The sequence below is a fragment of the Nannobrachium achirus genome, assembly GCF_963921795.1.
Source record: "Nannobrachium achirus genome assembly, chromosome: 20".
NCBI classification, from domain to species: Eukaryota; Metazoa; Chordata; class Actinopteri; order Myctophiformes; family Myctophidae; genus Nannobrachium; species Nannobrachium achirus.
Window position 1 is genome coordinate 4,134,718 of NC_137827.1, and position 72,089 is coordinate 4,206,806.

Here is a 72,089-nt window from a genome sequence, read left to right on the forward strand (position 1 = left end):
TGTGGGTGTGGCTAACTTCAGCTGGGTCACCACCCACCATGACAACCAGGCATACTTAATGAACCGGTGGGTGTGGCCACATAATAAACCTAATTTTAACTCTTTCAGTACACTTTTTTTGGAAAAGAATCTTCCAAGTATAATCATAATACCTGATAATCATGTTTTAATCAATACCTGATAATCATGTTTTAGGGGGGAAAATCATGGCACCCCATCTTTAAATGAAATGCATGCGGTCCATGCACCCTTCTGACGAATTTACTCTGCAAACCAACACATCTCTTGTTTGAAGGGATTTGTTGTATAGGGAAAACAGGAGGGGGCCTAGTATGGAGCCCTGCATGGGGTACGCCCGTAAAAGGACCTGTAGAATAAACCTGGAATCACCCTTGTGTTATCCATTATGAGGGAGAACAATTGGAGAAAACAGTAAGCTCACAACACATCGCATCGCATCGCATCGCATTGCATCGCATGACGTTTTGTTGTTGTTTTGGGTGTTATAATAGACCGCCATGGGAGCGTGTTTGAGAATCACTGATCTAAAACACTTCTGACATTCCATTTCTACTTCTCTGATACTCTGGCAGGGGCGTCACAAGGGGGGGAAAGTGGGACTGAGTTACTAGGGCCCAAGGTGGAGGAGCCCTAGTATGTTATACTTTAGCTTTTGAAAAGTCGTGAAAAACTAAAATGTTGCTTCTGGGGGGGGGGGGGGGGGGGGGGTCCCTGAAACTAAATGTTTTCAGATGTGGGTCCGTGGCCAAATAGATATATAATTTAAAATAAAATAAAAAAACAGAAGGACTTGAAATATTCAAAGACTTTTTTTTTTCATGATTTTTGAAAAATAGCAGATCTACAAGCTTGTAGATCTGCTATTTTTCAATAGTTAAAGCACAAAATGAGAGGGAATCCTTGTACCCATGCAGGGCTCAGCATTTGGTGTGACACCCCTATACCCTGGTGTAGTCTGGCAGTCAGAGGAAAGTTCTGATACCCTGGTGTAGTCTGGCAGTCAGAGGAAAGGTTTTGATACCCTGGTATAGTCTGGCAGTCAGAGGAAAGTTCTGATACCCTGGTGTAGTCTGGCAGTCAGAGGAAAGTTCTGATACCCTGGTGTAGTCTGGCAGTCAGAGGAAAGGTTCTGATACCCTGGTGTAGTCTGGCAGTCAGAGGAAAGTTCTGATACCCGGGTGTAGTCTGGCAGTCAGAGGAAAAGTTCTGATACCCTGGTGTAGTCTGGCAGTCAGAGGTTCTGATACCCTGGTATAGTCTGGCAGTCAGAGGAAAGTTCTGATACCCTGGTGTAGTCTGGCAGTCAGAGGAAAGGTTCTGATACCCTGGTGTAGTCTGGCAGTCAGAGGTTCTGATACACTGGTGTAGTCTGGCAGTCAGAGGAAGGTTCTGATACCCTGGTGTAGTCTGGCAGTCAGAGGAAGGTTCTGATACCCTGGTGTAGTCTGGCAGTCAGAGGAAAGTTCTGATAGGGAGAGGCTTGGAGCAGACGTAGTATTAATATTATTATTATTACTAGAAGCTGGGCCGCCCTTCGGGCGGCCCAGCGTCTAGTCGGCGACCTGGCCAACTCGGAACAATGTAAATAGGGAATGAATGCCCCGCCCTTTAATGCAAACCCCATTATACCTGTTTTCATAGGACCCGTTTTGACCATCTGTCTGCCTGTGTCCATTTATGCCCATATATGGAGATATCTGTATCTGTCTGTCTGTCTGTCGGCGTCCATTTTATGTCCATATATGGAGATCACTGCAGTTATAGTTCTGGGTCCATTTTATGCCCATATGTGTCCGAGGCTGGTGGAAACGGCCAAATGTCGGCAATTTTACAAGTCAGAAAATGCGAAAATAAGATTGATTTAAAATTTTCTTTGTTTTTCGTTTTTGTATTTAATTAACAGTTTGAATATAGAAGAGGGTTTTCGTTCCATAAGATATCTTTGTTAAGGTCGGTATATGGCAAGATTAGTGTAGCAAAGTTGCCTTCTTTGGCAGAGTTTTACTGCTGTTTTAGGAGAGGAGAAATGGAGCTCTTTAGATTTGCATAGCGATTTCACGGGAGCACGATTGGTTTAAGGAATGCATTGTCTCGTATTTCAGCACGCCCATACAGCGTGCTATCTGCTTGTAAACAGTCTACACAGTAACTAACTTCATCTCGCTAATGTTAACGGTTTGCTGAAGACAGTATTCTGGAAGGATGTATTTTTTTATGTATACATCGTGATCTCAGTCGCTCTCGGACACACAAAGAAAACGTGGAAAATCGAAGCAGCATGTTGAAAACGCTATGTCATCATGAGTCCTTGTGCTGGCATTACAGGCGACACGCTCACTCGTCTGTAGTGAAAATAAAAGATACAGTTTCGCTACTCACCAAAACAAAGACGGATTCGGGGAGTTGAAAGCCTACTTTACTTAGTGGGAACACTCAGAGTTCCCAACATCACGTCTAAAATACACTTTTTTATCCAGATAACATAATATTTCACCGGAAGGCAAAATGTGGTCAATGGACATTTCTATTGACAAGATCTGTAGAGGGCGGTGTGGAGTAACTAAAACCTCTGGTGAAAAAGTTTATTCTCTGGTAAAAAAGTGTATTAAAGTGTATTTTAGACGTGAGGTGGGGGTTTCTGAGTGTTCCCACTAAGTAAAGTAGGCTTCAATCACCCTTAAACCGTCTTTGTTTTGTTGAGTAACGAACCGTATTTTATGTTTATTACATGCAGACGAGAGGGTGCGCAGGTAGCGCAGTCGTTCCTGCCTCGTAAGGGCTCATTGGTAACATAGCGTCAAGGCTCATTCTAACGCTCTCCTCCTCCTCACTGCATGAGCACACACCGCTTGAATCGGTCGATGTTTCGGTCCTAAAGTTATTAATTGTTTCACTTGCTTTAAGCATTAAATAAATAACCTGCTGAGAGACTCTGAACTCACTTACTCAGCGTTTACAAATCATTCGTTCAAAAGTGAGTAGGCTTCTGAATAACGCAGTAGTCTACAACCAAAAGAAGAAGAAAAAAACTAAAAGAAAAAGCTGCCTTCTCTGTCCTGCGGGGGAAAACACAGATCTACAAGCCCACAACATGTTGCATTTCGATCGGTTGTAAACTTGGAGATCTGCTATTTACGGTGCAGCACACTGGTGCGTGGACAATGACGCTCACAAGCGCGACCACCGACGACTGTAAACAAATCAACGTGATGGATATAATTCCAGTGGAGAAACGCAAAGTTTGGATTTATATTAAAAATGCACCAATGGATTGGATATACACAACACTTTTCCCTGTACCTTCAGAAGTTCAGAACGTGCCAAACTAAAAGGTAATACATCGTGCCCGCAAAACTGGGACTACACATTTAGAGCACTGGTTCTCTAAGTGCTTGAGGGAGTTTTAGGGGGTCGCCAGCTAAATGATAGGAACCAAAAAATTGACCCTTATCTATGGGTATGGGTACACAATGGAATGGGTCCATTTGGTTCCGTATACACTGCAGATTCTGATGCATGACAAACTGGGGGTCCTTGAAATGTAAATGGTTGAGAATCAATGACAGAGCATTGGACATTAAAATGGGGGTCCCTGGCGTATCTTTTCAAGTGGGGGTCCACGGGCTAATGTGTCCATTTGGGGGTCCTTGACATTAAGATTACAAGTAGACCAACACATGATGTGTGCCATCTAAATGATAGGAACCAAATAGACCCTTATGGGTAGGTGCATGTGTTATAGCAGCTTTGCAAAGTACAAGTACAAGATCTGCTAAGTGGGTAATGTATATGTTTTGCAATAATAATCTAAATCTAGTCTACTAAATAACTAGTAGTTTTAAATAATTGTAGTGGAATAAAAGTACAACATTTGAAGTTGACAGCTATAAAACTGTGGGTGTGGTTTGACTTGGGGGGAGTGATTTAGGGGTGTAGACAAGTACCTATTGTCCCTCCCATTGTTACACCCACTTTTGGCTACCTAGAGGTGCCAAATGTACTGTACCTTGCATTCAAATGGCTTTTTAAGCACTTTGGGGTTTATGGTGCAACAAGTTTAAAATGTCCATAACTTCGTCAAATATGCTCCAATTTCAACAAATGATACATCATATTAAAGCTTAGATTCTGTACTTGGATAATATGTACAAAAAAGAAAAATGACCAATGCAGACATAAGGAACAAAGTACCAGACCTAGTCACATATATGGAGATATCTGTCTATCTGCGTCCATTTTATGCCCATATATGGAGATCTCTGTATCTGTCTGTCTGTGTCCCTTTTATGCCCGTATATGGAGATCTTTGTGATTCTGCGTCCATTGTATGCCCATATATGCCATATATGGAGATATCTGTTTATCTGTGTCCTGCGTATATGGAGATCTTTGTGATTCTGCGTCCATTGTATGCCCATATATGCCATATATGGAGATATCTGTTTATCTGCGTCCATCCTTCGGGCGGCCCAGCGTCTAGTCGGCGACCTGGCCAACTCGGAACAATGTAAATAGGGAATGAATGCCCCGCCCTTTAATGCAAACCCCATTATACCTGTTTTCATAGGACCCGTTTTGACCATCTGTCTGCCTGTGTCCATTTATGCCCATATATGGAGATATCTGTATCTGTCTGTCTGTCTGTCTGTCCAGACATGCACAGAGATTTTTTGTTGACTCATGTGGCGTACGTGATGTCAGAGCCTTTTATGATGTCACAAAATGAGTCAGCGCTTGCGCCGATGCCGATTTTCTCCGGAACAGCCTGATGTCAACAATCAACCCCGCATAAGGAGATTCCGAACGTTTCGCGCCGGTTCGGAAAAACCGCGCGTCGGGTCGGGTCGAGACCCGGCACTGCACTCCGTGCCGCGGCGGGGAACGCGCGTGCCGAATCTGAAGCCGGTGGGACGAACGGTTCTCGAGATACGCGGATTACAGACACACAGACAGACACGCAGAGACTTCTCGCATTTATTGCGACCGTAAGGTCGCAGTTTAGTTGCGACCGTCAGGGAGCAGTTTACTATGAAAACCTCCACCGGCCGTCCGTCGGTCACACGTCACACGTCACACCTTTGCCCTGCTCATATCTCCGCAGTATGACATCACACCACATGTGTACAACAGTAAGACTCCCTAATCGGGAGATAAGCGACCGTTGGTCGCTTATCTCCACAAATAGGCCAAAAGTTTGTTTTACCAATTATTACACTCTATGTGAACATTTACATCAACAAATCCCAAGTACTATGCAGAACGACCCATTTCAAGTTTTTAATGTACAACAATATTTAGAAAATAGGTCTACAAGCTGACAGTCCTCGTCCCTTATATTCCCATAGGTTATATGGAGATCTCAGTGTTTGTCAGTCCTTGTTCATTTATGCCCATATATGGACATCTCTATATCTACTGTAACAGTCCTTGTCCCTTTATGCCCATATATGGAGATCTCTTAACTGTAAGTCCTTGTCCCTTTTATGCCCATATATGGATATTCCTGATGTCATCAGTATATGAACATATATGGGCTTTCTGATATGCCCATATATGGAGATCTCTTAACTGTAAGCCCTTGTCCCTTTTATGCCCATATATGGATATCCCTGATGTCATCCGTATATGCCCATATATGGGCTTTCTAATATGCCCATATATGGAGATCTCTGTATCTCCATATATGGGTATAAAAGGATACTTCAGGTCTGACATCAGGTTTGTTTATATTGGGTTGCTAGGTTTGACATCACAAACTCCATGGGCCATCTGACCTAGAAATCTATATTTGGGCATAGATGACTCATCGTGACCTCATCATGATTTCAATCGCTATAAAAGGACTCTCAGTGACATACACTCTCCACAGATAAAGCAGTCAACCAGCCTACCAGTCAACCCATTCTTTGATTACTTTGTACAACTAGATTAACTTTTCAATGGCATCCCCACTGGAATTGACCGAAATGTACGACAGACAATGCCGGTCTTATACCAGGAAAGAAGCATTTCTTCGACTCAGACCTTATCGCCAGGGTTGGCTTATAGCAGCTGTCGGTAGATAATGCCGGTCTTATATAAGGGTCATTTGTGTACGGTGTGATTTGCCATGGTTACTCATTGAAGTTGAATCTCCATATATGGAGATAACCTACGCATCACACTAAGTCTGACCTCACCAGCCCATATTTGGGCATGAGCAACTTATGTCTCCATATATGGAGATATGATGACATCACACAGTCCTCAGCCGATGATGTGGCGTGATGTCATACAATACACAAACGAGCCCAGATATGAGCAGGGCAAAGGTGTGACGTGTGACCGACCGACCGAGACCGACCGACCGACCGACCGACCGACCGACCGACCGACGGACGGCTGGTGGAGGTTTTGATACCAGGGAAGAGAGCATTGCCTGGAATGTTGAATCTCCATATATGGAGATAACCTACGCATCACACAAAGTCTGACCTCACCAGCCCATACTTGGGCATGGACGACTTATATCTCCATATACGGAGATGGCCATATATGGAGATACGATGACATCACAGAGTCCACAGCTGATGATGTGGCGTGATGTCGTACAATAAACAAACAAGCCCTATATACTGATGCGATACGATGACATCACAGAGTCCACAGCTGATGATGTGGCGTGATGTCATACAATAAACAAACAAGCCCTATATACTGATGCGGAGATATGAGCAGGGCAAAGGTGTGACGTGTGACGTGTGACCGACCGACCGACCGACCGACCGACCGACCGACGGACGGCCGGTGGAGGTTTTCATAGTAAACTGCTCCCTGACGGTCGCAACAACCAGTAAGACTCCCTAATCGGGAGATAAGCGACCGTTGGTCGCTTATCTCCATAAATATCACAACCTCCACCTCTCACGTCATACGGGTAGCCATAGTTACACCTGGAATGTTGAATCTCCATATATGGAGATAACCTACGGATCACACAAAGTCTGACCTCACCAGCCCATACTTGGGCATGGACGACTTATATCTCCATATACGGAGATGGCCATATATGGAGATACGATGACATCACAGAGTCCACAGCTGATGATGTGGCGTGATGTCATACAATACACAAACAAGCCCTATATAAAGGGGCAATTCTCACCAGGGAAGAGAGCATTGCCTGGAATGTTGAATCTCCATATATGGAGATAACCTACGCATCACACAAAGTCTGACCTCACCAGCCCATACTTGGGCATGGACGACTTATATCTCCATATACGGAGATGGCCATATATGGAGATACGATGACATCACAGAGTCCACAGCTGATGATCTGGCGTGATGTCATACAATAAACAAACAAGCCCTATATACTGATGCGATACGATGACATCACAGAGTCCACAGTTGATGATGTGGCGTGATGTCATACAATAAACAAACAAGCCCTATATACTGATGCGGAGATATGAGCAGGGCAAAGGTGTGACGTGTGACGTGTGACCGACCGACCGACCGACCGACGGACGGACGGACGGCCGGTGGAGGTTTTCATAGTAAACTGCTCCCTGACGGTCGCAATAATTCCAGGCCTCTCTACCTTGGGCCCTAGCGACCGTTGGTCGCTTATCTCCACAAATAGGCCAAAAGTTTGTTTTACCAATTATTACACTCTATGTGAACATTTACATCAACAAATCCCAAGTACTATGCAGAACGACCCATTTCAAGTTTTTAATGTACAACAATATTTAGAAAATAGGTCTACAAGCTCACAATGCTACGCATTGTCCTCGTCCCTTATATTCCCATAGGTTATATGGAGATCTCAGTGTTTGTCAGTCCTTGTTCATGTATGCCCATATATGGACATCTCTATATCTACTGTAACAGTCCTTGTCCCTTTATGCCCATATATGGAGATCTCTTAACTGTAAGTCCTTGTCCCTTTTATGCCCATATATGGATATTCCTGATGTCATCAGTATATGAACATATATGGGCTTTCTGATATGCCCATATATGGAGATCTCTTAACTGTAAGCCCTTGTCCCTTTTATGCCCATATATGGATATCCCTGATGTCATCCGTATATGCCCATATATGGGCTTTCTAATATGCCCATATATGGAGATCTCTGTATCTCCATATATGGGTATAAAAGGATACTTCAGGTCTGACATCAGGTTTGTTTATATTGGGTTGCTAGGTTTGACATCACAAACTCCATGGGCCATCTGACCTAGAAATCTATATTTGGGCATAGATGACTCATCGTGACCTCATCATGATTTCAATCGCTATAAAAGGACTCTCAGTGACATACACTCTCCACAGATAAAGCAGATAACCTACGCATCACACAAAGTCTGCTCTTCCCTGGTGAGAATTGCCCCTTTATATAGGGCTTGTTTGTGTATTGTATGACATCACGCCACATCATCAGCTGTGGACTCTGTGATGTCAGAGTGATGTCAGACTGATGCGTCACACGTCGACCGCACGTGTGACGTGCGGTCGACCGCACGTGTGACCGACGGACGGCCGGTGGAGGTTTTCATTGCGACCGTCAGGGAGCAGTTTACTACCAGTAAGACTCCCTAATCGGGAGATAAGCGACCGTTGGTCGCTTATCTCCACAAATAGGCCAAAAGTTTGTTTTACCAATTATTACACTCTATGTGAACATTTACATCAACAAATCCCAAGTACTATGCAGAACGACCCATTTCAAGTTTTTAATGTACAACAATATTTAGAAAATAGGTCTACAAGCTGACAGTCCTCGTCCCTTATATTCCCATAGGTTATATGGAGATCTCAGTGTTTGTCAGTCCTTGTTCATTTATGCCCATATATGGACATCTCTATATCTACTGTAACAGTCCTTGTCCCTTTATGCCCATATATGGAGATCTCTTAACTGTAAGTCCTTGTCCCTTTTATGCCCATATATGGATATTCCTGATGTCATCAGTATATGAACATATATGGGCTTTCTGATATGCCCATATATGGAGATCTCTTAACTGTAAGCCCTTGTCCCTTTTATGCCCATATATGGATATCCCTGATGTCATCCGTATATGCCCATATATGGGCTTTCTAATATGCCCATATATGGAGATCTCTGTATCTCCATATATGGGTATAAAAGGATACTTCAGGTCTGACATCAGGTTTGTTTATATTGGGTTGCTAGGTTTGACATCACAAACTCTATGGGCCATCTGACCTAGAAATCTATATTTGGGCATAGATGACTCATCGTGACCTCATCACACGTCGACCGCACGTGTGACGTGCGGTCGACCGCACGTGTGACCGACGGACGGCCGGTGGAGGTTTTCATACTAAACTGCGACCTTGCGGTCGCAACCAGTAAGACTCCCTAATCGGGAGATAAGCGACCGTTGGTCGCTTATCTCCACAAACAATATGTCAAAATCGTCTAGGAAGGATGGTGTGAGTCATGCTGGCAGTATGACATCACACCGTACACAAATGACCCTTATATAAGACCGGCATTATCTACCGACAGATTAGTAACAAGATGTCAAAATCGTTGAAGGTTGAATCTCCAGATATGGAGATAACCAACACATCCCTCCATATATGGAGATAACCGACGAATCTCACTAAGTCTGACCTCACAAGTCCCATATTTGGACACGAACAACATATAACTCCATATATAGAGACATATATGATACTACTCATTGCGACTTTTATGCCCAATTGCCCATATATGGAGATATCATCAGCCATGCCCTTTTATGCCCATATATGGAGATATCATCTGTCTGTCACTTCTATGTCCAAATATGGAGTTCTGTGTCAGCCATTCCCACATATTTCAAATTAGTGACATACTACAAGGGGACAAATACTCATATTTGTTGATTATTTTGGTTTCTATGGTTACCAGATAAAGATATTTCACTTTGCACAATTTGTTGATTTTTAGTTGCTATGGTTACTTGATAAAGGCCTTTCACTCGTTTGTTGATATTTTGCCACACATGATCTCCAAATTTGGGCATGGTGCACAGTCACAGTGACATCATAGCTAGTGACATCACCAGCAGCAAAGCTAGAGTGTGATTGCGGAGATATGAGCAGGGCAAAGGTGTGACGTGTGACGTGTGACCGACGGACGGCCGGTGGAGGTTTTCATAGTAAACTGCTCCCTGACGGTCGCAATGAAAACCTCCACCGGCCGTCCGTCCGTCCGTCGGTCGGTCGGTCGGTCGGTCACACGTCACACGTCACACCTTTGCCCTGCTCATATCTCCGCAATCACACTGCTAGCTTCGCTGCTGGTGATGTCACTAGCTATGATGTCACTGTGACTGTGCACCATGCCCAAATTTGGAGATCATGTGTGGCAAAATATCAACAAACGAGTGAAAGGCCTTTATCAAGTAACCATAGCAACTAAAAATCAACAAATTGTGCAAAGTGAAATATCTTTATCTGGTAACCATAGAAACCAAAATAATCAACAAATTTGAGTATTTGTCCCCTTGTAGTATGTCACTAATTTGAAATATGTGGGAATGGCTGACACAGAACTCCATATTTGGACATAGAAGTGACAGACAGATGATATCTCCATATATGGGCATAAAAGGGCATGGCTGATGATATCCATATATGGGCAATTGGGCATAAAAGTCGCAATCAGTAGTATCATATATGACTCTATATATGGAGTTATATGTTGTTCGTGTCCAAATATGGGGCTTGTGAGGTCAGACTTAGTGAGATTCGTCGGTTATCTCCATATATGGAGGGATGTGTTGGTTATCTCCATATCTGGAGATTCAACCTTCAACGATTTTGACATCTTGTTACTAATCTGTCGGTAGATAATGCCGGTCTTATATAAGGGTCATTTGTGTACGGTGTGATGTCATACTGCCAGCATGACTCACACCATCCTTCCTAGACGATTTTGACATATTGTTTGTGGAGATAAGCGACCAACGGTCGCTTATCTCCCGATTAGGGAGTCTTACTGGTAGTAAACTGCTCCCTGACGGTCGCAACAAACCAGTGTGTACGTTGCTGTGGCAACAGTCTGTTGTTGCTGGTCTGTTAGTGTACGTTAGCAACCACCTTAGCAACCATGGTTTTACCCTAGCAACCAACTGTTTACCCTAGCAACCAACTGTTTACCATAGCAACCATGGTTTTTACCCTAGCAACCAACTGTTTACCATAGCAACCAGATACGCAGAGCAGGGATCTCCATATATGGGCATAAACAGGTGACATCACACTGATGTCAGATACTCAGAGCAGGGATTTCTCCATAATATATGGGCATAAAAGGGATTCTGTTAGGGATCTCCATATATGGGCATAAAAGGGATTCTGTTAGGGATCTCCATATATGGGCATACAAGGGATTCTGTTAGGGATCTCCATATATGGGCATAAAAGGGATTCTGTTAGGGATCTCCATATATGGGCATAAAAGGGATTCTGTTAGGGATCTCCATATATGGGCATAAAAGGGATTCTGTTAGGGATCTCCATATATGGGCATAAAAGGGATTCTGTTAGGGATCTCCATATATGGGCATAAAAGGGATTCTGTTAGCTGTTAGTGATCTCCATATATGAGCATAAAAGGGATGCTGTTAGGGAGCTCCATATATGGGCATAAAAGGGATTCTGTTAGGGATCTCCATATATGGGCATGAAAGGGATTCTGTTAGGGATCTCCATATATGGGCATAAAAGGGATTGTATCCCAGATGATGCCCTGTTAGGAGATCCACACTAACATAATCCATATATGGTCCTACCGACAGCTGCTATAAGTCAACCCTGGCGATAAGGTCTGAGTCGAAGAAATGCTTCTTTCCTGGCAAGAATTGCCCCTTTATACTGTAGGGCTCGTTTGTGTATTGTATGACATCACGCCACATCATCGGCTGAGGACTGTGTGATTGATAAGATAATTGATTAAAATGTTCCTGTTATTATGATTAACACGGTATAGATATCATTTTCAGTGTTAAATGTCAATGTCATGATGTTTTGAACAACTAACTAACGCCTGCAGGAGAATGACGCTGAGAGATGCCAATCAGGTCACAATGCCCAGGATACAGGATAACAAAATGATATTACCAAGCCATGATATCTGGCCTTGCTACTGGGGCAGACAACACGAAAACATCTGATGCCCACTGTTATGCTTAATTGTCTAATCAGAATGTGACTAATGTATTCTGTAACTCCATATATCTGTGAATCATTATGTTTTGTACTCAGAGAGAAGCTATGGGTGAAAATGCTCTACTGTACTTGCTACAATTTGAACTCTGAACTCTACTTTCAATACAACTTATCAAAAAACGGACTTGTACACTGTGTGGGCTCCTTTTATTGTGTGAGACTCTAACTGTGGTTTTTACTCTGTGGGTGGAAACGTCTTCTGGAAAAGGAATTACAAATATGGGAATTAAACCAAAATCCCATCAGTGATGTCATCATATCTCCATATATGGAGACATAAGTTGCTCATGCCCAAATATGGGCTGGTGAGGTCAGACTTAGTGTGATGCGTAGGTTATCTCCATATATGGAGATTCAACTTCAATGACTAACCATGGCAAACTGTCAACTGCCCGTATGTCTTGATAATTGGTAAAACAAACTTTTGGCCTATTTGTGGAGATAAGCGACCAACGGTCGCTTATCTCCCGATTAGGGAGTCTTACTGGTAGCTAGTGACATCACCAGCAGCGAAGCTAGCAGTGTGATGTCATACTGATGCGGAGATATGAGCAGGGCAAAGGTGTGACGTGTGACCGACCGACCGACCGACCGACCGACGGACGGACGGCCGGTGGAGGTTTTGATACTAAACTGCGACCTGACGGTCGCAATAAGCGACCGTTGGTCGCTTATCTCCACAAATATCACAACCTCCACCTCTCACGTCATACGGGTAGCCATAGTTACACCTGGAATGTTGAATCTCCATATATGGAGATAACCTACGCATCACACAAAGTCTGACCTCACCAGCCCATACTTGGGCATGGACGACTTATATCTCCATATACGGAGATGGCCATATATGGAGATACGATGACATCACAGAGTCCACAGCTGATGATGTGGCGTGATGTCATACAATACACAAACAAGCCCTATATAAAGGGGCAATTCTCACCAGGGAAGAGAGCATTGCCTGGAATGTTGAATCTCCATATATTGAGATAACCTACGCATCACACAAAGTCTGACCTCACCAGCCCATACTTGGGCATGGACGACTTATATCTCCATATACGGAGATGGCCATATATGGAGATACGATGACATCACAGGGTCCACAGCTGATGATGTGGCGTGATGTCATACAATAAACAAACAAGCCCTATATACTGATGCGATACGATGACATCACAGAGTCCACAGCTGATGATGTGGCGTGATGTCATACAATAAACAAACAAGCCCTATATACTGATGCGGAGATATGAGCAGGGCAAAGGTGTGACGTGTGACGTGTGACCGACCGACGGACGGCCGGTGGAGGTTTTCATAGTAAACTGCTCCCTGACGGTCGCAATAACACTTCTAGAATACACCTCTAGAATGGATTGCTATGACATTTGTTCAACAAGGTGATCAGCAATCTCTCAACACGTCGCTCTGCGACACTTTGAGAGCTTGTAGAGCTTGTAGATCTGCTATTTTCACATTCTAGCACATGTTAGAAAATGTCTCCCCCTGCCCCTAAAAAATCCTCTGCACTGCCCTGGCAAGAGCAGGGCAGACGCAGTTTGCTAACGAGGCGAGGCTGTAGTTGATCGATCGCTTGTTGGCTGTAGTTGATGCTTGTTTTGGTGGAGCGTGGGCCAGGGACCCCCACGCCCACCTGGTTCCCTAAGTGTTGGCTGGAGACCAGGGGACCCCCTTTGTGAGACCCCATCGACAGGGACCACTTGTCCCTGCAACTGGATCATGTGAACTTTATGTAACAAATGATCGGCTTATTGATTGATTTTACAATGTTATGTAACTCCGCACTGCTCTGGGAGGTCGGCGAAGCGTTGGACCCGCGGACCCCTTATTGGTTCCGTTAGAAAGGCGACCAGGGACCCCCACCTTTGCAAAGGCGATCATGGCTTGTTTGTGGACTAAAGTTTGTGGACTAAATACCATTACAAAACTAATATTATAGCCTGGATATATGGATTATAACCCAGGGTGTGGATTCAAATCAACCATCATCATTATCAGGTACGTTTTAGAAGCATTTATATGGCGAATTGGCGATAATTGTGTGTTTTGTGTCTTGAGAGAGAGAGAGAGAGAGAGAGAGAGGCAGATCTCACTGATAGCACTGTTTTTTTATGGGACTGAACACCATCAGGGGGTCCAACAGGGACCACTGAAACAGAGATATAGTGGTCCTGGAGGGAAGCACACACACACACACACACACACACACACACACACACACACACACACACACACACACACACACACACACACACACACACACAGCTGTTCTCACACTTTTTTTTCTTCTCTTTTTTTTCCGGCAGCCAGCCTTTTGAGCTCAAATGCGTCTTTTGCCAGTTCACTGTGGGTTATGGGGAGATTTATACATTTGTATTGCAATTTATACATTATTACAGTATTTTTTTCAAACACACTTACTTTGATGTGTGATATTTTAGGTTCCCTTTAAGATAAAAGGCTCATATTTTGTCACGGGCTGTGGAAGAATGTAATTAAACATTACATTATATAAAAGCAAATTCTCGGGACTATCGGGCCTGGCGGGGAACGACATTGGGATCTTCTCGGGACTATCGGGGGAGGCGGGGAATGAGTTAAGAGTCCTTAACCTAAATTGGTGCTTCCTTTGCCAAACAGGAAGTGCCCTTCGCCAAACAGGAAGTGCCTCTATATGACAGGAAGTGACCCTATATCTTGTGAACCGTTTGTCTTACAGACTTGTGGGCGGCTTTAAATGACTTGATTAAGAGTCCTTAACCTTAATTGGGGCCTATTTCGCCAAACAGGAAGTGCCCCTCGCCAAACAGGAAGTGACCCTATATCTCATGAACCGTTTGTCATACACACGTGGGTGGCGTCATATGGCTTGATTAAGAGTCCTTAACCTTAATTGGTGCTTTCTTCGCCAAACAGGAAGTGCCCTTTGCCAAACAGGAAGTACCTCTATATCTCATGAACCGTTTGTCATACAGTCGATAATGTTAAAGCTAATGCAAAGAATGCTAATGTTAAAAAATCTAAAGCTAATCTACCGCTAATGCTAACACTAAAGAAAATCTAACGCTAATGCTAACACCAACCGTTACAGAAGGTTGCACACACTTAGCGAGCTGCAGGCACACTTAACATTTCTTAGAAATTTTCTTTTCTAGTACATTATCTGCATTTCAAAAGCCAAATATAGACAATCCACACAAAATGATTAGAACAATGACTGCCACAATAGCCTATAGCCAAAATTCATCTTCATCATTTGGAAAATCAACAAAAAAGTATCAAAATCATCCCAATTTAAGTTGGTATATGGCCATTTCCGGTTTAAAACAGCCATTTTGAATTTAGAAGATGTCAGAAATGGATTCAGCATCCTCAATAACCCCCAAAAACACTCCAATATTGTTCAAATCAGCCAATCAGTTTTTGATATATTATTCATTATTATAGGTTTATGCTAATTAAAGCTAATTATGTGAATTATGAAAATTGCTCAACATATGCAAGTTAGCATCCGGCAGTTTCTACATGCTGGGGACCCATACTCAACATTTCTAACATAAAACTTTAGGGTACTCAAAATGTCCGGGTTCACAGTGGGGCTCTATGGGCTGGCTACTAGACTATTACGCCAATTCTTATGACAATTATTATTATGAGAGGGTTCAAATGGAACCAAATGGACCCTTACGGTTGATTTGGTTCCATTTGTTCACTCCCAGAGTTAGAGACCCGTAAGGGGCCATTTGGAACCCCCTCAAGGAACCAGGGTCCCTGGACCTCACCTTGAGGCCCACTGGTGTAGCAGAGTGCTTCCAGTGAGCCAAGATGCAGCACCCTGACTCTGTTTGACCAGAATGGAACTGAGCCTTCATTATTATCTTTAGCAACACCTGTGAAGAAAGTAAGGAAGAGGCCCAATCTTTTTCTATTATGGCTGCTGTCCATGGAGCCTAATGGGCAGGCGAGTGGCGTTAGTACCGCTATATTGTAAATAATCAATGTGTACTTCTTGTCCTGTGACGCACAACTGCCTCTCGATGCTGAACCCCTATCTGCTCCCGATGAGCAAGTTGATGGCATGGTTTCCTCCCCCAAGTGTGTGTGAATGGGTGAATGTAATGCACAATCTATGTAAAGCGCCTTGAATAAAGGCGCCATATACGTTTACCATAGAAAGGAAACTTACCACACAAGGCCTTGTAAATAAATTAAATACAATGTTGCTCTCTACGAACTGCGAGAGATGGCCAACCCACTTTTTCATACAAATACACCAGGACGGGTGTGAAAACCATCGGCATTAATACATTGTAGAGCACTGTGGTTAAGTCCTTACTCATGCCAAATCAAATTCCATATCTTAATAAAGTCCTTATTCTATTCTTTCATTGCAGACCAGTGTGAGGAGTCCAGCCTGAAGGTGAAGATGAGTTGGAGTCTTTCTGTTAAACAGGAACCTGAAAACCACCTGGACATCAGTATGTTTTATGTTATCTCTTCTCTTCTCTTCTCTTCTCTTCTCTTCTCTTCTCTTCTCTTCTCTTCTCTTCTCTTCTCTTCTCTCGCTGTTTCTCTCTTATAGAGAATGTTTGGAGGAAATGGCTTGTTTTAATGAATGAGAATAGACTCATGATTTGGAACTACCAAAGCTATAAAACAGAGGAAACACTGCATACAACAACATAAAGTACAGACCTTTAATGTTTTTTCTCTCATTTTATCTTGTTATTTTTTCCTAGACTTTGTTTCCCTCCCTGTGTGTAAAGAGGAGCTTTTCCCTGAACATCAGGAGAGGAGTCCCAGTCTGGAGGAACCACAACCTCCACAGATTAAAGAGGAACAGGAGGAGCTTCTACAAGAGGAGGCTGATGGATCAACGTTGACATTACTAGCAGTGAAAAGTGAAGGTGATGATGAAAACAGAGAGACAGAGGCTGTAGCCAGCACCTCAACTGAACACATGGCTGATGTAGAGGATTGTGGAACATCACAACCAACTAGTGGTGACCAGCTTCTCTCTCCACACTGTTCTCAATCTGACGTCACTGAAGCCCGTGGGGAGACCAAAGAAGGTCAGTCAGTTGTAAACACATTGGATTCACGCAAGACACAAACTGTGGAAGAACAAACATTGTCTATAAGCCACAAGCCGTCCCAGGACCTGCAGTCGTCCAAACAAACTCACTCCACGCAGAGCCAGGCAGGGAAGAAAGGTTTTAGTTGTTCAGATTGTGGCAAAATGTTTAAGCACGAGGTACATCTGAAGAGGCACACAGTTGTTCATACAGGGGAAAAACACTTTTCTTGTACAGTTTGTGGTAAAGGCTGTATTCGAAGTGACAATTTAAAATCACACATGAGGATGCATACAGGGGAAAAGCCCTTTATTTGTACAGTGTGTGGTAAAGGCTGTGGTCAAAGTGCTCATTTAAAAGAACACATGAGGACGCATACAGGGGAAAAACCCTTTATTTGTACAGTTTGTGGTAAAGGCTATGGTCAAAGTGCTCATTTAAAATCACACATGAGGATGCATACAGGGAAAAAACCCTTTATTTGTACAGTTTGTGGTAAAGGCTGCGGTCGAAGTGGTGAGTTAAAAGTACATATGAGGACTCATACAGGGGAAAAACCATTTACTTGTACAGTTTGTGGTAAAGGCTTTGGCAATAGTGGTGATTTAAAAACACACATGAGGACTCATACAGGGGAAAAACCATTTACTTGTACAGTTTGTGGTAAAGGCTGTAGTCGAGGTGGCGATTTAAAAAAACACATGACTCATACAGGGGAAAAACCCTTTATTTGTACAGTTTGTGGTAAAGGCTGTAGTCAAAGTGACGAGGTAAAAACACACATGAGGACTCATACAGGGGAAAAACCCTTTACTTGTACAGTTTGTGGTAAAGGCTTTGGCCAAAGTGGTAATCTTAAAAAACATATGAGAACTCACACAGGGGAAACTCCTTTACTTGTATAGCTTGTGGTAAAGGCTGTCACCCAAATGTGAGCTCTAAACGTGCATATGTGGTAGTGTCCGACGATAGACTTATTTTGAACCGATACGATACGATACAAGAGAGGGGGCCCCATCACCGATACCGATACGATACCGATATAAAATATTTTTGAAAAAAATGAAAGTTTTTGAAAAAATAGAAGTTTTGAAGAAAAAAAAAATAAAAAAATAAATAAAAAAACTTTTTTTGAAAAAAGAAAAATGGCTGCCAACTCGGGAAACTTGGGCGGGGGCAGCAAATGAGTTATTATTATTATTATATTTTTACACACAATCCAGGAGCATTGACAGGCATGACATTGACAGGCCTGACAAGGCTCGGCTGACACAAAACACACTACGTTGTCAATTCACCATACAGTAAAGGAGGAGCGGAGCACACTTTTTATGATCTATATACCAGTTCGCTTGTTTCTCTCGCATAAATCTGGCACCACTCTTTTTTCCACTGTCCCCACAGTGTTTTGTTTTATATAGCAGTTTGCTTGTTTCTCTCCCATAAGTCTGGCAACACGCTTCCTTCCTCCTCTCTCCACACTGTCCACAGTTTGGCTAATGGCTAATGCTAGCTCCGGTAGAACTGGTCGTTTTAAACTCTATAAAGGGAATTAAAAATGCTATCCTTAGATCGCCAACAAGTGCTGTCCCTATACTCCCATGGACATTGTTTGGAATTATCTTTGTTGGACTTTGTTTGGAATTATCTTTGTTGTTCTTCAGCAACGTGAGACATGTGAGTTATCACGCACGCACACACACACAGACAGACAGCCAGCCAGACAGACAGACAGACAGACAGCCAGACAGACAGACAGACAGACAGACAGACAGACAGACAGACAGACAGACAGGCACGCAGCACACACACACACACACACACACACACACACACACACACACACACACACACACACACACACACACACACACACACACACACACACACACACACACACTCCACTGGCCTGGCCTCAGTTTGAAGGAATGGTGCCCTCTGCTGGACAAAATATTTCATTGTCACTACCATTCACCAGTCCACAGAACTCCCAAGACCGGCCAGTTTTTTATTTATTTATTTTTATATTGGCGGGAAATTTCACAGATACCGATATAAACTGATATGCCCAAATAAGGCCATATCAGGTACCGATAATCGGCGGCCGATATATCGGTCTCTCACTAATATGTGGTCTCATACAGGGGGTCTCATACCTCTGCTTTACAGTTTGTGGTAAAGGCTTTGTTTAAAAGGGCAATATAAAACACAATGTCTCATTGTCTTGTACAAGTAATAAAATAACTTCTAATTAATATTTTGAAAGAATTAAAAAGGGTTTGGCAGACAGACAAACCTTTTAGCTGCATTTTGTAGCAAACGTTTGGTCAACATTATGAGGAATCATACGGCGCTACCATGGACGACTTAACCCATTTGATGCCATTGATAAGTATGTTCTTTTTTCAGCTGACCTATTTATTCATTGTTTTATATCAAATTGTGGTCTCATGAAGCTGGCAGGAACTCAGTTTCCCATGATGCTTTAGGCGGTTGTAGGCATCCACATATTCACCTAGGGGTTAACTTCAATGGAACGGGGATTCCAAAAAATGCATGCATCTCTTTTTCTCAGCGGGCCGTAACTATGTGGCGGATGGTTGTTTTATTTTTCCCTTCTTTTCTGGGCGGAAGAAGACATGTTGTTCGATGTTACAGCAGCGTGAATTTACACAACGTGGACATGCTCGTGGCTTCCATAGGTCTTCAAAATAAGGCACAATTTCAATCAATGCTGGCAAGGTTTACGGACCTGAATTAATAAATACCTAGAATATAGAATGGGTTAATTAACTCCAGCTCTTATTGCTTTAATTAAGACGTGGAGGTGTGGCCAATGAATGCCATGTTGCTATTATGGGTGTTGTGTTCTGCACACTGCACAAAGGTGCACAGTAATCCGGCCCTGAATTAGTCATGGGTGTGTGTTGGGTGTTACTTTAATCAAACCAATCAGAGTATCGGCAGCCGTTCCCTTTAAGATCAGTGGAAGACAGTGCAATGTTCCATGTGTTAAATGGTGAGACCAAAAGAGTAAGAAACATCATATTGAAAGGAGAAATGTCCAAATGCATGCATTGCCATAATCACATAATGGTTGCAATCCCAAAGTTTGCATTGTAAGCTGTAGCCTTTGTTTGCATTTGAATACAACCACATTTGATACACATGCTGTAAGTAGGCTCTGTCCCACATGTTACTGATTCTAATCTAGAAAATCACAAACTATTAATTAGTGCTTTTACACAAACTCTTCAGCCGCACTTTGGCACTCAAATCATTGTATTTATATGGACTAACATCTCAACGGTAAACACAATTGACACAAGGAATTGAAACTCACGTCTGCCGATTGTAGGAAAATCTGAATCATACAGATTTGTTGAGAATTAAGAGAGTGGGAGCTAGGGGTGGGCGATATGGAAAAATACAATATCACAATATTTTCCCAAGCTGTATCACGATACACGATTTAATCAAGATTCACATTGGTTTTTCATGGTTATTTTTCAAGTTACTTGACAAAAACTAGACTCTCTGGGTTCCTTTTGGGAGGTCTACATTGAACTTTACAAGTATGTAATGTATTATTTCTGACTGTTATGTACATTTGTTTTATTATTTCTGATTGGTTTGCTGTACATACTGTATGTTTGGTTTCTGATTTCTGACTGTTATATGGTAATTTCCATAGTATTTTCATCCAATGTTTCAATGCATTGCATTGAGTACAAAGGACCCCAATGGAAGCAAGCCATAGTGCTTTTGTTGTGTTAAAAATCCACTTTCCACCTTGTAGTGAACTGTACTTTTCCCCCCCTTCTGTGAAATGCTAATAAAGCGTAAAAGCTTTCACTGCTACAGGTATTTTATTTGTGTTTTATTTCATAACAGAAATGTTCAATCAAATGTGTGGTTCATCTCTAACTGTGGAAGTTGTGTACTTAGGCCTACCAGTAATAACTTCTGCAAACAATACATGCCTACTCCATAATAAGTACAGTACAGTGTCATTCTCCCTTCTCTTCGTTTTAAAGCTATACTGTGTAAGTTGCTCAACAAGTGGTCAGTAGCCGTATTGCTTTTTTCGTCCGTTTTTCTCCCGGAGTCGCCGCGGACCACCGCGACCGATAACAGATCTGTAGAGAGGTAGAACGTAATTTTCTGGCCAAGATTTGGGGAGTAAGAGGTTAAGAATCCTTCATCGTAAACACTGTTGCTGAGGGAGGCTACTTCCTGAAGAGACGGCAAGCACGCTGTGATTGGCCGGTAGTGTATCGTGTGTATGATCCGTGATGTGATTGGCCAACGTATACACAACGTATACGGATGACACAGATGATGTAATTTTGCCGGGAAATCCCGCCCCTGTCACGGCTAAGTAGAAAACATATAAAGAAAAGGCTTTTGGGGCTGAAATTAACAGAGTGGGGGTTCTAAAATTTAAGGACAATTTTAAGATATGTTTTATAAAAAGTTACATAGTATAACTTTAATCAATGGTTCCTGGGATCAGTAGCCTGTGTCAGTCCAAGTCCAGTTGCAACTGAGCTGAACCCAACTCTGTTTCACTAACAAAAAGGCTTAGCGTGGTCCGGGCCGCCGGCCTGGTGGTCCCAGCACCCTATAGGCTGCAATGACACACTGACAGCGTGTCGCAGGTTCGAATCCCCGTCATGATGCCCTTTGGGGTGCGTCCACACATCACGAGACAGATGCATTTAACGCTTTCAGTGCCAGCCCCTATAGGGCGCCAAAGAATGCCAGGGTATATCCCATAGGCGAGCGCATTAGCATCCGGGGACTCACGTTGCAGTGACGCGCGTGCTCACGTTCGTGCACGTCATGGAAAGGTCCCGGATGAAAATGGCTACAAAATAGCTATTAGCATTTTCTCATTTAAAAGATCATTTTTCGGCGATTTCGCCGTGAATAAACCTCGCGCCGCCTCCCTAAAAACACAATCCAGAGTGACCTTCAAAGATGTGGTTTTTCATTGGATTCGGCGGCGATTCGCGGCGACGTTACTCGCTAACGGCCGGCCGGGGGGCGGCCGGATCTCGGTCACTGGATTGAAAATTTAGGCCCAGGCTTCAGAAGGCCTCGGATCATTTTATTCATTTCATTAAAAAAGCCGAACCTGTTCGGGATAGGCACACTGGACTACGTTCCGGAAGCGGCGCTGAACATTCGGTGAACATTGGGGGGCTCAAAAATCTATTTTAAACCATTTTTAATGGAATATATCGTCGGACCATGTAAAATGGCTCGCTGGCTAGCGTAGGACGAGCCAGGACCACCCACGGCTCTACAAGCAGCTCAGGGTAAGTAAAATAATAAAAAAAAAAATGTATTGGATTGAAATAAAGCCGAACTTGTTCGGGATAGGCACTGTATATGTAACTGGCACTGTATGTGTTACTGGTAAAACTGGTAAACTGGTAAACTGGTAAAACTTGTAAACTGGTAATGTGTAACTGGTAAAAACCTAGCCCAACCCTACCCTCCCCTGCCCCTTCCTTGTATATACTTACTGTTTGTTTAGACTTACTGTTTTCTTTTTTTTTTTCCTTTTCTTTACATATCTACTGCATAGTACTGTGTTCTATTTGTCTGTCATTCAATGTTATATGAGATACTTTAATGGTTTCCTGTTGAAATAAGCTTAGTCTTTTCATGGATCTCCTTTTAGTAGACCTGGTACCAGTGAACTGTACCGTCATGAAACTGTACATTTTCCTATGCAAACTTCTAATAAAGTCTTCAATCAATCAATCAATCAATCAATCCATCAAAGCTGATGTTATGTTTTACAGGTGTTCTTTTGTATGTAAAGTGTTGTTTATGTTGTTTTGTTGTTTTAATGGACCTCTGAGTCTGCACAAAGTTGACTGAGTAATTAATTAGTAACAAATGTTTGTGTAGTAAAGAATATAATATCTGCCTCTGAGATGTCAGTGGAGTGTGAAGTATTTTAGTACAGTAATCATATTGCCGTCGTTATATCCTCTCCTCCCCAGAAATAGACAATGTATTCAATGAGCACAGCTGTGTGGCCACAGCGATCACAGGGAACCTCAGGAGGTCGTTCTCCTGTTGTAGTCGTCACTGGGGGCAACGTCCTCCATCTCAGAGACACTGTGTTGAAGACGTACACTTTGATTTGAGTTTTCCAATCGCAACCTCCAAATATGTACACTTTTTGTCCCACCGATACAGCAACACCAGAGGTGATATCTGGGGCTCCTCGCAGCTTCACTGTACAGTGCGTGCATTATTTGACAGACCATCAGCAACAACACCGTTTGAAACAATACTTTTACCGCCTTGCTCTGTAAAACAGTCTTATTGAACATGAGACCATTTATATAGGAGGCCAGTCTATGATGTCAGTACTATTATGTCACTTACTGTGCCGTCATAAAATCTCCATATTTGGTTAGCATTCACCAGCGTTAGTTTTACTGAGGTTAGGGTTAAGGTTAGGTTTTAGGTGGCAAGTGGGGAACATAGAACCTGGGGAACATAAGGACTGTTATGGAGGTTTGGTAAGGACTGTATAAAGTGTATAAGGTTTCTGTGGGTTTTATCTCATTCGCCCACAGGCCGTCGGTCAGGACACATTTGACAGGAGATTTGAAGTGTGGGTTATGGCTTCTTTACTGAGATGTAGGCACACAGGTACAGATACAGGCATGGGTTGTAGTCAAGATCGTGGATAGGTTGGTACATGCACTGGGTGTGCATTAGTGACAATGCCGTTCTGCAGTAAACAGACAGGGAATATAATAGCCAGTATTAGTACAAATACTATATATATATATATATATATTTCACAATATCTCAAATTAGTCATTACTGCAAGGATCTAATGTATGCTATTTACTAGGCATTTACTGTACACAGGACAGGTAGTGCATTAACTTCACCATGAACATCATCATAATACAGGCTGCTTGATAAGATCAGGTGTAAAACCAGTAACTCTAATAATAATAAAGTGATTTAATTAGACACTGGGCCGACTGCAACTGCGGGACGACACAGAATTGCGGCGCCCATGAAATACACATGTCCAAGCTTACTGACCACAGACAGACCTGACTGACGTGCTGGATGAAGTGATTTCCTCTAATAAACATACAGTATGTACACACGCCAGTCCCAAATACACTTACACGTTACATGACTTTATGTCACAGATGAGATATACTACACATGTGCCTGGGGGACGCAATGTGGACGCTGACATGAAAGGGAGTGATACAATCAATGTGAACTAAGCCAGTTTCGGAGCCTAAATAATCGTAGGCCTACCAACAGGCAGAACTCTTGAAAGCATGGTAAAATGAACCAAATAATTAACTTCATCATCAGGGACACACACGGGCACTTCAGTACTGTACGTTAGTAAATGTTGTAGACGAGTGAATGTGCATGACTGTCAATCACCGCTACTGCATGAAAATGAGAGAGGGAGCCATAATGCACTGCGAAGGTGAATAACGCTCACCGTTTTTAAGGTGGTCAGTTAGATAGACTTGGAACCTTTTTTTTAAATGACGGTCCCCACTCGTACAACAGTAGGAGATTTCCATTGTGAAAGTACTGCATGTGTACGTTCTATGTAAAGCTACTGCAGGTTTTCATTGAGAAGTCCCCTGAATGTACAACTGTACAACAGTAGGAAGGTTTCCATGGTGAAAGTACTGCCAGTGTACGCTCCAGGTACTGTGATTGTCAAGAAGTACACCTGTAGGACAATTAGGCTCTGACAGAGCCCCAGTGATCACCAAACCCACCCAGCCTTAACTGCGAGAGTGTACAAGTGGAGAGTGTACAGATAGAACCAAATAAGGGTCCATTTGGTTCCATTTTTACACTCTCAGATCGAGACAGTTACAGTCCTGTTATGGTAATTCAGGGCTATGGCTCTTTGTGTTTCTGGTAATATTATTGTCCACTTATGTTGTCCATGGCAAAGAAAATGAATTTTGAATTAGAATTTCCAGACAAAGATGTCCGCCACCAGCCAACATGGCGATGACCACTGTTGACGCGCTCTTTATTGTTGATACACACATTACAAAAGATATCAGGGTGTCAGAGTGAAAATGTACACCTAAACAGAACACAACAGGACAGAGGGATGACATGTGTAACCGCTGTAGCTTTTCTCTCTCTGCGTTGTGTTGAAGTAGAAACAGACCCAGAACTCTCTTTGCAGACAACCTCTGTTTAATTCTGACAAAACACAGAAACACACACGTCTCCAAGTCACTGGTTTTCTTTTACGCACAAGCTTTTAGCACACCTTTCTTTACAAAGTCAAACAAACATTGTATAAGTAATTTGTAACTTCAATTCTTAATTTGTTTTACAGAGAAGATTACACAAGCCACCCACCTCATTCAACGATAGATTGATAGAAATGGCATTAAAATGTGGGTCCGTAGCCTAATGCATGTGAAACTGGGGGTCCGTGAAATTAACATGGTTGGGAATCACTGCTAGAGCCATACAAATCTTCTCTTACGGGGGTCCCTGGCATGTCTTTTTTAAATTGGGGTCTGTGGACTAATAACTGTCCATTTGGGGGTCTGAGAAGCACTGATTTAAGTTTTAAATTAAGGTGTTCACTAGAAATCACCAAATTCCAAGAATCTTGAATGGCACCGGTTGTAGAAGTTGAACAGTTGTGTTGTGTGACCAATCTGCCTGCTGGATTAGCTTGATAGCAAAACATGACACAGATGACCGTACCTTCTTTTTATATACCTTGAAAAGGAACAGGAAATGCAGGCGGGAAGTTGATAATAGTTCCAGGAAGTGATCAGAACTGGGGTGAAATTGTTTGTTGACGTCCAAACCTATTTCCAGACTGCAGTGCTGAACCTTTAATCTCAGTCAGAAGTGTCAATAAGTTGATGTTGATGTTGATGATCTGCGTGTCATAGAGAAGACAAGCATTATCAGCACATCATAACATCCTGCTGGTGGACATGCATGGACTCACACAGAACAGTTGGAACAAAGGAAACAAAGGAATCAAATGGATCCTCCAGACGAGGCCTGCCATTGGGTGAGAGAGTGATTTACTTTCTGCTATTGTTTGGATCAGTGGTTCTCAACACGGGGGTCCCCATGTTATTTTGGGGGGGTCCCCAGATGATTAACTTAATGTGCAACGTTGTCTTCTCACTCAACAGTAATAAAACTAACATGAAGTCTAAGTGTATAGAGGATATATGGACATTTCTAAAGTGACAATTAAAGGACTTTTCAATACACTTCTAAAATGACAAATTAAACATTGGCCAAATTGTCAAATATTGTGAAAATGTGAAATTAGCCGATCTACATGTTCACAACGGCGTTGCAGATCTGTTATTTTCACAGTAGAACTGTGTTTTAGTTCAAAATGTATTTTGGGGGTCGCCTCCTGAAAAGGTTGAGAACCACTGGTTTGGAACATCGAGGAGAGCTTGATTTGTTGTGAAATGTTGGTTGTCTTTGGAAGCCATTGGAAGACAGTCTGTGTATTGGATTCAGTTTTCTTTTTTTTTGTATTGCCATATTAATCACTTGAATCCCATCGTCCATATTCTGGGGGTACCAAAAAGAAATAGCTGATCTACACGCTTGTAGATCGGCTATTTTAGTGTAGATGGGGAAAAGAAGAACCGTTGCAACCCCAGGTGTGATTTACAAAGACCAGAGAGAGAGCTTGGTTTGTTTGTGAAACGCTGGTTTGCTTTGGAGGCTGTTGGAATACCATGTATTGGATTGTGTTTTTTGTAGTTGTGATATCAAGGAAATTTAAGACCTTTTCTGTCTTGAATCAAAGGCCAAGTCCAGTTGCAACTGAGCTGAACTCAACTCACCCTATAGGCTGTAATGACACACTGAGTGTCACAGCGTGTCGGAGGTTCGAATCCCAGTCCAGATGCCCTTTCCACTCCCATGTTAAAGGACAACTTTAGTTTTTTACAACAATGGTTCATATTTTAGATTGTCATTAAAGAAGTATAAAAGATGAGTGTTAACATTATTTCATTTACTTCTTTCTATTGTTTTAGAGATTCTTATTTCAGTGGTTTGGGGACATGCGTAAAAGTGGCTAAATATCTCATTTTACACAGAATAAGCCCATTCCCAAGATACAACGCAACCTTTCATGGTTGGATGTGACTTATGGGGGCTAGAAGTGTTACTGTAAATAGCAATAAAGAAACTGCTGGCTTATTGTGTCTAAAAAGACATATTTAGCCACTTGTATGCATGCCCTCATGCCTACGCATGCCCCACATTTTAGAACGTTAAACGCGATAAAACAATAGAACGAAGCACATTAAAACATTTTAACACTCACCTTTTCTTTTCTCTAATTACAATATAAAATATGAACCCTTGTTGTAAAAAAAACAAAGTTGTACTTTAAGTGGATGTTATGATTCACCCAGAAGTTATTGCCTTAACATGGGAGTGGATGGGGGTTAATGCATCTGTCTTGTGATGTGTGCGCATCACTCTCCATCACTGTCCCCTTCTCCTGTCAGTCTACTGTCCTATCAGTTAAGGCATGAAAGACCTTTACTCTTTAAAGATGCAGTGTCATGATTGTGTTCCCCCTAAAACATGATGATCAGGTATTATGATTATACTAGGAGGAAGACCTTCTTTTTTTTTAAGTATACAGAAAGTGTTAAAATGATGTATTTATGTGGCCACACCCACCAGTTCATTAAGTAATAAGTATACCTGGTTGTCATGGTGGGTGGTGACCCAGCTGAAGTTAGCCACACCCACAGTGTTGGGTGAAAGGTAAAAGGGGAGGGGATGATTATATGATGTCATTAACTCAGTGTTTTTCAGTTGGGCGTCTTGACTCAGGGGCTCTCAGTTGGAAGTAACCAACATTACACAGGGAAGGCACATATTTCCACATTCTAAACCCACCCGTGGCCTATTAGAGTAATGTTAACTTCATAGACACATACAAAACAGAAACAAATACAAAACTATGGCACCACCTCTAAATCTGTTAGAATATACTGTGTATTGGATGCAGTTTTTGATGTGAAATGAAGGAATTTTAAATGGCATTTTGTGAACTGAATCAAAGAGGATAGATCAGAGGATATGTTTGTTTGTTTGCTTGTGTTTTTCATGTCTTCTTAATTCAGAGAACACTGGACTGTTTGATAGGCTGTTTGAATGATCAGTTCACTTAATTCCTTTGAGTTATAAAATATTCTGCTTCAATTACAAAAAAAACAGCTATTTTGTGTTCTTCAATGCAGGTTCAATTTAAGTAAACTTCAATCTAGGAACTCGTTCTGTTTTCCCTTTTGTTTTAGTCAGCGTTTTTATTTTAGGGTTTTTATTTTAGTCAGGGTTTTTGCCTCCTTTTGTGTGTGGAGACAGGAAGCTGGGTTTGGCTCCTCCCCTTTCTTAGTCCACTTCCTCCCGGCTGCTTCTGTGTTCATTCCTACTAACAGTGTTTAGGGCAGTGGCGCTGACAGAGTCTGTCTGGAGAGATTGAGACCAAGGCTACACTAATCTGGATCTGTTTCTAAAGTCTGATTTTAGTATATCTGCATAGAACAAATATCTAGGTCCACACGACAAACATGTTCTTTCTCCATTTATATGTTTTATTTATGTATTTGTTATTATTTTTGAATGGACCTCTGAGTCTGCACAAATACAGTTGATTAATTAAGTATTTACAAATGTTTATGGAGTAAAAAGTACAATATCTGCCTCTGAGATGTTAGTGGAGTGTGAAGTATTTTAAAAGTACCTCAAATTAGTACTTCAGTACAGTAATCCTATATGAACATTAGTCGTTACGGCAATAATAAAAGATCCAGCGCTAACCTGCTCGATGTACCGGATATGACATATATAAAAAATATGGTGAGGCAGCTTTCTGTTTTTATAGGCCGACTGCCTGGAATAAGTTCCCAGCTCACCTAAGACAGGCTACCTCTGTGGATAGCTTCAAAGCACAACTCAAGACCTATGTCTTCACCCTTGATTTTAGTTGATTTTTAATTCCGTATGTCTGCTACTCGTATTTATTCTTCACTGTTTTGGAATAGGGTTTTTTTTTGGTGTTTTTTGTTTTTTTTTGTGATTTAAATTTATCTTGTTTTTATCATGTTTACAATCTCCTTTGCACTGTAAAGCACTTTAGCTGCATTCCTTGTCATGAAAGGTGCTATACAAATACAAATTATTATTAATAGTTGTGGTAGATGTAGTAACTGTGAGGAACCCTGTTGAGTTCTTCTCCCATAGAACAACATTGATATAAAACTAGACTGCACTCTGTCCAGGTGCCAACTTGTGCCTTGTGCACTTGTGGCCATGTATGGCCTACTTGTGCACCAGCAGAGCGCTCCTTGTTATTTATATCAGGTCGCACTTGTTGATGGTGATGTCACCAAGAATGCTGGTCCCTCATTGGCTGTTGATGGTGACGTCATCAGGAATGCCGGTCCCTGATTGGCTGCGGCCATAAACACAGACACATACACGACAGATGCGCGACAGAGAAACAGAAGGCAGTACTTGCACACTCTGCTGGTGCAAGTAAATATGTATTTTATGCAGAGTCCTCCAATCCTCCATCAGTCATGGCTGCCAGTTCCCACCTGATGTTGTGTGGGAGTTCTGACCGCTCCACATCGTACTGAATAACTGCTAGCTTGCAGAGCGTCTTAAGACTAGGACTCAAGTCTAGGATGTACAGGTCATCGTTGGGTGTGTCGTTTCCTTCATGTCCTCCAAAGATGATGACACGACTTCCCACCATGCAACAGCAGCCCCTTGTCCTCCAAAATGAGTCATTCACCTTGGGCTTAACCTCCTTCCAGGAGAAGGTATCTGGACTAAACTTCCACATACTATTGCAGGTTAATGTTTTAGGGACTTCACCAACAAATATGTACAGCTCTCCATTGTAGGCAAAGGCTAAATGATGCCTGCGTTTTTCTGGAAGAAGCTGTACAGAAGGAATGTCCAGCCAAAAGTCTGTCACCGTGTCAAAAACTCTGATGTTGTAGTAGTCCCCCTCGTCCCCTATGCCCCCAAATACAAACATCCTTGTCCCAATGATGGTGGCAGAGTGATGTGATGATTCAGGAGGCAGAGGGCCTCTGGTGTTAATTAAGGACCAGACCATCGTGGTGGTGTCCAGCTTGTAGATGTCATCAGTGTATCTATCCTGGGTCTCTCCTCCATAGACATACATGATCTTCCCCAACACACAGGCTGAGTGGCCCTCTCTCCCCTCTGGAACGGTCCCAGAAACCCTAGTCATGATCCATCTGTGGGCGTAGACATCAAAAGCATAAAGCATGTTGGCGTAACGCCCATACTGACCAAATCCTCCCCAGAAATAGACAATGTATTCAATGATCACAGCTGTGTGGCCACAGCGATCACAGGGAACCTCAGGAGGACGTTCTCCTGTTGTAGTCGTCACTGGGGGCAACGTCCTCCATCTCAGAGACACTGTGTTGAAGACGTACACTTTGATTTGAGTTTTCCAATAGAAACCTCCAAATATGTACACTTTGTGTCCCACCGATAGAGCAACACCATTGGCAATATTTGGGGCTCCTCGCAGCTTCACTGTACAGTGCATTATTTGACAGACCATCAGCAACTAGACTGTTTGAAACAATACTTTTACCGCCTTGCTCTGTAAAACAGTTTTATTGAACATGAGACCATTTATATAGGAGACCAGTCTATGATGTCAGTACTATTATGTCACTTACTGTGCCGTCATAAAATCTCCATATTTGGTTAGCATTCACCAGCGTTAGTTTTACTGAGGTTAGGGTTAAGGTTAGGTTTTAGGTGGCAAGTGGGGAACATAGAACCTGGGGAACATAAGGACTGTTATGGAGGTTTGGTAAGGACTGTATAAAGTGTATAAAGTTTCTGTGGGTTTTATCTCATTCGCCCACAGGCCGTCGGTCAGGACACATTTGACAGGAGATTTGAAGTGTGGGTTATGGCTTCTTTACTGAGATGTAGGCACAGTTAGGTACATATACAGGCATGGGTTGTAGTCAAGATCGTGGATAGGTTGGTACATGCACTGGGTGTGCATTAGTGACAATGCTGTTCTGCAGTAAACAGACAGGGAATATAATAGCCAGTATTAGTACAAATACTATATATATATATATTTCACAATATCTCAAATTAGTCATTACTGCAAGGATCTAATGTATGCTATTTACTAGGCATTTACTGTACACGGGTAGTGCATTAACTTCACCATGAACATCATCATAATACAGGCTGCTTGATAAGATCAGGTGTAAAACCAGTAACTCTAATAATAATAAAGTGATTTAATTAGACACTGGGCCGACTGCAACTGCGGGACGACACAGAATTGCGGCGCCCATGAAATACACATGTCCAAGCTTACTGACCACAGACAGACCTGACTGACGTGCTGGATGAAGTGATTTCCTCTAATAAACATACAGTATGTACACACGCCAGTCCCAAATACACTTACACGTTACATGACTTTATGTCACAGATGAGATATACTACACATGTGCCTGGGGGACGCAATGTGGACGCTGACATGAAAGGGAGTGATACAATCAATGTGAACTAAGCCAGTTTCGGAGCCTAAATAATCGTAGGCCTACCAACAGGCAGAACTCTTGAAAGCAATGGTAAAATGAACCAAATAATTAACTTCATCATCAGGGACACACACAGGCACTTCAGTACTGTACGTTAGTAAATGTTGTAGACGAGTGAATGTGCATGACTGTCAATCACCGCTACTGCATGAAAATGAGAGAGGGAGCCATAATGAACTGCGAAGGTGATAACGCTCACCGTTTTTAAGGTGGTCAGTTAGATAGACTTGGAACCTTTTTTTAAAATGACGGTCCCCACTCGTACAACAGTAGGAGATTTCCATTGTGAAAGTACTGCATGTGTACGTTCTATGTAAAGGTACTGCAGGTTTTCATTGAGGAGTCCCCTGAATGTACAACTGTACAACAGTAGGAAGGTTTCCATGGTGAAAGTACTGCCAGTGTACGCTCCAGGTACTGTGATTGTCAAGAAGTACACCTGTAGGACAATTAGGCTCTGACAGAGCCCCAGTGATCAACCAAACCCACCCAGCCTTAACTGTGAGAGTGTACAAGTGGAGAGTGTACAGATAGAACCAAATAAGGGTCCATTTGGTTCCATTTTTACACTCTCAGATCGAGACAGTTACAGTCCTGTTATGGTAATTCAGGGCTATGGCTCTTTGTGTTTCTGGTAATATTATTGTCCACTTATGTTGTCCATGGCAAAGAAAATGAATTTTGAATTAGAATTTCCAGACAAAGATGTCCGCCATCAGCCAACATGGCGATGACCACTGTTGACGCGCTCTTTATTGTTGATACACACATTACAAAAGATATCAGGGTGTCAGAGTGAAAATGTCCACCTAAACAGAACACAACAGGACAGAGGGATGACATGTGTAACCGCTGTAGCTTTTCTCTCTCTGCGTTGTGTTGAAGTAGAAACAGACCCAGAACTCTCTTTGGAGACAACCTCCGTTTAATTCTGACAAAACACAGAAACACACACGTCTCCAAGTCACTGGTTTTCTTTTACGCACAAGCTTTTAGCACACCTTTCTTTACAAAGTCAAACAAACACTGTATAAGTAATTTGTAACTTCAAATCTTAATTTGTTTTACAGAGAAGATAACAAAAGCCACCCACCTCATCAGCAGTGGTGGCTGAGTGGTTAGTGTCCACACCTAGGACTCCGGAGGCCCCAGAGGTCGCAGGTTCGATTCCCCACTCCTGCTACCACTGCTCCCCTTCCCCCTTGCGCTCCTTGTGGGCATCACTGGGTTGAGTTCAGCTGGGTTAAAGCTGATAAAAAAAGCAGCTGGATTGGGCTGCGATATCTGAATTTCCCCCGCGGGAGGAGTAGGTATTCATTATCATTATCATTATTTTATTAAACGAAAGATTGACAGAAATGCCATTAAAATGGGGGTCCGTAGCCTAATGCATGTGAAACTGGGGGTCCTTGAAATTAACATGGCTGGGAATCACTGCTAGGGCCATACAAATCTTCTCTTACGGGGGTCCCTGGAATGTCTTTTTAAATTGGGGTCTGTGGGTCCATTTGGGGGTCCTTCACATGAACAAGTTTGAGAAGCAATGATTTAAGTTTTAAATTCCAAGAATCTTGAACGGCACCGGTTCTAGAAGTTGAACAGTTGTGTTGTGTGACCAATCTGCCTGCTGGATTAGCTTGATAGCAAAACATGACACAGATGACCGTACCTTCTTTTTATACACCTTGACAAGGAACAGGAAATGCAGGCGGGAAGTTGATAATAGTTCCAGGAAGTGATCAGAACTGGGGTGAAATTGTTTGTTGACGTCCAAACCTGCAGTGCTGAACCTTTAATCTCAGTCAGAAGTGTCAATAAGTTGATGTTGATGTTGATGATCTGCGTGTCATAGAGAAGACAAGCATTATCAGCACATCATAACATCCTGCTGGTGGACATGCATGGACTCACACAGAACAGTTGGAACAAAGGAAACAAAGGAATCAAATGGATCCTCCAGACGAGGCCTGCCATTGGGTGAGAGAGTGATTTACTTTCTGCTATTGTTTGGATCATTGGTTCTCAACACGGGGGTCCCCATGTTATTTTGGGGGGTCCCCAGATGATTAACTTAATGTGCAATGTTGTTTTCTCACTCAACAGTAAACAATCCAATATAAAGTGTATAGAGGGTATATGCACATTTCTTAAGTGACAATTAAAGGACTTTTCGATACTTCTAAAATGATAAGGTAAACTTTGGCCAAATTGTCAAATGTTGTGAAATTGTGAGAATAGCTGATCTACATGTTCACAACGGCGTTGTGAGCTTGCAGATCTGCTATTTTCACAATCGAACTGTGTTTTAGTTCAAAATGTATTTTGGGGGTCGCCTCATGAAAAAGTTGAGTTTTTTTTATTGATTATTTTATTAGACAAAAACTACAAGTATAGTCAATACAATTGGAATGTATTGCAGTACAAGTAACGTTAAACACCCTGCCTAAAAGGAACATCCCAAATAAGAATCTTTATCTTACGTTGGAAGCCCTCGGTATGAGAACCACTGGTTTGGAAGGTCACATGTCTCCATTCCAACATGTCTCCTTTCCGACATGTCTCCATTCCGACACTAAGGGTTAGTGTCCCTAACCCTAACCTTAACCCTAACCTTAACCTCTATGGAAGTGTTGCCACTCCGACAATAAGAAGTCACTGTCAGAAAGGAGATATGTCAGAATGGAGACATGTCCCCGGTTTGGAGATGAGCTTGATTTGTTGTGAAATGTTGGTTGTCTTTGGAAGACAGTGTGTGCATTGGATTAATTCTGGGGTACCAAATAAATAGCTGATCTACGAGCTTGTAGATCGGCTATTTTAGTGTAGATGGGGAAAAGAAGAACCGTTGCAATCCCAGGTGTGATTTACAAAGAACAGAGAGCTTGATTTGTTTGTGAAACGCTGGTTTGCTTTGGAGGCTGTTGGAATACCATGTATTGGAATGTGTTTTTTGTAGTTGTGATATCAAGGAAATGTAAGACCTTTTCTGTCTTGAATCAAAGGCCAGGTAGAGTTACAACTGAGCTGAACTCAACTCTGTTTCACTAACAAAAAGGCTTAGCGTGGTCCGGACCGCCGGCCTGGTGGTCCCAGCTCCCTATAGGCTGCAATGACACACTGAGCGTGACAGCGTGTCGCAGGTTCGAAATCCCAGTCCAGATGCCCTTTGGGGTGCGTCCACACATCACGAGAAGGATGCATTAACCCCCATCCACTCCCATGTTAAGGGAATAAACCAGAAATTATTGCATTAACATGGAAGTCGATGGGGTTAATGCATCTGTCTCATGATGTGTGCACATCGCTCTCACTCTCCATCACTTTCCCCTTCTCCTGTCAGTCTACTGTTCTGTCAGTTAAGGCATGAACGACCTTTGTTCTTTAAATCTTAGCCTAATTGTTTTTGATAGCTTGATTTGTTTGTGAAACGCTGGTTTGTTTTGGAAGCTGTTGCAATATACTGTGTATTGGATGCCGTTTTTTATGTGAAATTAAGTAATTTTAAATGGCATTTTGTGAGCTGAATCAAAGAGCATAGATCAGAGGATGTGTTTGTTCGTTTGCTTGTGTTTTTCATGTCTTCAATCAGCTGGGGAGATTGAGACCAAGGCTACACTAATCTGGATCTGTTGCTAAACTCAGATTTGCGTTTATCCGTGTAGAAAAAAGATCTTGGTCCAGACAACAAAAATATCTAGGTCTAAAAAAAATCCATCCCTACACAGATCCACTGAATCGGATATCTTTGCAAATCTTCACTTGTTTATCCGGTTTAGTGGCCGAAATCTTCAGCTTCATGTGGCTGCAAGCCCCAATCGCACAACACTAACAGCACAACGCTTCATATATGGATATCCAGGTGATGATAGTCAGCGGTTCTTGATTTGCAAATTAATTCTGTCTTAATTGGCCATATGGAGCGTCCATATATTTGGAAGAAAAGCGATTCGGAGGCACAGACCAACTATTGATTTCAATGCAACGTTTTATCCACTCTGGATGTCAAGTATTTTTGTTCTTCTTTTTTTTAACGCAAGTAAACATGGCACAATACATTATAAACCTGTATTCATGTTATGTGAGCAGTGAGCACATGTAAGTAATGGTATCAAAAATGTACATTGTGAGGTTGTAGATCAGCTATCTTCTAATGGACAAAGTATTAAGGGCTTAAATGGTTAATGCATGTTTTGTCATAAATATCGTCCTCAGTGCCTCAGTGCTACAAGGTATTGGTCTTCTTTTTGGAAATGATTGTCTCTTGTTAAAGTTGAGGTTGTTATGTTTTAGAGGTGTTTTTATGTTGTCTTCTCCCATAGAACAACATAGATATAAAACTAGACTGCACTCTGTCCAGGTGCCAACTTGCTTCTTGTGCACTCGGGGCCATGTATGGCCTACTTGTGCACCAGCAGAGCGCTCCTTGTTATATATGTCAGGTCGCACTTGTTGATGGTGATTTCACCAAGAATGCTGGTCCCTCATTGGCTGTTGATGGTGACGTCATCAGGAATGCCGGTCCCTGATTGGCTGCGGGCATAAACACAGACACATTCACGAAAGATGCGCGACAGAGAAACAGAAGGCAGTACTTGCACACTCTGCTGGTGCAAGTAAATATGTATTTTATGCAGAGTCCTCCAATTCTCCATCAGTCATGGCTGCCAGTTCCCACCTGATGTTGTGTGGGAGTCCTGACTGCTCCACATCGTACTGAATAACTGCTAGCTTGCAGAGCGTCTTAAGACTAGGACTCAAGTCTAGGATGTACAGGTCATCGTTGCGTTTGAGGTTTCCTTTAAAACCTCCAAAGATGAAGACACGACTTCCCACCATGCAACAGCAGCCATCAATCATCCAGAACGGGTCATTCTCCTTGGGCTTAACCTCCTTCCAGGAGAAGGTCTCTGGACTGAACTTCCACATGTCATTGCAGGTTACAGTTTTAACTTCTTCATTATTCCAAAACTGACCACCAAATATGTACAGCTCTCCATTGTAGACAAAGGCTGAATGAGCCCAGCGTTGTTCTGGAAGACGCATTGCAGAAGGAGTGTCCATCCAGCAGTCGGTCTCCGTGTCAAACACTCTGAGTTTGTAGCAGACCTTGTAGTTCCCTCTTCCCCCAAATACAAACATCTTTGTCCCGATGATGGTGGCAGAGTGACCTTCTGAAGCAGGAGGCAGAGTGCCTCTCGTGTTAACTGAAGACCAGACCATCGTGGTGGTGTCCAATTTGTAGATGTCATTAGTGCGTCCATCCTGGGTCAATCCTCCATAGACATACATGACCTTCCCCAAGACACAGGCTGAGTGACCACAGCTCCTCCCCTCTGGAACGGTCCCAGAAACACTAGTCATGATCCATCTGTGGGCGTCGACATCAAAAGCATAAAGCATGTTGTCGTAACACCCATTCATATCCACTCCTCCCCAGAAATAGACAATATCTTCAATGAGCACAGCTGTGTTGCCATAGCGATAAGAGGGAACCTCAGGGGGTCGTTCTCCTGTTGTAGTCGTCACTGGGGGCAACGTCCTCCATCTCAGAGACACTGTGTTGAAGACGTACACATTGATCTGATCTACTTGACTTCCAAATGCGTACACTTTGTGTCCCACCGATACCGCAACACCATAGGTGATATTTGGGGCTCCTCGCAGCTTCACTGTACAGTGCATCAGCAACAACACTGTTTGAAACAATACTTTTACCAGCTTGCTCTGTAAGACATTCTTATTGAACATGAGAGCATTTATATAGGAGGCCAGTCTATGATGTCAGTACTATGATGTCATTTAGTGTGCCGTCATAGAATCTCCATATTTGGTCAAAGTAGGCACCTGGGCTTAGTACCCTGTTAGTCCTTATTAGTAACTAGGCTTAGTACCCTGTTATTCCCCAAATGAACCCTGAGAGTCCCTGGAATCCACTTTGAGAACAACTGGAATAGGAATATCACGTGCAATATGTCAAGTTAATGTTAATATAGTGTTTAGTGGTAGTTAAATTAGCCTGGTATCAGTAGCCTGTGTCAGTCCAAGTCCAGTTGCAACTGCGCTGACAAGTAGGTCGGGAGTGGCTTATTGTCGGTATCAGCCGGTAACACGCGGGAGTCTGTCCCCGTTACAATGCACTAGACCCCTGGGAGATGGACTGCTGAGGTGGAGCGCCACACCTACCATCAGCTCCCAGTACTTGCCGTGCTACTCATACGCTGAGTTGGCGGTGCCCGGAATCGAACCCATGACCTTGCGGTACAAAGGCGAGAGCTCTACCGACTGAGCTACCCGACAGCTGAACCCAACTCTGTTTCACTAACAAAAAGGCTTAGCGTGGTCTGGGCCGCCGGCCTGGTGGTTCCAGCACCCTATAGGCTGCAATGACACACTGACAGCGTGTCGCTGGTTCAAATCCCCGTCATGATGCCCTTTGGGGTGCTTCCACACATCACAAGACAGATGCATTGACCCCCATCAGCTCCCATGTTAAGGGTACGTTCAGATATCTCTCGACAGATGGCAACATAACGCCACCGCCTATAGCAGCATTATTCCCTTACCTTTGAACCTTCACACTTGAGCAGCTGATGTGATGTCATCAAAGTGACGTTCTTCCTGTGTTTAGGTCTGTCCCATTGGTCAGTGTTTAGGTCTCTCCCATTGGTCAGTGTTTAGGTCTGTCCCATTGGTCAGTGTTTAGGTCTGTCCCATTGGTCAGTGTTTAGGTCTGTCCCATTGGTCAGTGTTTAGGTCTGTCCCATTGGTCAGTGTTTAGGTCTGTCCCATTGGTCAGTGTTTAGGTCTGTCCCATTGGTCAGTGTTTAGGTCTGTCCCATTGGTCAGTGATTAGCTCTGTCCCATTGGTCAGTGTTTAGGTCTCTATTCCCTTAACATGGGAGTGGATGGAGGTCAATGCATCTGTTATTCCCTTAACATGGGAGTGGATGGAGGTCAATGCATCTGTTATTCCCTTAACATGGGAGTGGATGGAGGTCAATGCATCTGTTATTCCCTTAACATGGGAGTGGATGGATGTCAATGCATCTGTCACCAGATATCTGAACGTACCCTCAGGGAGTGGATGGAGGTCAATGCATCTGTCACCAGATATCTGAACGTACCCTCAGGGAATAACCCAGGAGTTATTGCCTTAACATGGGAGTGGATGGAGGTCAATGCATCTGTCACCAGATATCTGAACGTACCCTCAGGGAATAACCCACAAGTTATTGCCTTAACATGGGAGTGGATGGGGGTTAAAGGAGTAGTTCACCCCCAAAATGACTTTTTTTCCTATCAACTACTCGCCCCATGGAGACTTGAATTCATGGATATGTTTTGTTTTTGTCGCATTCCTAAGCCAATCATTTGATTACAATAAATGTAACCCCATTGATTACGGTAGGAGACCCAAAGTGTCTTTTTGGTATCGGAATCAATGGGAGCTTTATTGGCTTGGGAATGTGACAAAAACATAAAACTAAAACAAATCTATAAATTCAAGTCTCCATGGATTGAGTAATCAATCATTTTGGGGATGAACTACTCCTTTAATGCATCTGTCTTGTGTTGTGTGCGCATCACTCTCCATCACTTTCCCCTTCTCCTGTCAGTCTACTGTCCTATCAGTTAAGGCATGAAAGACCTTTATTCTTTAAATCTTAGCCTAATTGGTTTTGATTTGTTTGTGAAACGCTGGTTTGCTTTGGAAGCTGTTGGAATATACTGCGTATTGGATTCAGTTTTTGATGTGAAATGAAGGAATTTTAAATGGCATTTTGTGAGCTGAATCAAAGAGGATAGATCAGAGGATGTGTTTGTTTGTTTGTTTGTTTGTGTTTTTCATGTCTTCTTAATTCAGAGAACACTGGACTGTTTGATAGGCTGTTTGAAAGATCGGTTCACTTAATTCCCTTTTGAGTTATACAATCTTTCACTTCAATTACAATAAAACAGCTATGTTGTTGTTGTTATTTTTTTTGTTTTTTTCTGTCTTTTATTTTAGTCAGGGTTTTTATTTTAGTCAGGGTTTTTGCCTCCTCTTTTGTGTGGAGACAGGAAGCTCGGTTTGGCTCCTCCCCTTTCTTAGTCCACTTCCTCCCGGCTGCTTCTGTGTTCATTCCTACTAACAGTGTTTAGGGCAGTGGCGCTGACAGAGTCTGTCTGGAGAGATTGAGACCAAGGCCACACTCATCAGGATCTGTTTCTAAACTCTGATTTGTATATACATCTGCATTGAAGAATATCTTGGTCCACACGACAGAATTATCTAGGTCTAAGAAAAGTCATGCCTACACAGATCCACTGAATAGGATATGTTTGGTAATCTTTACTTGTTTATCCGGTTACAAAAAGATCCGGTTTAGTGGCTTTGTGTGGCTGCAAGCCCCAATCGCACAACACTAACATCACAACCGCTTTAGGGCGAGAAGCGACTTTGCCCTAAAGGTTGAGGTCGCTTCATTTATGGATATCCAGGTGATGATAGTCAGCAGTCTTGATTAGCAAATGTCAAGTATTTTTTGTTATTTTTTTAAACTCAAGTAAACATGGCACAATACATTATAAACCTGTATTTATGTTACGTGAGCACACATAAGTAATTGTCCATTCGAAAATAGCCGATCTACAAGCTTGTAGATCGGCTATTTTCGAATGGACAAAGTATAAAGGGCTTAAGTGGTTAATGCATGTTCTGTCATAAATATTGTCCTCAGTGCCTCAGTGCTACAAGGTATCTTCTTCTTTTTTGGAAACACTGGTATGATCGTCTCTTGTTAAAGCTGATGTTGTTATGTTTTAGGGGTGTTCTTTTTGTATGTCTAGTGTTTTTATGTTTGTTTTATTTATGGACACAATGTTTGTGGAGTAAAACAAGTATAATACTGTATATGGCTCTGGGATGTTAGTGGAGTGTGAAGTATTTTAAAAGTGCCTCAAAGTAGTACTTCAGTACAGTAATCCTATATGAACATTAGTCGTTACGGCAATAGTTGTGGTAGATGTAGTAACTGTGAGGAACCCTGTTGAGTTCTTCTCCCATAGAACAACATAGATATAAAACTAGACTGCACTCTGTCCAGGCGCCAACTTGCTCCTTGTGCACTCGTGGCCATGTATGGCCTACTTGTGCACCAGCAGAGCGCGTCTTTTTTATATCAGGTCGCACTTTGTTGATGGTGACGTCACCAAGAATGCTGGTCCCTCATTGGCTGCTGATGGTGACGTCATCAGGAATGCCGGTCCCTGATTGGTTGCAGGCATAAACACAGACACATACGCGACAGAGAAACAGAACGCAGTACTTGCGCACTCTGCTGGTGCAAGTAAATATGTATTTTATGCAGAGTCCTCCAATCCTCCATCAGTCATGGCTGCCAGTTCCCACCTGATGTTGTGTGGGAGTTCTGACCGCTCCACATCGTACTGAATAACTGCTAGCTTGCAGAGCATTTTAAGACTAGGACTCAAGTCTAGAATGTACAGGTCATCTTTGGGTGTGCCGTCTCCTTTATATCCTCCAAAGATGATGACACGACTTCCCACCATGCAACAGCAGCCCCTTGTCCTCCAAAATGAGTCATTCACCTTGGGCTTAACCTCCTTCCAGGAGAAGGTCTCTGGACTAAACTTCCACATACTATTGCAGGTTACAGTTTTACGGACTTCACCACCAAATATGTACAGCTCTCCATTGTAGGCAAAGGCTAAATGATGCCAGCGTTCTGCTGGAAGAAGCTGTACAGAAGGAATGTCCAGCCAACAGTCTGTCTCTGTATCAAACACTCTGATGTTGTAGTAGGCCCCCTGGACCAGACCATCGTGGTGGTGTCCATCTTGAAGATTTCATTAGTGCGTCCATCCTGGGTCCTTCCTCCAAAGACATACATGACCTTCCCCAACACACAGGCTGAGTGGCTCTCTCTCCCCTCTGGAACGGTCCCAGAAACCCTAGTCGTGATCCATCTGTGGGCGTCAACATCAAATGCATAAAGCATGTTGTCACGCCCATACCATCCTCCCCAGAGGTAGACCATGTCTTCAATGAGCACAGCTGTGTGGCCATAGCGATCACAGGGAACCTCAGGGGGTCGTTCTCCTGTTGTAGTCGTCACTGGGGGCAACGTCCTCCATCTCAGAGACACTGTGTTGAAGACGTACACATTGATTTGAGTTTTCCAATCATAACCTCCAAATATGTACACTTTTGTTCCCACCGTTACAGCAACACCATGGGTGGTTTTTGAGGCTCCTCGCAGCTTCACTGTACAGTGCATTATTTGACAGACCATCAGCAACAACACTGTTCGAAACAATAATTTTACGAGTTTGCTCTGTAAGACATTCTTATTGAACATGAGACCATTTATATAGGAGGCCAGTCTATGATGTCAGTACTATAGTGTGCCGTCATAGAATCTCCATATTTGGTCAAAGTTGGCACCCAGATATTACGCCTCCCAGGGGCATAATCTGAAGCTCATCATGACACATTGTGAGCTTGTAGATTGGATATTTTGACCATTGTCGCTTAATGCTTATGATGCAATACCCAAAAAGGGACACCAGGCTGACCCTTCTAGTGTGTTAGAGTCACGTTTACCCATTTTCAAGTATAAACAGTTAAAAATCACTTTTTACATTTCTTAAGGGCCTGCAAGGGCCCTTATTAGTACCTGGGCTTAGTACCCTGTTAGTCTAGGTCCACACGTCAAACATGTTCTTTCTGTATTTATATGTGTTATTATGTTTTTTCTTATTGTTTTTGAATGGACCTCTGAGTCTGCACAAATACAGTCGATTGAGTATTTACAAATGTTTATGGAGTAAAAAGTACAATATCTGCCTCTGAGATGTTAGTGGAGTGTGAAGTATTTTAAAAGTACCTCAAAGTAGTACTTCAGTACAGTAATCCTATATGAACATTAGTCGTTACGGCAATAATAAAAGATCCAGTGCTAACCTGCTCGATGTACCGGATATGACATAATAAAAAATATGGTGAGGCAGCTTTCTGTTTTTATGGGCCGACTGCCTGGAATAAGATCCCAGCTCACCTAAGACAGGCTACCTCTGTGGATAGCTTCAAAGCACAACTCAAGACCTATGTCTTCACCCTTTGTTTTAGTTGATTTTTAATTCCGTATGTCTGCTACTCCTATTTATTCTTCACTGTTTTGGAATAGGTTTTTTTTTTTGAGTTTTTTGTTTTGTTTTGTGATTTCAATTTATCTTGTTTTTATCATGTTTACATCTCTTTTGCACCGTAAAGCACTTTAGCTGCATTCCTTGTCATGAAAGGTGCTACACACATACAAATTATTATTAATAGTTGTGGTAGATGTAGTAACTGTGAGGAACCCTGTTGAGTTCTTCTCCCACAGAACAACATAGATATAAAACTAGACTGCACTCTGTCCAGGTGCCAACTTGCTCCTCGTGCACTCGTGGCCATGTATGGCCTTCTTGTGCGCCAGCAGAGCGCTCCTTGTTATTTATATCAGGTCACACTTGTTGATGGTGATGTCATCAGGAATGCCGGTCCCTGATTGGCTGCGGGCATAAACACAGAACGCAGTACTTGCGCACTCTGCTGGTGCAAGTAAATATGTATTTTATGCAGAGTCCTCCAATCCTCCATCAGTCATGGCTGCCAGTTCCCACCTGATGTCGTGTGGGAGTTCTGACTGCTCCACATCGTACTGAATAACTGCTAGCTTGCAGAGCGTCTTAAGACTAGGACTCAAGTCTAGGATGTACAGGGCATCGTTGTGTGTGTAGTCTTCTTTACATCCTCCAAAGATGATGACAAGACTTCCCACCATGCAACAGCAGCAGCCGCGTCTCCTCCAAAATGAGTCATCCACCTTGGGCTTAACCTCCTTCCAGGAGAAGGTCTCTGGACTGAACTTCCACATGTTGTAGCAGGGCGAGCCACTCCAGTTCTCTTCTTCACCAAATATGTACAGCTCTCCATTGTAGGCAAAGGCAGAATGAGGACATCTTTCTTCTGGAAGCTGTGCAAAAGGAGTGTCCAGCCAGCAGTCTGTCTCTGTGTCAAACACTCTGATGTTGTTGCCGACCCCCTCGTACCACATTCCCCAAAATACAAACATCTTTGTCCCGATGATGGTGGCAGAGTGATGTAAGCAAGTGGGCGGAGTGCCTCTGGTGTTGATTAACCACCAGACCATCGTGGTGGTGTCCAGCTTGTAGATGTCATCACTGTATCCATCCTGGATCTCTCCTCCATAGACATACATGACCTTCCCCAAGACACAAGCTGAGTGGCAGCTCCTCCCCTCTGGAACGGTCCCAGAAACCCTAGTCATGATCCATCTGTGGGCGTCAACATCAAATGCATAAAGCATGTTGTCGTAACACCCATCCATATCCTCTCCTCCCAAGAAATAGACAAAGTCTTCAATGATCACAGCTGTGCGGCCATAGCGATCACAGGGAACCTCAGGAAGTCGTTCTCCTGTTGTAGTCGTCACTGGGGGCAACGTCCTCCATCTCAGAGACACTGTGTTGAAGACGTACACATTGATCTGATCTTGTGTCCTATCTCTACTACCTCCAAATATGTACACTTTGTCTCCCACCGATACAGCAACACCATAGATGATATTTGGGTCTCCTCGCAGCTTCACTGTACAGCGCATTATTTGACAGACCATCAGCAACAACACTGTTTGAAACAATACTTTTACCAGTTTAATCTGTAAGACATTCTTATTGAACATAAGACCATTTATATAGGAGGCCAGTCTATGATGTCAGTACTACGACATCATTTAGTGTGCCGTCATAGAATCTCCATATTTGGTCAAAGTTGGCACCCAGATATTACGCCTCCCAGGGGCATAATCTGAAGCTTATCATGACACGTTGTGAGCTTGTAGATCAGATATGTTGACCATTGTTGCTTAATGCTTATGATGCAATACCCAAATAGGGACACCAGGCTGACCCTTCTAGTGTGTTAAGAGTCACTTTTACCCATTTTCAAGTATAAACGGGTAAAAATTACTTTTTACATTTCTTAAGGGCCTGCAAGGGCCCTCATTAGCACAGATATAAAGAGCTAGATGCCTCGTTCGCCTCTGCAGTTAATTGGAGCGATGTGCAAAAGTTCTAGTCCGGACTTCCTGAAAAACTAAGGGAACGCTGTCAGTCAAAGTGACTACTGGCCAATCACAGCGTGTCTTTTCCGTGACTTATCCAAGGACCACAATTCAATTCAACAGAGCCATTTCCAATGTTGCGCTGCTCAGCTGTTCTTATAGGCTGCATACGTAAAGACCAGCCCCCACCTGCCTCTGATTGGCTTACCGACTTCCGTATGTGTGATGCACGCGGAAGCAATGAACACGGAAGCGACGAAGATTCCCTTAGTTGCTCAATGCATACGCCCCCTAGCCGAAGGAGGCGTCTACCTTTCTATGTCTATGGTTCAGAGTCTTGCTCAAGGACTCTTCCACACTAACTCTGGGGGAGCCCGGGACCAACCTCCTAGACACATGGAAACCAGAAAAAGTACAAAACTATGGCACCGCCTCTTTAAGTAAATGGTTCAGGTTCAGGTTCAGGTTTATTGTCACACGCATATCCATACAGGTACAGACATACAATGAAATGCTTGTGCCAGGAGCACTCTCAGCCTTATTACACACAAAAACAACAACCCAAAACAACAAGACAACAACAAGTCACCCAAGACAACCCAAAAAACAACAAAAACCATACAGTGTAACAGTGTACAGTTTAAAAACTGCGTACAGTGCACATGACTACCTACGTCTCGCTTTCATCTCTTCGTTAAGCAACCTGATTGCTTGAGCATAAAAACTATTACTGAAACGAGTGGTGTGCGATGAGATGCTCTGGTAACGTTTTTTGAATGTACTTGGTTGCTTTACAGCTCTGTTCATTTTCCAGCCTGTTGTCCTTCACCAGTCCAGGAGCAAAGACCTGACATACTGCATGTTCTGTACCTTCTACCAGTGATGATCGTACCCAGGGACGTGCTGGGCCCCCGATTCAGCCCGGGAAAAAGAGTTGGAGAGGCCCTCATTGCGCGCTATAGAGAGAGATCTCTCTCTATAGCGCTGCTGCTACTCAAAGATTTGTGACAAAGTGGCAAGCCAGTGGGCCAATTACATGAGTTATATTCATTCAAACACTTCAGCTTAGAGTTGACCATTTGACATTTATTAGAAATAACGTATAACGTAACATTTATGCAATGATATTGCATTGAGTTTGGCAGATGGGCTCTGCTCTGATGATTTATCTGTGTAAACGTAACATGACACAGAATCTGCTATCTCAGACCCCCCAGAGCAGAGCATAAGTTACAGATGTACATGAAACATGAACTCCCAATTACATCATAAATTACATGACATAGAATAACCATCATACAATAATCGACATATCGAACAATCACAGAATAACCATAGTACAATCAACATTTCATTATACCACAATCATAGAATAACCATGGTACGATCCCATGTTATCCTATCACGGAGCATCCATACAACTGAAGCTAATGCCACAGGGAGGAGGCCGGGGAGGTGGAGGATTTTTTCTAACACACATCACACAACCTGCTTCGACAGCTGAACATGAAGAATGAGCAGTGAGCAGAGGCTGCTTATAAGGACTACACTGAGCAAAGAGGGCGTGTGTGAAGTAGCTTGTAGCGAATGAGAATGAACGTGGGCGTATGAATTAATTAGCTGTTAGCGAATGAAGAGGGGGGATTCGGGTTATATCTAGACTCTAACTTCCGTGTCCCAATGAACTACGCTGCGCTAGATTTTTGTCGTTGTCGGGTGGAAACCTTGAATGTCCAAAACCGTTTGTTTTGTATTTACCATTTTAAAAATTATTTAAACTAGTGAAAACAGCCGATCTACAAGCACACAACTGTGCTTGTAGATCTGCTGTTTTCACTACTTTAGTTCGACGGCCTTGTATGATGAAGCACAGCTTTGCTACGAGGTTTCTGGCCGACAGTGACGATTTACTTTGTTGGCCGCCCAGCCCCCAAAATGGAACAAAGGGCGACATTTTATTGAATTTTTTTTCCTAATGGCCGGCCTGGACCGGCCGGGAATGAACCGGCGGTTCGGGAGTTGTCCCGCTTTTCCCAATGGCCAGCACGTCCCTGACCGTACCACTTCAAATAAGTGAGTTTCTTTCTTGCGCGTGCACGCGCGCACACACACACACGCACAGCAGCAGACACACTGCTGCTGTGCTGTATGGTCCGGTCCGGTACTTCTAATCCCATTCATCCAGGCTCCAGTAGTTCTAATCCCATTCATCCATGTGCAATTTGGCCAGAGTCGAGGAGCAGCGGTCATTAATCGTTACGGAACAGGACATATGGGATGGAATGGGATGGGGGGGGGGGGGGGGGGTCGAGGGGATGGGATTGGGGGGTCGAGGGGCTGCCTGTGTGCAGGGGCGTCACACCAAAATTCTGGGCCCTGGGTACAAGGATTCACTGCGGCCCCCCCCCCCCCCCCCCCCCCCCCCATGAATGTTAACTATTGAAAAATAGCAGATATACAAGCTCGCAGCGCGGCACCGAGTGCCGCGCTGCGAGCTTGTAGATCTGCCATTTTTGAAAAATCGTGAAAATGTGTGCCAAGAAACCTATGTTTCCATGTCAGTGATGCTCAAACTTTTTCATGTGAAGGACCCCCCCATCTCAAAACATTTAGTTCCAGGGACCCCCCCCCCCCCCGAGAAGCAAAATTTGAGTTACAAATGTTCACTTTAAAAAATACATATATTCAAAGATTTGCGCACATTTTCACGATTTTTTAATAGCTAAAGTTACTAGGGCCCCTCCACCACCGAGAGACAGCCGCTGGCCGCCGCGTCCACGTCCATGGACGCGACCGTGGACGCGTCCATGGACGCGGCCGCGAAAAAAACGTCCGTGGACGCGAGGCCGCGTCCACGGACGCAAACGGCCGGCCGTCCCGGCCGTGGACGCGACCGTGGACGCGGCCGTGGACGCAGACGGCCGGGGACGCGGCCGTGGACGCGGCCGTGGACGAGGCCGCGGCCGTGGACGCAAACGGCCGGCCGTGGACGCAAACGGCCGGCCGTGGACGGGTCCATGGACGAGGTCGCGAAAAAAAGGCAGCGAAAAAGAAAAAAAAAGGTGTCTATTGTATGTATTTTTTGATGGAGATTTCAAATATGACCTTCTTTTTTGCATAGGACAACTCTAACCTGCATCAATTGGTATTTTATAATTGCCAATTGTACCCTATCCATCTAAAAAACAAATTGGATGTCTATTGTATGTATTTTTTGATGGAGAATTCAAATATTACCTTCTTTTGGGGATAGGACAACTCTAACCTGCATCAATTGGTATTTTATAATTGCCAATTGTACCCTATCCATCTCAAAAACAAATTGGATGTCTATTGTATGTATTTTTTGATGGGGAATTCAAATGTTACCTTCTTTTTTAGATATGACAACTCTGACCTGCATCAATTGGTGCATCAACCTACTTACTATCTATCTATCTATCTATCTATCTATCTATCTATCTATCTATCTATCTATCTATCTATCTATCCATCTATCCATCTATCTATCCATCTATTTATTTATACTTCACCTTTAGTCCAGAAGAGAGTTCAGCCTCAGGAACTTGCACACATGGAACTGTGTCATGACTGTGTCATGGAGCTAAAACAGAGCCATGTTAAATACTCACAATGACTCTGATGGACCAATCAGGGTGGTGGTGGGGGGAGGGATCAACAATAGACAGAAACTGGATAATGCTTTGTTAACTGTCCCACCTAAGTCCCTGCTAGTCTGAACAAACATCACCTTCCCTCTCATAACACTACTACTACTACATTTATATAAAGCTGCTCTTGCATTTGAATTCAAGTCTGACACAAGTTAAGGTTAACTTAGGTAGTATTTCATTTTGCTGGCTTTTAGGGTCTGTGTGAGTGTGTAGGCTCACAAATTATTATAATTGTCATTAAGTGACTCTGAGATCTATCCATCCATCCATCCATCCATCCATCCATCCATTTATTTATACTTACTGTTTACATTTTCTATAAATATTTATTTCTATATAAAACTCAGTTGTGTGGAGTTATTGTGTGCCTTTTCTTGTTGCTAAAGAGTCCATTTGTTCACTAGACATTAAGTCAAGGTTACTATTTTGAGTTGAAGCTAAGTGTTTTATTGCTTTGTGGTTTAACATGATTTAAAAGGCAAATTCATTGTTATGGTTACTTTAGAAGACTGCTTTTGCATTCATGAGTTAAGAGAGCCAAGCTAATTCAAAGAGTTAGGTTAAAGGAACACAAAACATGACCTAACTCACAGCTGCCATTGGACAGACAGTTACAACATACTCTTATCTTTCACAGAACAGACAATTATCATTTATTTTATCTATTTGAGACTATGTAGCTGCTCTAGGGGAAATAGAGCATTATATCAGCCTATTCAATTGATAATGACCAATGGGTGCCAGTTTCTAAGTAGTTAAAGCATATTAACATAACAATATATGTGGCCTAGACATGGACATTGCCCAATCAACTCGTAATCTACAGAAATGTCCACCACATCACACAGTATAAAACCTAGTAGGCTTAGTGGATTACCTATGTTAAATCATGTCAGGTTAGTTTGGTTCAAGATTCAAGTATAATAATTTATGAGACAAAAATGTAAACAGCACAAATGTACAATCACATCTAGGCTAGAATGATAACATAAAGTCCTGACTACTCCTTGTTATTGTGGTCCTAAATACTACAATGATTAGTTTGGATGCATTGCTTCTATCATGTCCAATTAAAAATAAATACATTACATACATACAGAAATCTGCCTTCTCCTGTATTGTATTAGTGACATTCATTATAAATAGTAAAATAACAGGACAGAGCAAAAAAGGCCTCTGTTGTGTCTTTATCTGATCACATGCAATCAGACACTCACACTGCACAGCAATACTTTATTACAGGCTCAAGGCCCACAGGGTAAGAAGACCATACATTACAAAGATAATAATTAAAAAAACAACAACAGAGTACATTCACCAAGCCCCAACAGAGCTAAAAAGGCACTCATGCCAGTGGCCTCTAACGGTAGACATGTACCTGACAGAGTTTTCCCCACATTGGTTACAGATATAAGGTTTCTCTCCGGTGTGAATTTGTTGGTGTATTTTGATATGTTCCAGTCTAGGAAAGCTCTTTCCACACTGGTCACAGCAATAAGGTTTCTTTCCAGTGTGATTTTTCTGGTGTGCTTTGAGATGATGAATATCACTGAACCTTTTCTCACACTGGACACAGCAGTATATGGCTTCTCACCAGTGTGTCTTTTCAGAGCCGTCTTCAGAGTGAACCTTTTCCCACATTGGTGACAGCAGTAAGGTCTCTCTCAAGTGTGAATCTTCTTGTGTTGTACGAGGCTAGATTTTACAGTGAAACGTTTGCCACAGTGTTCACAGCAGTAAGGCTTTTCTTCGGTGTGAAATCTCTGGTGTACTTTCAGAGCAGCCGTTAAACTGAACTTTTCCCCACATTGGACACAGCTGTACGGTTTCTCTCCTGTGTGAATTCGTTCATGTATTTTGAGATAAGACAATCGAGTAAAGCTTTTCCCACACTGGTCACAGCAATAGGGCTTCTCTCTAGTGTGAATTCTCTGGTGTTCTTTTAAAATCCCCTTTTGAACAAATCTTTTCCCACACTGGTCACAACAATAAGGTTTCTCTCCAGTATGTGAACGCTTATGATCTTTTAATTGTCCAGACGAGCAAAATACTTCCCACATTGTTCACAGCTGAATGGCTTCACTCCGGTATGAATTCTCTGGTCTACTTTGAGATAATAAATTGAGCTGAAGGCTTTTTCCACATTGGTCACAACAGTACTGTCTTGGTTTAACTGAGGACAGCACAGGACAGGGAGAGAAAACACACACCTGATAAGAGCCAGATTCACACATTGATCAGCATTTAAGTAACATCATCATTATTATTGTTGAGTCTGAAAAGAACAATACAATGTGATAGATCTTTACACATCTGACCCATAACATTATTAGCAATTCACATGGTTACTATAATAGGTGAGTCTTCTAGCTTTTAAAAAAAATATATGTCATTAATTCTTTCTCTTGCTAAGTGGAACATCCCACTTCTTAATTGTATATTATTTGGAAAGGGTTGAGTAGCAAAATGTTTGCCATAAATTCAATGCTGAGTTGCATTTGTTTTCCTACATTTCCCCTTCAATGTATTATTACAATGTATTTACTATTTCTTACTTAGGTCTACTTAACTTTGTATTTTTACATTATTATATTGATCAACATTAACACATAGTGTGTGTTAGGTTAGGTTAGTTGCAGAGGCCTTTTTTGCAGAGGCCTTTTTTGCTCTGTCCTGTTATTTTACTATTTATAATGAATGTCACTAATACAATACAGGAGAAGGCAGATTTCTGTATGTATGTAATGTATTTATTTTTAATTGGACATGATAGAAGCAATGCATCCAAACTAATCATTGTAGTATTTAGGACCACAATAACAAGGAGTAGTCAGGACTTTATGTTATCATTCTAGCCTAGATGTGATTGTACATTTGTGCACATTTTTGGCTCATAAATTATTATACTTGAACCTTGAACCAAACTAACCTGACATGATTTAACATAGGTAATCCACTAAGCCTACTAGGTTTTATACTGTGTGATGTGGTGGACATTTCTGTAGATTACGAGTTGATTGGGCAATATCCATGTCTAGGCCACATATATTGTTATGTTAATATGCTTTAACTACTTAGAAACTGGCACCCATTGGTCATTATCAATTGAATAGGCTGATATAATGCTCTATTTCCCCTAGAGCAGCTACATAGTCTCAAATAGATAAAATAAATGATAATTGTCTGTTCTGTGAAAGATAAGAGTATGTTGTAACTGTCTGTCCAATGGCAGCTGTGAGTTAGGTCATGTTTTGTGTTCCTTTAACCTAACTCTTTGAATTAGCTTGGCTCTCTTAACTCATGAATGCAAAAGCAGTCTTCTAAAGTAACCATAACAATGAATTTGCCTTTTAAATCATGTTAAACCACAAAGCAATAAAACACTTAGCTTCAACTCAAAATAGTAACCTTGACTTAATGTCTAGTGAACAAATGGACTCTTTAGCAACAAGAAAGGGCACACAATAACTCCACACAACTGAGTTTTATATAGAAATAAATATTTATAGAAAATGTAAACAGTAAGTATAAATAAATAGATGGATGGATGGATGGATGGATGGATAGATCTCAGAGTCACTTAATGACAATTATAATAATTTGTGAGCCTACACACTCACACAGACCCTAAAAGCCAGCGAAATGAAATACTACCTAAGTTAACCTTAACTTGTGTCAGACTTGAATTCAAATGCAAGAGCAGCTTTATATAAATGTAGTAGTAGTAGTGTTATGAGAGGGAAGGTGATGTTTGTTCAGACTAGCAGGGACTTAGGTGGGACAGTTAACAAAGCATTATCCAGTTTCTGTCTATTGTTGATCCCTCCCCCCACCACCACCCTGATTGGTCCATCAGAGTCATTGTGAGTATTTAACATAGCTCTGTTTTAGCTCCATGACACAGTCATGACACAGTTCCATGTGTGCAAGTTCCTGAGGCTGAACTCTCTTCTGGACTAAAGGTGAAGTATAGATAGATAGATAGATAGATAGATAGATAGATAGACAGACAGACAGACAGACAGACAGACAGACAGACAGACAGACAGACAGACAGACAGACAGACAGACAGACAGACAGACAGACAGACAGACAGACAGACAGACAGACAGATAGATAGATAGATAGTAAGTAGGTTGATGCACCAATTGATTTAGGTTAGAGTTGTCATATCTAAAAAAGAAGGTAACATTTGAATTCCCCATCAAAAAATACATACAATAGACATCCAATTTGTTTTTGAGATGGATAGGGTACAATTGGCAATTATAAAATACCAATTGATGCAGGTTAGAGTTGTCCTATCCCAAAAAGAAATTAATATTTGAATTCTCCATCAAAAAATACATACAATAGACATCCAATTTGTTTTTTAGATGGATGGGGTACAATTGGCAATTATAAAATACCAATTGATGCAGGTTAGAGTTGTCCTATGCAAAAAAGAAGGTCATATTTGAAATCTCCATCAAAAAATACATACAATAGCCACCTTTTTTTTTCTTTTTCGCTGCCTTTTTTTCGCGGCCTCGTCCATGGACCCGTCCACGGCCGGCCGTTGCGTCCACGGCCGGCCGTTTGCGTCCACGGCCGCGGCCTCGTCCACGGCCGCGTCCACGGCCGCGTCCCCGGCCGTCTGCGTCCACGGCCGCGTCCACGGCCGGGACGGCCGGCCGTTTGCGTCCGTGGACGCGGCCTCGCGTCCACGGACGTTTTTTTCGCGGCCGCGTCCATGGACGCGTCCACGGCCGCGTCCATGGACGTGGACGCGGCGGCCAACGGCTCTTGCTGCCACCACCTTGGGCCGCGGTAACTCAGTCCCACTTTCCTACCCCTTGTTGTGACGCCCCTGCACTGTGTGCAGGAGGCTGCATGATGGCAGCCGCCGTGAAGGACTGTCCATGTTGATTTGTGGTGAGAAGCAGGGAGGCTGGGGGAGGAGTGGGAGTCTGGGAGAGGGGTGGGGTGGGGGGGGGGGGGGGGGGGAGAGCTGGTAGGCGGTGGGCAGTGCTGTGAAGCAGTGGTTCTCAACCTTTTCAGGCCGCGACCCCCCCAAAATAATCATATTTTAACTGGGGACCCCCCCACCCTGACGAGCACTTGAGGCATTACATTTTGTGTAACACGGTTCAATTGTGAAAATAGCCGATCTACATGCTGTAGATGTACATGCAGATCGACATGCTGTAGATGTACATGTAGATCGACATGCTGTAGATGTACATGTAGATCGGCTTGCTTATTGTATTGATGTATTAGCTTGCTTATCCCTGCAAGGCCCAGCGTTGCTTTTTGGCAACATTTTTTAAATCATTTAAAAAAAAACGTTATAATTCGTTTTCCTGTTCTTTTTTCACATTAACATCACCATTAAATCCTATTGTTTAGTATTACAATGCCATTGGCCACGATATTTGCATATAAATACCCCCCACACAGAGACTGACATTCACACCTCCCAGAGAAGTTGAAATTCCAGCGTCTGGACGAACAACATCTCACTTTTTAACTAAAGCTATTCCTCACTAAAACATCAGTAAAATGCCTGTAATATATTTTTTTCGTGATCATTAGAATGTCCAGAACACGTGCATAATGTTAATATTGTGAAAAATATCCCCAAAATGCAAATTAGAGCATGATTTATGATTTATGTCTATAAAACCTTACAAAAACATAATTATTTTTTTTAAATTACATTTTCCAGTGATTAGGACTCCTACAACACCATCTGATTTAAAAAAAAAAAAAATTTGGCCAGTAGAAATTAATTCGGGTCTTGCAGGGTTATTGTGTTGATGTATTAACTTGCTTATTGTAAATCGCTCTGGATTAAGAGCGTCTGCTAAATGCCAAAATTGTAAATTGTTAGAAAAAGAAAACAGAAAAGACAATCATGACATGTCAAAAGATAATGGATGTAATAAGTGGATGAACTGGCCGTAACCTTGTGAATTGAATCTTTTTGGTAAAGCAATTTTCCCCATCCGGACCCCCTGTGGCGTTCCTCCTCCTCCTCCACTTGGCAGCTCACCGTCCGCAGGGTTGATGGAGTGTCAGGGAGAGTCTGCAGTCTGCAGGCCGATAGAGAGAGAGAGAGGGAGAGAGTCTGCAGTCTGCAGGCCGATAGAGAGAGAGAGAGGGAGAGAGTCTGCAGTCTGCAGGCCGATAGAGAGAGAGAGAGAGGGAGAGTCTGCAGTCTGCAGGCCGATAGAGAGAGAGAGAGGATCTGCCCTCTACGGGGCAACACTTAAACTCTCAAATACCTGGAACGCGCCCGAGTCGCGTTAGATTTGAACCACTTTAACCATTATTGTATGCTTTAACTTTAGAAAAATAGCAGATATACAAGCTCACAGCGCGGCACCGAGTGCCGCGCTGTGAGCTTGTAGATCTGCTATTTTTAAAAAAGTCGTGAAAATGTGTGCAAATCTTTGAATATATGTATTTTCAAAGCGAACGTTTGTAACTCAAATTTTGCTTCCGGGTGGTCCCTGGAACTAAATATTTTGAGATGGGGGTCCGTGGACAAATACATATCATTTTGGGGGTCCTTCACATGAAAAGGTTTGAGAACCACTGACATAGTAGTCTCTCAAGAACAGACTAACTGAGCTCCAGTTGAAGTGAAAAGGACCTTTTCTTTGACGATGGCTGGCCAGATTGCTGACATAGAAACATAGGGTTTTTCAAAAAACCTTAGAAGGATTCAAAAGGCACTTATAGAATCGGGTCAAAATTCAAATTTTCATGATTTTTCAAAAATAGCAGATCTACAAGCTCGCAGCGCGGCACTCAGTGCCGCGCTGCGAGCTTGTATATCTGCTATTTTTCAATAGTTGAAGCATAAAATAATGATACACAAAATGTGTACCCGTTCTGAATGGGTTAAGGGGGAATGAAGCGCTGTCAGACCATTAGCCTTTTAATCCAGGCTTATCTGAGAGGCTGCAGACACAAAGGCCACTGGCTTAACGCCTTCCCGCCGGGAACAACGCATTAGAACGCATCCCCGTCACTCTAGATCAGTGGTTCTCAACCTTTTCAGGCCGTGACCCCCAAAATAATCATTGGGGACCCCCCCCCCCACCACCACCCTGCACAAGCACTTGGAATTGTAGGAGTTGGCGTTGCATTTAGTTTGTCTCTATTTTCACAATTTCAGCCTCTAATATTTGACAATTTGACCAATGCTTGACCAGGGGTACTAAAAAGGTCTTTAAAGTCCTTAAATTGTCACTTTAGATACCCTGTATACACTTATACTGTATGTTGGACTGTTACAATGTGGGGACCCCTCCGAGAACCACTGCTCTAGATTTGAACTGGAGCTCGAAAACACGAGCCTGTTGATAACAAATGCACTCGGTATCAATAAGCTTTGGGCTTATCAAGCCTGTTATTGAGCATATAGCGTCCCATGAAATCATGTTTAAACAATCAAGACAAGAGCCGATCAAGAAATGAATACAGTACCATTCATATTATAAAGCCATTTAAAACGTATTGCACACCCATACAGACATACACAATGATCCTCTGCCACAAACTCACAGTCAAAACAACTGGCCAATAATAAAAGAATACCAGTTCTGTTCAGAATTTGTCGTCTCACATCTTTCCACAAAATATTAGAAGACGCTCAATAGTGGGCTGGATAAAAAGCCATGCTCAATAGGCAGGATCGATAAGGTGCTCATTATTAATAAAATAATTAACAAGCTTCATCCCTAATTTGAACAATTTTTTTATGCTTAAACTATAAAAAAAATAGCAGATATACAAGCTCACTGCGAGCATTTTCAGAAAACCCTTTTAGGATTTCGAAGACATTCGTAGGTGTTTTTCAGGTCTTAGTGTCTTAATGGCTGATAGCTGCGGCACGAGGAGTCTCTAGACTCTGGACGCGCTGCGCGCGTGCCGGGGTCCTCTCTGAGCTGACATCTGGTGGCTTTGGGGGGGAGGGGGGTGTGGGGGGAGGTGGGGGGTCAGGACCAGTCGTTACCTCTGGGCCACAGAACCGGTGCCTCCGGTCAAGCAGATCAGAGGTGACAGCTGCTGTCTCCTCCCTTGCCGGGGGTGTCGTCGACGTCCTCCTCGCGCCGTCGCCTGAGGCTGCAGCGTGGTGACATCACACCGTTTAGAGAGAGAGAGAGAGAGAGAGAGAGAGAGAGAGAGAGAGAGAGAAAGAGGGGGGATGGTGTAGAAACACTCACTCTGCTACGTGTAAAGGTGGTTGCACGCTGCTGCGTTTTTCGGGCCGAATTTCGGGGTGAATTTCGGAGCGCGTGAATAAAAAAATCAACCTCACGTTATGTCAGTCACGTTTGCACACTGCCGCCCGTTTCGCGCACCACTCGGTCCCTTGCTCTCTCTATCTCTCTCTCTCTCCTTGCCCTGAAAAACGCATTTCGCAACGACAAACGCAGCAGTGTGCAACCAGCTTAAAAGTCTGGTATCCTAAATGTACTTGAAAGTACTACTCATTATGCAGAATGTCCCTTTTCACAAGTTTTCAAATGTATAAAACGTATACAAAATATTTTGAAAATAGCAGATCAACAAGCTCACGATGTGTCACATTCTAGATTGGCTATTTTGTACACAGAGCTGGCTAATGTAATGTATGATGTTTTGTAACGATAAACACATCAATAGTAGGCTATTTTGCCTCTTTGAGATGAAATGGAGTAGAATGGTAGAGTATGTTCATGATACCTCCAACCCATATGGAGTAGAATGGTAGAGTATGTTCATGATACCTCCAACCCATATGCGTGTGTGAGTCACGCTGTCACGCTATTGGCTTTCACACACAGTGTATTTTGGATTCATGTCAATTTGTGTTTTCAGATATTTAACCACTTGAGCAGTCAACAGTTCTACTGCCATATTTATTATTTGTTTATTTGTGCTGGTGCCATCAAAAAGTAGCTTACCTTTGCGATGTTATAGAAACGTATCTATGGATTATTTCCAAATCTTTTTCAATGGACACATATATCTATTCTATACTGTAGCCAAACTGACGGCAGGGGCTGCCTTATGCAATGGATGTGAAATGGCCCTCCCCTCTTTCCGTCGTTCAGAGCATAGAAATGCATAATCTAGATCAGGTCCACAGAGAACAGCCAGGAAGTGATTTGGGACTCCATTGATGTTTACGTGTGGTGGAGATTTGAGAGCAGCATTACGGGAGATGTTTTTACTGTACACACCCACGCGACCCCTCATCAGCTTGCAGTCATCAAACAAGGTAAAAGAACGAGCGTTCGTATTGGAAACGCAATACGGTCAGAATTGGGAGCGTTAACGTTCGAAGCAGTAAAAGAGTTAATAAACTTGACCTTTCACTCTGTACTTAGTCTGCTCTTTTTCCCCTCTGCACCAAACCTCTTTGCCGAAAATAGCCAATCCACAACTCTGAGCTTGTAGATATGCCATTTTTTGGCTAAAGTTCTCAGAATATGGACTCCAGTGCTTAATATAGATAGATAGTGTGGGGGGCGGCATAGCTTAGGAGTAGAGAAACTGGTATTAGAGCACGAAGGGTATAAATCCCGTAGGGTTCCCAGTTCGAATCCGGGCTCCCCCTGAGTTAATGTCGAAGGGTCCTTGGGCAAGACTCTGAACCCCTAATTGCCTCCGGTGAGTAGGTTGGTGCCTTGCATGGTTTCCTCCGCCACCGGTGTATGAATGTGTGTGTGAATGGGTGAATGTAATGCACAATCTATGTAAAGCGCTTTGGATTAAAAGCGCTATATAAATGCACCATTTACCATTTACCATTTCTCCTTCCCTAGAGTCAGTCAGTCAGTCAGTCAGTCAGTCAGTCAGTAAGTCATGCCTCCAGTCACGCTCATGTCTGTGAAAGCCACAGGGAGGCGCCACAGAGCTACTGTTTCAACTCTTCACTATTTACTGCTCTTTCCATGAAAATGTCCTGCAAAAATAGCTGATCTACAAGCTCAGTGTTCTGCCAATCCACTGGAAATCTACTGTCTTGCCAATGGCAGGACGCAGTGGCATAAGCAAAATGACTGGTGTCTTGCATGCGCCTCGCGCGCGTGTGCAAGACACCAGTCATGTTGCCATACCTTAGCAACAGGAATGATATTTATTTTAAGAAGTACATTTTATTTTTTCCACCCGTTTCTATGGTTTCTTGGGCTGGATATGGCAGCCTGGAACGGTTGTTCAAGTGCAACTAAACTTGGCATGTTAGTTAACGTGCCACAATTAACAATAAGGAATTGCACCTGTGCAGCTGACCTGCGGAACCTGGGAATATACCATTTTATCAAGATGGGGAGAATATAATTATAATACCTTGTTAAAGTGACCATTTTGTTAAATTTTGCATTTGTAGTTATTTTACTGTAATTTAACAACATAATAACCAGCACAGATAGACAAAGAGACATTCATTGTATTTATATTTAAAAGTAACTTTTATTTTCCCCCTTGGACCCAGGGTATGGCAGCTGCAGCTGACGTGTATGTAAAGTTTTGAAATAGCACATCTGTACCTAACGTCTTACCGGTGCTTACTGTATACAGGATGGATTATGATGTATGCATTTAGTTGACTTGTCCCACATGTCTGTATGGTCAGTCTGCAGATGAATATTAACCACAAACATACAGTAACCAACCGTTCCCAAAGCTCCAATTATTCCTCCAACCATTGTTCTCTCCTGACACTAAAAGTATTGTTCTCCTGACCCCGTGTTATATGGATTGGAACTACAGAAGGACACGCACGCACGCACGCACGCACGCACGCACGCACGCACGCACGCACGCACGCACGCACGCACACACAGACACTATGTGTGTGTGTGTGTGTGTTGGCTGGTTAGCGACACACAGTTTGTTTGCGTTGAGGCAGGGTCATCAGTCTTCAGGGGGATTAGAGGCTGCTGCAGAACATAGCGCACGCACACACACACGCACGCACGCACGCACGCACGCACGCACGCACGCACGCACGCACGCACGCACGCACGCACGCACGCACGCACGCACACACACACACACACACACACACACACACACACACACACACACACACACACACACACACACACACACACACACACACACAGGTTTGCAATTACTACTTTGTGGGGACATTACACATAGTCTACTATATTTGTGGGGACATTCCATTCATTTTTATGCAAGTCCTGTGGCCTTACCCTAACCTCTATCCCTAAACCTAACCCCTAACCCTAACCCTAAACCTAACCCTAACCTTTAACCTAACCCCTAAACCTAACCCTATACCTTGTGGGACACTAAAATGTGTCCCCACAAGGTTTTTTCTCCGATTGTACTATCTTTGTGGGCACCTGTGGGCCCCCACAAAGTAATAATTGCAAGCACACACACACACACACACACACACACACACACACACACACACACACACACACACACACACACACACACACACACACACACACACACACACACACACACACACACAGACAGACAGACATACACACAGAGGCACAAATGCACACAGAGTATATGTCCACCCTACTACTTCTGTCTGTCTGTCTGTCTGTCTGTCTGTCTGTCTGTCTGTCTGTCTCTCTCTCTCTCTCTCTCTGTGTGACAGGACAACCTTGGTACCGGTCAGCTCTGCCTCTCCTGCCCGAGGCTCTGTGAAATTACCCTGTGTGTGTGTGTGTGTGTGTGTGTGTGTGCGTGTGTGCGTGTGTGTGTGTGTGTGTGTGTGTGTGTGTGTGTGTGTGTGTGCGTGTGTGCGTGTGTGCGTGTGCGCGCGAGCGTGTGTGCGTGGTGTCACACACAGTTTGTTTGCAGGATTAATGCGCTAGCTGTCTCCCTGGGCTGCTATTGGTTTGCTTAGCCAGAGAGAGAGAGAGAGAGAGAGAGAGAGAGAGAGAGGATTATACATTGGTTTACACTTAAGTACAGTTTTGAGGTATTTTTCCAATTATCAATACTTCTATGCCACTACATCTCAGAGGCAGACATTGTTTTTGATTTTGATTATTACAAAACATTTACAGCAACCATTTTCGGCCATGTGAAAGTAGCAGATCTACAAGCTCACAATGTGTTGCATCATGGGGCGGCAGGGGCTCAGGGGTGGAGTGGCCTGATGGGAACAGGGGGTTGTCTGGATTTAAAATGACGCAAAAACATAACTAAACGTTCCTACGATTGGCCGCTAGTTGCGCTGTTTTGCTACCAAATGCAACATGTTCTCCATAGGATTCCATTCATTTCCCCCAAACTTTTACATTTTCTTACCTTAACTCTTATTTTTATCGTCCGGGGTGCGGATCCCGAACTAGTTCGGTATATTATATAAAATTATTTAAACACCCAGAGGCCTTACCGAAGCAAATTTTCGAGCCGGCCGCCGGCCGCCGGCCGCGAGAAGGTCGCACCGCCGATATTTGCCGTCCACTCCAATGCAATCCAGGATCTCTGTTCTAATCCTATCCATGAGGTGCGCAAGGTTTAATCACGGCTAAATCGTCGAAAATTGGGCTTCTAAAATGAGTGGTAGCCAATAGCTAACTTCCAAGCTAACTTCATCCTGTTCCTGTTCATGACACTAAGGAAAGTGTTCAGGCGCGTCATGGCTGCGCACGGCTTGTGCATATACAGCGTATGTCTATGGTGGATTCTCTGGCCACTGGGCGCCCTCTAGTGGAGATTCCGGGCACTGGATGAGTTAATAAACATTGTCATAAATACTTTATGGTTCGTGTCGCTTGCTTAAAGCCTTGTTTCAATCACCATGATGTACGTTTTGTGAAAATATGGTCCAAGTTATGTTATAATCTTATGCTGTAGGAGGGGCTTGTGATGGTTCTTCTTCGTGTGCTTTATTTTCGGCCAGCTCAAGACGATGTCCCATGTATCCCTGTGGTTGCACGTGACCGTTGGCAGCCAATAGCATTCCTTGGGCACCATTGAAACAATGATGGCAGACACCCATATGAGGGCAAAAGAAATAGTCATTTTCGCTGATAGAAACCAATGGGTTCCCACTGTCCATATTCTTTACGGTCTATGATGGGAACCATGCAACTTTGCATTGAAATGAATGGCTGGAGGCGGGGCTGTCTGCTCTCTATTGTATTACCTCTATTGGTATACATGTTACTGTACATGCTGTCCTCACAAGTATAGTAATTACTTTACTTTATTTGTTTATTTAGACAGGACAGTACCAGTTCATGGACACAGAGATTATGACATATTGCAATATCTACAACATACAAGATCCTAGTGTAAACCAGCTGGAGTTAGCTTAAAGCTAAATTTCATCCGTTGTCCTCAGAACATAAAACAAGAAACAAAAAACAAAACAAGACTAACAAAAACAAGATCAGAACAGTACAGGGCGAACAACAACACAACAAAAACAAGGTGCTTGGCGCAACCGCGTGCCTAGTGCGACAAGGTGCCTAGTGCCAGAAGTAAATTAAAAACCACACAGGAGAGACTAACCTGGCAGAGTAATTCGTACAGGCATCAATTATTTTCTTATTGGTGGTTACATGTTTTTGAGCGTTTTAGCCATTGCTTCAACTGCCCTTTAAAAGCACCGAATGTGGGGATCTCTCTAATTGAGGCAGGGAGCTGCTTCCAATATTGGCAACCAATAATGTGCGTGCGTGTGCGTGTGTATGTGTGCCAGGGGCATCAATTGGGTATGGCAGGGGTATGCAGCTGCCATACCCTGGGTCCAGGGGGGAAAGTTACTTTTAAATATAAATCCATGAATGTCTCTTTGTCTATCTGTGCTGGTTACGTTGTTGAATTACAGTATTCTACCCATTCTGACAAAATGGTATTCCCAGGTTCCGCAGGTCAGCTGCACAGGTGCAATGCATTATTGTTAATTGTGGCACGTTTACTAACATGCCAAGTTTAGCTGCACTTGAACAACCGTTCCAGGCTGCCATATCCAGCCCAAGAAACCATAGAAACCCAGAGAAAAAATTAATTCATTATGCCTGTTGCTAAGGTATGGCAACATGACTGGTGTCTTGCACACCAGTCATGTTGCCATACCTTAGCTTTGGCTGAACTGACGCCACTGGTGTGTGTGTGTGTGTGTGTTTGTTTTCAGCTTCTCTTCATAAATACGACAGCATCAGGTCTCCATTACAGCCATAAACAATCACAGTGTTCTGAATCCAAGCCTTAACACCCATTTAGGCCTAGAATTATTGAATGCTTTAACCAGTGAAAAATAGCAGATATTATATAGATATATATATCTGCTATTTTTGAAAAAGTCGTGAAAATGTGTGCAAATCTTTGAATATAATATATTTTCAAAGCGAACGTTTGTAACTCAAATTTTGCTTCTGGGTGGTCCCTGGAACTAGATATTTTGATATCATTTTGGGGGTCCTTCACATGAAAAGGTTTGAGCACCACTGACATAGTAGTCTCTCAAGAACAGACTAACTGAGCTCCATTAAGTGAAAAGGACCTTTTCTTTGACGATGGCTGTCCAGATTGCTGACATGGAAACATAGTTTTTTTTCTCCAAAAATCTTAGAAGGATTCAAAAGACACTTATAGAATCGGGTCAAAATTCTAATTTTCACGTTTTTTCAAAAATAGCAGATATACAAGCTCGCAGCGCGGCACTCTGTGCCGCGCTGCGAGCTTGTATATCTGCTATTTTTTTTATATTTAAAGCATAAATATTGCGTCATAATGTGTTCAGGCCTAAACTGTATATCTGTACTGTTCATCTGCTCTCCTTCTCCAGAGTCTGAGTTTAGTTTTCACAAAGAATGAAATCCATCCTGACCTCAGTGCAGGCATCTCCTTCATCCCAGAGTAGATCCTATAACCTCTCTACTGCACAGCTCATCCAGGTGCTAATTACCAGAGAGATAACACAGTATTTCCACATGGAAAGGCTGTGTTTACTGATTAAAATTGCACACATTATGGATTAAAGCAGAAAGACTGTTCATGTGAGCACAAGTACAAAATATGAATAGGAAAATATAAACACTCCACAGTCTGGTGGAGCGTCGTCCTGGGTGTTTTAGAGGGAAGGAGAAGAGTCTCGGACGCGTGGAGCGTTGTCCAGGGTGTTTTAGAGAAGGGGGAAGAGTCTGGGACGCGTGGAGCGTCGTCCAGGGTGTTAAGAGTCTGGGACGCGTGGAGCGTCGTCCAGGGTGTTTTAGGGAAGGGAGAAGAGTCTGGGACATGTGGAGCGTCGTCCAGGGTGTTTTAGGGAAGGGAGAAGAGTCTGGGACGTGTGGAGCGTCGTCCAGGGTGTTTTAGGGAAGGGAGAAGAGTCTGGGACGTGTGGAGCGTCGTCCAGGGTGTTTTAGGGAAGGGAGAAGAGTCTGGGACGCGTGGAGCGTCGTCCAGGGTGTTTTAGGGAAGGGAGAAGAGTCTGGGACGCGTGGAGCGTCGTCCAGGGTGTTTTAGGGAAGGGAGAAGAGTCTGGGACGCGTGGAGCGTCGTCCAGGGTGTTTTAGGGAAGGGAGAAGAGTCTGGGACGCGTGGAGCGTCGTCCAGGGTGTTTTAGGGAAGGGAGAAGAGTCTGGGACGCGTGGAGCGTCGTCCAGGGTGTTTTAGGGAAGGGAGAAGAGTCTGGGACGCGTGGAGCGTCGTCCAGGGTGTTTTAGGGAAGGGAGAAGAGTCTGGGACGTGTGGAGCGTCGTCCAGGGTGTTTTAGGGAAGGGAGAAGAGTCTGGGACGCGTGGAGCGTCGTCCAGGGTGTTTTAGGGAAGGGAGAAGAGTCTGGGACGCGTGGAGCGTCGTCCAGGGTGTTTTAGGGGAAGGCTTGAACAGCATCTCTGTGTTGGCTGATCTAAGGTGCACAAGCACGCACGCATGCACGTACGCACGCACGCACGCACACACACACACACACACAGCCTGTGGATAGAAGTGCAGCCCATGGGAACACAGTGGGAGATGTGACACACAGTCATAACAGAAAGACGTATAAGACAATAAAACATAACTTAGTTCTTTATTTGTTTTGTAGCTTCCGGGTTTGGTCACACACGCACGCGCACACACACACACACACACACACACACTTCTGTTCCATGAAATAATGATTGGAAACCATTCCTTTACGCTGGCTCCCTAACTGCCACATTTAAAAAATACCACTGTTTTTATTTTTATTTTTATAAAGCACGGTTTAAAGAGGTGGTGCCATAATGTTGTACTTTTTCTGTGTTGTGTTGTGGGGTGGGTGGGGGTGGGGGGGGGGGGGGAATCACGGCACCCAAAGCTCTGTGCCTTGATGTCTTAATGCTGCGTTGGATGTAAAGCCCTTTGAACCGCATGATTGAACAGCACTGCAGCATAAAATACTGACATATAAAATACCCTATCACTGCAGCATAACGCTTTTGCCCTACTCATATCTCCGCCACCGTTGCCCCTATCCATGCAAAACTGTGCACACACACTCTCCTTGGCTGCCAAACCACAACCTCCACCCCTCATTTCTCACATGCCACTCTTCAATCGCCACCATGAGGCCAATTCTTGCAAGACACATTTTTGGACACTGCTCCTACAGATTTTGCCCTAAAATCACACAAAGCGGTACACAGTATCTCTAAAGTCATGTCATCAACATGGATCTGTCCCATTTCCCATATTCCCTCCTGATTGGCTACCATTGCCCTCTAAAGCTAAAAACGGCCCCCTCATAGGCGTCCTTTAACACAGCGGAAGCCAAGGTTTCTAACATTTCTAGCTGTTGCTGCTGCCGCCGTTCACTTACGCTTTATTTTGAAGAGCCTCGGAAGCTTCGTGCGTGTGCACGTGAGTGTCCACTGACGATTGAGGAAGATAATCCATTTGTTTACAAACGCTCGCGAAACTAAAATCCAAACCGGGGCCGACCATCGCGGTAAAGTGTCGCCGTGAAAACAATCAGATCTCTGCTTCCCTGGCGTTCTTTGCACCTTATTCAGAGATAAAGCCCTTTTTATGTTTCAGCATAGAATGGAAGTGTATGCAGCCTAGATGCTCCATTTTGTTTCTGTGCGAGCCACGTTATGACGTATGGACCAGGGTCTTTCACAGGGAACACAACATGCGCGCAGCTGCACGCTGCACTGTTAACCCCTTGTCTCGTTTCTCAACGAGACAACTTAGTTTTGGCACAGCGACCTAATGATAATAATGATAATGATAATAATGAATACCTATACTATCCCGCGGGGGAAATTCAGAAATATATATACCTCCAGTGGCCGTATCTTGTTACTGAACGAGTTTGGCCCCCAAGTTGTTAAGAGGCATCTGAAAACGTATCAAATGTTCAGACAGGCCTTTGGTCACTTAAAGGCATCCCTGATTTTACTGTTCTTTTGTTCTTGTGTTTTCTCTGTTACTGTTGGATGTTTTTAATGTATTCTCTTTTATTGTATCTCTGCAACTGTAGAGCTTACTTTTATTATATATCTGTAAAGCACTGTGCATTTGTGCTGTGAAGGGTTGTATACATAAAGTTCATTCATTCATTCATTCATTCATTCATTCATTCATTCATTCATCCATCCATCCATCCATCCATCCATCCTAACCCTAACCCTAACCCTTCATACAGTTTGTGTATGTGACCTGACGGTCGCTTACCTCCCGATTAGGGAGTCTTACTGGTATAAAATACATATAAAACCTGCCTTGACTTCTAAGGTGTGAGCTCCACTCCCACACATGTTGATTTAAGCACACAAGCACACGCAGACACACACAGTAAACTTTATAGCCATGTATGTTCAGCTTGCATGGTGACCTTTGCAGATAATGTCACCCGTGGGGAGAGCCGCGCTTGATGACACCCAGGGTGATGCGGTAATGCACACATGCACGCACACACGCACGCACGCACGCACGCACGCACACACACACACACACACACACACACACACACACACACACACACACACACTCACGCATGAACGCACACACACACACACACACACACACACACACACACACACACACACACACACACACACACACACACACACACACACACACACACACACACACACACAAACGCGCACACGCACGCACACACACACACACAGGGGTGTCGCACCAAGTTCTGGGACCTGGGTACAATGATTCACTGCGTTATTTTGTGCTTTAACTATTGAAAAATAGCAGATATACAAGCTCACAGCAGAGTCTTTGAACGTAAAAAAAAAAAAAAAACATGTTTCTATGTCAGTGGTGCTCAAACTTTTTCATGTGAAGGACCCCCAAAATGATATGTATTCGGCCACGGACCCCCATATCAAAATATTTAGTTCCAGGGACCCCCGGAAGCAACATTTTAGTTGCAAATGTTCCCTTAAAAAATACATATATTCAAAGATTTGCACACATTTTTACGACTTTTAAAAAATAGCAGATCTACAAGCTTGCAGCGCGGCACGTGAGCTTGTAGATCTGCTATTTTTCAATAGCTAAGTCCCCAGCACCTTGGGCCCTATAACTCTGTCCCACTCCCCCCCTCGCCCTTGTGACGCACACACACACACACACACACACACACACACACACACACACACACACACACACACACACACAGACACACACACACACACACACACACACACACACACACACACACACACACACACACGGTGCAGCCTTATCTCTAATTATTCACGCCTCTGTTTCGCTCCATCCAGTTGGTACTCAGATGTTTTACTCAAGTAAAAGTATCGCTGCTGTAATGTAGAGACCATCTGTTACTGTTGAGTAAAAGTACAGAATTCAAAATGTAACTTCAGTAAAATTACACGTGTATTGGCATCAAAATGTACTTAACTCTTTGAGCGCCAGCGCCCTCTAGGGGCCAAAGAATGCCAGCGCATCTCTCATAGGCGAGCGCTTTAGCTTCCAGGACTTCAGCTTCCAGGACCTGACGTGCGCACGTTCATGCACGGCATGGAAATGTCCCGGATGAAGATGCTAACAGAATGGCTATTCCCATTTTGTCATCTAAAAGATCATTTTTGGGCGATTTCGCCGTAAATAAACCTCGCGCCGCTTTCCTAAAACACAAAAAAGAGATATAAGCCTTTAAAGATGCGGTCTTTCATTGGATTAGGCGGAGATTGGCGATTGCGTTCGCAAATTACGGCCGGCCGGGACGTTGTTAGCTTTCGGCTAGTAGCTACAAAAATCAAGCCAGGCTTCAGAAGGCCTCTTATCATTTTATTCATTTAATTAAATAAAGCCGAACTACTTCGGGATCGGCACACTCGTGTACTCATCGGAAGCGGCGCCGAACATCGGGTGAACATTGGGGAGCTCAAAAATGTATTTTAAACCATTTTTAATGGAATATATCGTCGGACAGAGTAGAACGGCTAGCTGGCTAGCGGCTAGCGAGCCAGGACCACCCACGACTCTACAAGCAGCTCGGGGTAAGTGAATTAATAAAAAAAAGATTGTATTGGATTGAAATAAAGCCGAACTAGTTCGGGATCGGCACCAGATGAGTTAAAAGTATCAACAAGTAAGAAAGTACTCATTATGCGGGTCAGGATGTCCCATTTCTTTTGAAAATAACTGGAATAACAATGACTTGCGTCACGTTGCATTGTGAGCTTGTAGATCAGCTTTTCTGCCACTTTTTGTGGTCACATGTTCAGATACTGGATTCTGATTGGCTTAAAGCAGTGGTAAATCAGTCAACAACCTTGAGTTGGCTCATGGACCCCGCCCACTGTTGTGTTGCAGTTGTAACATTGCAAGTTACAACTGTGTTTTCTTTCATTTATATGGTAGAAGTGGTAGAAAAGCAATTTACCATTCGAGGGTCGTGGGTTGTTTGGCACAACCCTGAAACAGTGGTAAATCAGCCAACAACCCACTCCCTCTCATGGTAAATGGCTTACTTTTCCCTCAAATATCTGAATTGTATAATACAAGCTGAAGACATGGTTACTGTATGTTTTGTAACAATAATACAGATCTACTAAGTAACTAAAGTTTTCAAATAATTGTAGTGGAGTAAAAGTACAATATTTGCCTCTGAGATGTAGTGGAGTAGAAGTAAAAGTACCAAAAATTGGAAATACCAAAAAAGAAAAAGAAAATGAATTGTACTAAAGTACAGTTGGCTACTTGAGTAATTGTACTTGGTTACTTTACGCTACTGCACACGACCTTATCTGTGATTATCCAGGCGTCTGCTTGGCTCTACTCTATATTTATCTTCCTGTGGAAACCATTCAGTGATGATTAATACGTGTTATTCATCTATTTGTTATGTATTCCATCATAACTCCTGTTATTCATGCCTGCATATGAATGGAGAAGGCAACAGATTTTCTTCCTCCATTTAAATCAGTGTTGAGATGAGGACATTTTGATTTTAGTCATAGTCTTTTGAATACAATGGCATTTAGTTAGTCATATTTTAGTCATCTGGAATGTTTTGGTTTTAGCGTAGTCGACAAAATATAAGATTCTAGTCGACTAGATCTGATTTAGTCGACAAAAAAAAAAATATTTAGGCAGTGCCCTAACCCCAGTTAAAATATGATTATTGTGGGGGTCACGGCTTGAAAAGGTTGAGAAAAAAACGCAAGGTCTGCGCGGGACGCAGAAAGCTGTGCTGAAAACCATAAATGCACGCCATTCTCTTTGAAATGCATCGGCTGAATCCACTCTCATAGGCGTGACCGTGCCCTATAACACAAGTACACATTTTACAGATCGACTTTGAATAATAAGAAGTTTGAATAACAATATGGGAGCAGGTGTATCTCTACTTCCACTCCAACGCAGGGTTTTGTCCAGCATTACAGAATGATAAGGTGTGTTTCAGAATGCAAAGCTCTGAAATAAAGGGTTGAATAACCTGCTGTTGTTGTCAGGACGCCTCGCAGTGGATTATCCTGTTGACGGTGGCAATTCGCCAAACATTCAAATGAAGGAATTTGGGGGATTTCATGTATAAAATGGGAAACATCCCAGCTTGCTGCTATCTCCGTCCGACAGTGGAGACCGTTCGACTAATCCACCAGGGGCAATTTGAGGAAGGTTGAGGATTTCTGGACGTTTTTTTATGGCCCAAAATAAAAATACAAAAAAAGAAGAGGAATGTTGTAACTTCTAAAGGCGGCGGTCTCTGGAGAAACATGAAAATGTCAGATATGCCGTCCGTGTAGACCAGGGGTCTTCAACGTTTTCAGGCCAAGGACCCCTTAGTTGAGAGAGAGATGAAGCAGGGACCCCCACAACCTGTTCATAGATTCCATAGTTTGACAGCACAATCATCAGTGTATTTTGGATTCATGTCAATTTGTGTTTTCAGATATTTAATCACTTGAACCGTCAATACTTAATACACTTGACCTTTCACTCTGTACTTAGTCTGCTCTTTTTCCCCTCTACACCAAACCTCTTTGCCAAAAATAGCCAAATAGTTGTGAGCTTGTAGATCTGCTATTTTTGTCTAAAGTTCCCAGAATATGGATGCTGGGGTTCAAGTGGTTAAAGAAAAAAAAAGTTTATATCACTCAAAGATTTGGAGGACCCCCTGTAACTCTGAGGACCCCCCAGGGATTCCGGACCCCCTTGATGTGAAAAGGATTGAAAAGCACTGGGCTAGGTGATGCTGGGGACACTGAGCATTTGTGGTTTTCAACACTTTTCACATCAAGGTCCATCATTTATTCGCCATTCGAGCCGCGGACCACCATTTGACGTGATTTAGCCTCTCAGACCCCAAGACATATAGTAAGGGGAACAAAATCTCAGAAGTAAATCGTTACCAAGAAATTTCTTCACCAATGTGTTTCTAAAGGTGTGTAATAATATGTACTAAAAGGTTGAAATTTAACTCCCGGGGGAAACCTCATAAAAAAATGATTTGTGTTTGTGTCCCATTAACTTTACTATACAGGAAAACAATACAAACAATAAATATGGTTTAAAGTTATACCATGTAACTTTTTTTATAAAACAAATCTTAAAATTGTCCTAACTCTTAAATCGCTAAAGTTTTAGAACAGCCACTCCGTTATTTTCAGCTTCTGAAGCCTTCTCTTTATATATTTTCTTCTAGCAGTGACAGGGGCGGGATTTCCCGGCAAAATGACGTCATCATACACTACCGGCCAATCACAGCGAGGGTTATACACTGCCGGCCAATCACAGCGCATCTTGAAGTGGGGTCGCTAGCTATCACAATAGGGCGGCCATATTTGTAGGCGCCCGTGTGTCTCTATCTATACTCGGGTGAAACACTCCGTTTCTCCGGAATGCCTGAACGCACAGGAACCAGGGACCCCTCCAAAGATAGATCTCGGCGAGGTGGAGGCAGACGCGGGGGTGACGCGGGGGTGTGAGGCCCGGTCCGCGGCGAAAAACGGCCGAAAGACGCGGACGCTACTGACCACTAGTTGAGCAACTTACACAGTATAGCTTTAAGTAGCATGTGAGGGGTCAAACTAGGGGTTTTTCATGATGCTGAATCCATTGCAAGCATTTGTTTTGCACAAAAAAAACATTCCATGGCCTACAAATGGCCCCTACAAAACGGTGAAAAGTGATGATTCATCACTAAACCATCGTTTTGTGGGTCCGTTTTTAGCCCAAGGAATGTTTTTAGTACATATTATTACACACCTTTAGAAACACATTGGTGAAGAAATTTCTTGGTAACGATTTACTTCGCAGATTGGTCAAATATCTTATAAAATCGCCTTACTAATAGAACGTTTTGTTGGTAAGACTCCAACTCTGGGCGGTGGTTTCACTTTGTTGCGGATTCAACACGCTGTCGTCTACACCAAGGGTCTTCAACAGGGGGTCCGGAACCCCTAGGGGGTCCTCAGAGCTACTACAGGGGGTCCTCCTACCTTCTTTCATAAACCAGGTTGCTTATTTCCCTCGCAGCATCTGGCAACCCTGGCCCACAGTCACCACTGCTTCTATTACTTTATGAGTATGAGTGCCAATATGAGTGAATATGCAGCGCTCCGTTCCCCACGCCTCATACATATTTAATGTCTGCTGCACACCATGTATGTATATTTAATATACTTGTTTTGTTGTTGTTTTTTTATGACATTTTCCTTTTCTCATGCTCATGTATTTTGTATACTGAAGGATATGCAATTTGTGGAAGCTGTGTGGAGAATAATTAAGCCCCTCTTTTTTACATCATCTGTGTGTACATTGTTGAAGTTGCAGTCGTGTGGACTTCACGGCT

The 72,089-nt window shown here is 43.1% G+C and overlaps 1 long non-coding RNA gene across 1 annotated transcript; it reads left to right on the plus strand.

The window, feature by feature from the left end:
* Positions 1–6,093: 6,093 nt before the first annotated feature.
* On the plus strand, positions 6,094–13,047 carry LOC308305701. The gene is made up of 3 exons (XR_013963131.1): positions 6,094–6,332; positions 6,746–6,813; positions 12,879–13,047. It is a non-coding gene; the product is annotated as an uncharacterized lncRNA (long non-coding RNA).
* The last annotated feature ends 59,042 nt before the right edge of the window (positions 13,048–72,089 follow it).